General features: G+C 50.0%; 1 protein-coding gene across 1 annotated transcript; it reads right to left on the bottom strand.

The window, feature by feature from the left end:
* Positions 1-32,917: 32,917 nt before the first annotated feature.
* Positions 32,918-66,892, bottom strand: LOC119103462 (frequenin-1). Its single transcript, XM_037227010.1, has 7 exons — positions 66,758-66,892; positions 54,800-54,824; positions 43,286-43,334; positions 42,417-42,506; positions 38,003-38,081; positions 34,300-34,388; positions 32,918-33,678 (listed from the first exon to the last, which is right to left on the bottom strand). Exons 1-7 carry the CDS (start codon positions 66,819-66,821, stop codon positions 33,508-33,510), a joined length of 567 nt encoding a protein of 188 aa, XP_037082905.1. The 5' UTR covers positions 66,822-66,892; the 3' UTR covers positions 32,918-33,507.
* Between the last annotated feature and the right edge of the window lie 5,197 nt (positions 66,893-72,089).

Below are 72,089 nucleotides of genomic sequence, written 5' to 3'. Positions count from 1 at the left end.
TGCGCCACCATAGGACATCTACGCCCAGCTTCAACAATGAACGCTTGGTGGCAGCGAAGATTGGATTGTCCAAACCACTGCCACCATCGCCAACATCTGGAATCTAAGAGAACACCACGGTCTCTCCAATCGTGAGAATCGTGAGAGATAAATTGGCAAGAGCAAGCTGTGTGGCTCGCGTTCCGTAGCTCCCATACGGGTTGTTTGTGAACAGGTGGCAGCACTTTGCATAAAAGCCATCTGCATAAAATGCGTGTCACTTGTCATCACTTTCCACGCACCCAGAAGTTACACCTTTGTCGTCAGGATGTAAAATACTCTCATCTTTTCGATTCAATTGTAAGGCTAACAGCTGTTCAAATGTGTAACTAGCATCACTGCACCCTAATACGGCATTATAGGAGACTTAAAATACACCAGTCGATATCAGCACCCAAAAGCGAGACCAATTTACTAGCCGCTATGTTCGGAAGAGGCCTTGAAATGAACCGACCTGTACTTCGACGCGAATATGCAATGAAACTGTCACGAACACCTCACGATCGAAACCACAAGGCAAAACCGAGTCTGACTGACTAACCTCAGACTGCGCTGCATTCTAAGGCCCGGCCTGCGGCACCTAGCGGAATTTCTCCGGCGGCCTTTAAAAGTCGCGTACATCATCTTACCCACTTAAATCCCGAAGCCATGCACGTCCAACAACGTCTAAAGGCGCAACATCAGCTCTACGTCGATTACCAACACCTGGTTTCGACCATTCAGGCCGAACAAAATGATAATGACGCCCGACAATTTCCCCCACCGAGGCACAGCGAGGAAATGTATTGGAGCAGCAGTGTGGCTTCCTGTTCAGCTGGGACAGACTCTAGCTTCGAAATTTGAGGGAAGCAGGTCACATCCAGGGAGCGCCTGCTTTCTTTTTAATGTCGTGTGGTGGCAGGTTTGATCACTTTCCCCTTTCGCCGCTGTTATGCAAAACTACAGCACTGTGATTAAGTTTCATGACCATCTCACACGACGGATTCACCCCCACTGTACCTCACCGCCCTGCCCACAGCACCGGTTCTAAGTGGACTCACACGACGGATTCACCCCCACTGTACCCCACCGCCCTGCCCACAGCACCGGTTCTAAGTGGACTCACACGACGGATTCACCCCCACTGTACCCCACCGCCCTGCCCACAGTACCGGTTCTAAGTGGACTCACACGACGGATTCACCGCTACCGTACCTCACCGCCCTGCCCACAGCACCGCTTCTAAGTGGAAAGCGTCTTGAGTCAAGAGGGAGGTGGATCAAAATCGCTGTAGGTGATCGACAGCTTACACCAGCCACGCACGTGCACCACAGTTTTCAAAAATTTCGACCGTAGTGAAGACGAATCGAAAACTGAATCGGTTTCTCGCGCCGCACATTGCACATCAATAGGATGTCAAATAAAATTTATTAATATCTACAGAGCTATAATATTGGATTTAACAACAGCAATGCTTCTGGCACACAAATCTGAAGAAAGTGTTTTTGGAGAACAAATCCCTAAAACACGGATAAATCGTCTACCAAATAACGAGTCAAATACCAACTACCAAAAACCGAGCAATCTAATGGTAAGTTTCTCCTTGCGGAAAAAGGAAAGGGTCTGATAAGTGCTCAGTCTAGTGAGTAGAAACGCGGTCAAAATTGAAAGAGCCAACCTATATTTGCCTGCAAGGACGTCAACCCTCACACAAAACGGACCAGTGAAGCAAATTACATCCAAAAATGTTTTGAGCCTGCGCTCGCTATCTTAGGTGCAAGAACACCGATGGGCCGGGGTCACAGCTTCCGCCAAACTGAGTGGTGTTGGCCGCTGCCGAAACACAGGCGTCGGGCGCCGGGCGCGCGAGAACGACCATTGTGACATCTTCATTCGGAAAGTCTTTCAAAACAAATTCGCATCTTTCAAAGATTAGACTGGGACGCACATTTTGCCTGTAAAATGTATGGATTAACCTATGAACAGTTTGATAGTCACAAACATACAAACAATAGTTTTATCCTCACTTTTCTAGTTCCACCACCAGATCCCAGCACCATTCGCGGTGCTGTAACTAATAATTCGTTCCTTCTGCCAACCTGCACACCGTACAAGCGGAATATTCGTCCGGATCGTCATCTGAACGTACGTATGCAACGTACGTAAACGTATACAACCTTGCTCCCATTTCGATCTCCAATATTCGCTCGCGAAGTCCTCAATGCCCACCTCTGTAGACTCCCCACCCCAAAAAAGATAATAATAATACAGAAAGCCCCTGATTGTTATTGGTTTCGAAAGAGTCCACTTAACCATTGTACAATTAATAGCGCCGATGGTCTATTCCGTGAAGTCATCTTACGCCTGACAATAAACTTGGGTTCTTTCTTGTGAGTGTCATGGACATCGCAACTTCATGGCATTACGTAGATGTGCACAGCGATTACAAACAGACTGTTACATAAAACATCGTCATATCATCATACGTACCATCATGCTTATTATCATATTACATCACCTTTTTTCCACCTTTTATCATGTTACATCATATCATTATTATCATATTACATCACCCAAGGAACCTCATGCGTCAAACACTGCAAGCACCAGCGGTGCAGAATGTGTTCTACTACATCACTGTCGTAGGCGCAGTGGGTGCCGCATGGGCGCTGCGTTTACAAGCATTTTTTTCGGCCCGCGATAGTTGGTCTAAGGACGCACCATCATTGTCAGTGGCGTCCGGACTCCGGGGAAGTTAAGCTGGCTGAGCGTGGGTGAGCTCATTGAGCACCGAGTACACGTACAGAAGTGCAATCGCATGGTAACTGAAGATCCGACTCCAGCAGTAGCGCTGCTACAAGCCTGCGCTGCGCATGACATTGACACGACGGGGGTTCCGTTTGTTAAACGTTCAAACTAAACCGGGAGGGGGTCGTTTTTCGCTCAGAGGCACAGCAGCTTAGAACAGTGCAACCCAGTACAACAGGCTCGCAATGCATGCTCATTGAAACGAACAGGGAAAAGGCATTACAACCGAAGGGCGTTTGCCTCTACGTATTTGGGAACATGTTGAGTTTCATTGTCTTAAATGAGTTATGTTTTGTTTCACATTTACTGAAATGCATCTGTTTTGCCGATGAAGTTTTGATGTGTCCAGAACGTGCGTGTGAACGGGTTGCGATAGCCTCATGCATGCTGGGGGCAGTCCATCCGTATGAATACGTAACTAAACAATCAACAAATTACTTAAGCACATAGTGGTATAATATGCGCAGATTTCAAATCTCGGTATGCAGGAGAGAGGTACAACTTTACCCCTTGTTTCATAAAAGTGGTGTGCTTATAAAAAGCTGATGCTAACTGCCAGGCTTCTATATGACTGTTTGGATGAACACATTAGCTTCAAAAAACAGGTAATACATAATGATACAAAATAATTAAAGACAGAGACATATATGTATATATATATATATATGTGTGTGTATATATATATATATACATTATTTACGAATCCACGGGCGCAGACTATGTCAAATAACTTAAAGGCGTGCCCTCGCAGTCCAGGCGAAACACCGGCGCCCAGCGTTGCAGTCTCCGTCAGTCGCGCGGCGTCAACCCCGCAGATAACACCTGGTGGTGCTCCACAGGAGGGCAAAAACAGCTGCATACCGGAAATTTCGCACGCTTGTGAAGTCAACTGGTTAGCGTGCATAAGGTATCACGGGTCATAGACTTCACCACTGCGATTTCGATATTCATACTCAAATACATGTGATAATCGCGCGCACAGCATCACGCGCTCATCACACAAGGTGTGATTTCTATTGCTCGTGTTGCTGTACCGTTCATTCAGTTTTGAGAATTACCTCGAAAATGTACGGGTGCCTCCTCAGGAGCTGACGGACCCCTCCGACCTAGCCGGGATCTCTAGCGGCCACCACTCCGGCGACACGGGGAATGGGTTCCAAGGCCCCTCTGGATATCATACAGGTGTAATAGGAAGGCTACATTGTTAAATAAACGGTAATGATAAGCATAGATGGTTTATTAAGGCGGGATTCAGAATCGTTTTTATGCGTTGTTTATCCCTGAAAATGCAAGATTGGACCAGTACAGGTCAAGGCACCACCGTCCATTGAGTCACCATTTTGTGACTGTCCGCCAGAGGTCGCAAACTTGTCTGTATTGGATCCGCTCACAGCCAACAAATATCCGCCTGCGCAAAGAAAGCCTGAATATGAGATTCTACAGGAACTCATGACGGCCTACGATAGGCATGTTCGCACTGAGATAAGACCGAGTTAAACAAGGGATGTGGGCACTTAAATGCCGGATTTGCCATGTTCCGAGCGGTCATGATCATCGATGTCCGCACGGAGATCTGCCACAGAGGGCAGCCCTCACCAAACAAAAAAGACCACAGAATCACTGTCCACGAGATAACTCAGCATCTGGGTTCCCATGTCCGGCCATTCCTCGCATCACCGCCGCCGCCCTTGACGTGACGACGGTCCATGCAAGAGAGCGCTGCACCAGCTGGACTGAAGGGAAGACGAAGGCAGGAGCTAATACATACTTGTCACTTCTGGGATGCCATACAGCTGACCACGCAGCTTCTTGAGCTGCATCATCACAACTGACAAATCATGGATCCTTCTGAAGTCATGAGGCAAAGATATGGTTGAAGCAGTGGGAACATAATGTGGATTCACTGTCACAAGTGCACCCAGGCCAATTCTGCGGACCAGGGTCTTCACGCCTCGCTCTGTGAGCAGGAGGGCACCATCCAGATCTATCCAGCTCCAATGGACTCCTCCTCACTGAGCACCACCATAACATTATGGTCTAGAAGAGCTTCCTACTTTGCCTGGACAATGCCCCATCCTATAATGAATGTGTCATGTGTTGTGACCCATCAGGAATATGCCATGTGCTGTGCATCAATACTAAAACCATCCTGCACTGACCCTATTCACTGGACCTGATCTGGTCATGCTTCTGTCTGCTTGGAAATCTGGCTGCCATTTGCCATCACCTACTGATTGAGTGATACTGTAAATGATGGCATGCAATCAAGTTGGACCTATTAAACAACCAATCAGATATTACTGCACAATATCATACCACACAGATTTCAGGATACAAAATCTTAAGGCCTGCAGGTCCTCTTCTTTCTCTAGTCTGGGGCATGAAGTTATGTGTTGGATCTGGATCCAGTTAACACCAAGCCTGACATTACACTGGCCTTAGACCAGTATTGGAGAAATGTCCTGCTGCAATTTTCTACATCCAGGCAATGCTGTTCTCCACTCTCCTGCACCAAGGTTTCATAGCATTCCACTGACATACATGAACTGCTATGTAATTTGAACTTTAGAGCTGCTGCATGAGACCAGATGGCATTATAGCCAGTGTTCAAAATATGAAATATGTGAAGTACAATTTGATCTTGCCTTGTATGCACTTCCATTTAACTGATGTTGCCTGAGCCCACCAGCCCATTTCTTTAAGAAAATGTCATATCCTTGGCCAAGGCTTGGACACCATTAATGCACATCTACACTGGATGGTGTTTGTTGGAGATGTGAGAAGCTCCTTTCATGCACATTTTGTAGGATGATGTATACCCTGTGCAATTTCAATTAACTTTCCAGATATCCATATCATGGATGTCACAGCATGCTCATCACTTCATTCTTGATTTGGTACATCAGCACCAGTCAAGGTGCACAAATTGATCACAGATTTGACTGCAGCACATTGCTCCCCAATGACCACTGACTTTGAATGGTGTTTCCTTACAACATACTACCATGTTTCCTAAATGCTCTTAGTACATGCACACATGACAAAAGAACACAGTCATATGAGTGGACCATGTTATAGAAGTAACAATGAGTGAGGCAGAAAGCATGTTACTGCAAAACATGTTTGGCATAGTGTCAGCATTACCATGGGAATGATTTCAACATATGCATACCATCAATATGAGCAAGGTATTAATATATATATATACATATATATATATATATATATATATATATATATATATATATATATATATATATATATATATATATATGGGAGGTGTTCATGTCTGGCTGGCCTTGAGTTCATCACTGCCAACTCCCCACATAGTGTGAACCATTCTGTTTGACATCACAAGGTTACCTGATATACTCTGCCAACATAATTGTCCGAACCATCTTCTTTCATTTCCAGACAAGCTTCAAAAAAACCCAATCAATCCACCTCGCAATAACGAGATCGGGAAACCATTTCACTTCACACCGCCATAACCAGCGGTTGATATCAACCATCGGATATCAACACGCTTTATGTGGTCACGCATATTACGGCGCACTACAGACGAGGTGGTGGGTAAATATTACGGCTGGCTTGCATTTGACTAGTTACGTGACGTCACTGAAAGGCACTTTGCCGACTGCATCTACTTCGCAGAGGCCTGTGAATGTGCATATGGAGCGCGCTCTCATCTGGCATGCGGTCAGTAACATAAAATGTCGTCAGCCTCTTTTTCGCAAACGAACATGCACTGCCTTATTATGATCCAAACAAACCACGTAAGCAAGCATCGGGTCCATATCATATTGTTCAAGGCACAGAAAGTCTAAAGGTACAGAATATCCAAAGAACGGGATGTCCAAGGTACAAAATGTCCAAAATTCATAATCCCAAAAGCACAAACGTCCAAAATGAGAAATAACTTCCAACATGATGCAGAGCGGAAGGGGTCCGTATGATAATACACAATGTCCCGAATGTCCAAAGTACAGAATGTCCAATGTATATATTGTCCAAGGTACAGAATGTTCAAGAACCGAATCTTGCAAACTAGTTGCTAGTGCGGCCGCCAGGATATGAATAATCGTCCATATTGGCAGGCAGCATTGCCCCGCCCAGCGCCGGCGTTGCGCATACAGCCGACACCATTACGACGACCACGCGCGTGAGGCTGGCAGGCCGAATTGCGGCCTTAGTAACAAATCCATGTCCGCTCCGCGACGCAGTGGAGCCGGCTGGAAGTGCCACGCTGAGCATTAGTTACTGATTGTCAAAGTTGAGCCCGGTAAAGTTTGCCTTCATTTTGGGCTGCTAAACAATTTTGTGGGCAGGCGGAATATAAAGTGGAATTAGAGCCGCGCTATGCCCGAAAACATAATTGCCAAAATCGACACCAGCAGTGAGCAATTCTGGACGCCGATCTTAACTGCTCGATTTTCAGCATCATGCAGACATAATGAGCTCGGGTTAATTAGTTCAAATAAGTTCAAATAACAAATAAGTTCAGGTTAATAATGATTTCTGTAATCACGCACCAGCATTGTGGCAATTATGAGATGGTTTTCAGCAATAGCAAGTTAACATCAAAAATGTTTCGTATTTAGTAGTGAATATAGTTAAATGAAGTGAATATTCTTCAATATGGTGTTATAGAAACACCCTATACCCAGCACGTGCGGAGAGCTGATCGAAACACAGACGGTTAAATTTTAAGTCATAGATGACCAGCACCAAGTATTAGGCGAATGTTTTCAAGGCAATGACTAAAGCGCAATTTTTAGATATACTCCACATGAAAAAACGTTGCTTATGTGACGTCCCAAGGTGATGCATGTCTGCCTGCCTCGAACAAAGTCAACGATTGCGCGCCAACGATTTAAATATATGAATACTTGCGTCCTGCCGTTAAAATGTCTTCTTTATAGCTAGTAGTTTTGGTACAATGCTGCATCGATCAAGCTACGCACGCGATGCAGTTACTTAATTCGACATTAGGTATACTTAACGTGTCTACCTGCCATGTTTTCCTCGTAATGATGTGCACACCTTCCATATACGTGCGCCACTGAGGTGTCCAATGAACTGGTCTGAAATCTTACGCTTCGATTGTCTCACATGAACTGTCCCTGTACTTAAGCTCCTAGAGATTTGATATCTTACCTCTTTTTTAAAACTTTCATTTTCAATCCTTTGGCGCATACATGACGAACTTTTACCGCCAACGGAACACTAGGGTTTCCTGGAAGGGTTGACTAGAAGGAAATTAGGATGAGGACACACACACACACACCACACACACACACACACACACACACACACACACACACACACACACACACACACACACCACACACACACACACACACACACACACACACACACACACACACACACACACACCACACACACACACACACACACACACCTACACACACAACACACACACCCACACACACACACATACACAGACGGAGGGAGAGAGGAGAGAGAGGAGAGAGAGAGAGGGAGCAGAGCAGAAAAGGAAAGAGAGAGAGAGAAGAGAGAGAGAGAGAGGAGAGAGAGAGAGAGAGAGAGGAGGATAGAGAGAGGCGAGAGAGATAGGGAAGAGAGACGAGAGAGAGGAGAGAGAGAGAGAGGAGAGAGGAGAGAGAGAGAGGAGAGAGAGAGAGAGAGAGGAGAGAGAGAGATATATATCTATATATATCTATAATATATATACATATATTCATATATACCATACATATATATATATATATATATATATATATATATATATATATATATATATATATATATATATATATGTATATATTGTGTGTGTGTGTGTGTGTGTGTGTGTGTGTGTGTGTGTGTGTGTGTGTGTGTGTGTGTGTGTGTGTGTGTGTGTGTGTGTACATACATACATATGCGTATATATGCATATCATAAATAATATAAACATTGGAATCAATGTTACAATGCACAGCCCTTAGAAGACGGGGCCTAAAAAAGCTAAACCGATCAAGCTTTAAGTTAGCACTACTTAGGCCACTTCGCTAGAGATGTAATGTATATATACTTTTTATCTTAAAATCTAGTGGCAGAAAAACATTGTTTTTGGAGGGGCCCAAACTCTTGGGGGCCCCACAATTTTACGTGCTCCCCCTTGACGCAATCCTGGATCTGCCCCTGTTTGTAATCATTCTGCTGTGCAGAAGTAGTGCGGTATGTCCCTGTTCCCACATTACGTCATCTAAAAAGACGTGCTCCACATATGCAGAATGTGTTTGCTTCACCTTTTAATGGCTTTTTTTGGACGTGAAGAGGAATTGCATCGAGGAGGCACAATACAATCGGCACCTGACACCCCTTTTTACGGGTATATATTGTCGTGAAAAACGAGGAGCATTTCCCATTTAATTTAATTTCAAACACATTATGCTCACACGACTGAAGAGCAGAAGAAACGCGCAACGCTCTTAATATTTGACATTTGATGGCTGCTTGTTGTTTAGTCATGGGGGTGCCGACGCGAAGTGTGGTATAATTGGGGCACAATGGGCTTGAAGCGTACTGCTGTGATTCAGGTCCCATCTAGTGATACTACAAATACGGTGTCGAGGAAACGATCAAATTTATTCCGCGCTCTGTGCCGGTATGACAGACATGTTGGAGTAGCGTTTCTAATTTTACCAAAGAAATTCAACCAGTCAGTCTCCTTGGCTCCGATGTAATAAGTTTGGTCGACATATCTGTTGCACAGCCTTGATTTAAGCCTCGTTTTGAAAGACAAATGAATGAAAACGAGTACTAGAGATAGGGGTGGTGCACAGCCATTACTTATAGCTATACGTTCAAGTTGTGCACTGAGTTTGCGAAGAGCACCAGGCTATTGTCAAACCTGTGAGATGGTTCTTGGAAACAATCAGCAAGCACTCAGGTGGTGTAATACCGAAGAATGATATGGTATCAAGTTTTCCTGGATTATGCTCACTATACCGACCCTATTCATTCTGTAAACGGAGTATTCCTACAAGTTGTTGCATTCTTTGTCACGTTTAGTGTTTTCGCGTGTAGTGATAGCATGTAAACTGTCATCCTGCTAGACTTTATTATCCATGATCTCATATCTCATGCCAGGGTTCTTTGCTGAAATCGATAATCGAAAAAGGACTGTCATAAAATTTTCATCAAAGTTGTGATCTATGTCTTAGCCAAAGGCGTAGGAACGTCTCAAAAAGTGGGGGGCCAAGCTCAGAGTGTACTTCAGGAAATTTTTCTGGAAAGGAAGTCTGATGACCGGCGTTGGGGGGGGGGGGGGTAGGGATGGAGGTTGTTATCGCTTTTTATTAAAATGTCATGGCTGACATGCAAGATATGCATCTAGAGCTGTTTCTCACTGGTGCACAATTTTGCCTACTCGACTCATCTCTCATTTGGCAAATAAGTCTATCCAGTTTCCCAAGATTATTCGTCTATCTTAACATTGTCCCCTCCCGGGGAAGCGAAACTGCACGAGCGGATAGGCATTTTGGGTCACTGAGGAGGCATCTACCTCCGCAGTGTAAATGCTAAAATACGGCCTGGACATAGGCTGGTGAGAATTTTGAAAGTGAATCGATGGCTCACAGTGCTCTTAAGAATCAAGCCATATAATGATGCCATCTGTCATGTGTTCCTCATCTGGGCCCTGCTTATGTCCGCCGTCGGCGGTCACTGCCCTGGCCCGGATGTCTCCCGCATGATTGACTGCGAGCTGATCGTATGGCTACTTTGTTGCATAATTTTGGACCAGCGTTACTACTGCATGGTGTATAAAACACGTGTAGGACACCTGCAAAGGTATTTTTCCGACTTATCTTCCCTTGCACCACACCATCGCAGAAAAATAGCCTCCGGGAAGTTGACCGCCTTAGTTATAGATTGGGCCAACGGGCTTTTCATTATCCATTATGCGTCGTATGCGACTTGATCTGCTTTTGTGTGCAGACAGGGGCGTAGCCAGAGCCTTGACAAGGGCTCTGGCTACTGCTCTGCTGGCTTCTGGCTTTTGGCTCTGCACAGGGCTGACAAAAGCCCATCTTATGGTAATCCCTCCCCCCCCCCCAAATCCTCGGATATAGCTTACTGGTTAACAAGGGACGCAGTTTTGTTCGTTTTCTTGTTATTTCTACTTTGTAACCCGAACAGAAGCCAGGGGCTACTGTGAGCTCAATTCTATGTGTATTTTGAGGTCAATAAACCGCAGAAATCAGGCGTTGAACGACTGCATGGAATAAATCACCGGCGCTCTTAATTTACAATGGTTTAGTTGACTCTTTCTAAGTCAATAGAAATCAGAAGCCTTGTAAAAATTTTCATGTAGGTTCTACAGACATTGAGGACATTGTGAAGGGACATTGTAGATCCATATGTTTGATCGCAATTTGAAGATGAAAATTTGATTGCAGATTGAGTGGTCAACAGTGTGCCTTAACATGACTAAGCCATGTTTGTCTGAAAATGTTCACCATTCGCCTAGAATCTATTAGTAATACAATTTATGTAACATGCTTTTTAACATGCGCGCTCGCGAATCTTAGCAACAAAACCTCGACACCAGGCGTTGCAGTCTCCATTATCCGCGGGGCATTACCCCATTAGCTAACTTTTAGCCGTGACCTACCGGTGGACGAAAATGATCACGCTTCTGAAATCATTGCGTTTAAACACTGTAATCCACTAAAAAGACAAGTTGTGTGACGTCATTTTGAGCATGCACACCCTAGAATCTTGGAAACACAAGACTCAACCCTGGGCGTCGCAGTCTCCGTAGGCTGCGCAGCGTTGGCCTAGCAGCTTATACTAAGCTGTGGCCAACGTGTGGACGAAAATGACGAGCTCCCAAAAAAATTGTTATTGAACGGTTCACAACATCAGATCTTACATTGAGAAGGCAGGCTGAGCGCATATTTCACGTGTGGAACTTTTTGACTGATGAAAAGAACGGATTGACCCTTAAAACACCCTGAAGTGGAGCTGAAATCTGGTGGTTGAACTAGAAGAGTAAATATGGGATCTCCATTTTTCGTGTTTTTGTAAGCAGTTATCTATTCAGAAGATAGATTAACACGGCGCCCACCGTCTGGTGGCACTTGCAGTGGCCGGAGCTTTTCGGTTTTACGGAACTGCAACCCAGGCCATCCATGTCCTTCCTCTTGAGGTTACGAACGGGTATGTTCAAGCCTTTTGGTATAATTTGCGTCACTAGTACATTCTGGAAAAATGAACATTCTCAAGCAAACATGTCATGCAATTGCTCGCTTTTCAAGCTCATTTCGACCCATCCTATTCAACAATAATGAGATCCCACTGCACTCAACAATAATGAGACTCCTTATTTCCTTCCGGGTAATGGGCCTCTTGAGTAGAACACCAAGGATACATTACCGTTTCCGGTCAAGGGCTGAAGGGTCATTCCATCCCATCGCAAAGTGTCTTCTGGCTATCATTCTGGCGACACGGAATTGGATCTCCTGGTCGATCCGGAGGCCATTAGAAGGATATATCATATCACATTGTTCCCATCCCCGACACGGGAGGCCTTCTGACCCGCGCAATGAACCCCGGATCAGCACAGGAACCCCCAATGACGCAGCAGCGTCCCAAATCACCACAGATAGCCCAATAATTGTGACAAAGACTCTAGTTCCGTGTTTTTCTGTGTTCTTCAGAGATATTGAGTTCTCCCTGACCGTAGATTGTAGATGAAATGAGGTTCCCAATTTGTATTAACATGGCTAGCCGATGTTCGTCTTAATATGCCTGAAGATCCTGTCATAACTCATTACTGATAAACAAAAAACCTAATATGGTCTTGAACATGCGCGCTCGCAAGTCATAGCAACAGCCTCGACGCCCGGCGGTGCAGTCTCCAGCCTGTGCGCCGTCGGCCTTGCAGCTGTAACACTGAGCGACGGCCAATGAGCAAATGAAAAAGATGACGCATCTTAAAGGCGATTCCTGGTGAACTAGATAAATCGGCATGCATGTTAAATGTTGTGCAAAAGTGAGTCAAATGGAACCTTAATCTGAAGAGTGGAGGGGGGGGGGGGGCAGTTAGTATTGCTAGCCCCCCCACCTTGAAGAGTGGGGGGTCCATGGTCCCCTGGCCCCCCGTTCCTACACCCATGGTTTCAATGGACCAAAAGTAAAATCTTGTTTAGTGAACACCTGGGGAAACGTGTCTACGGAGAGCGTACGCTCACAATTAGGGGAGGAAGTAGTCGGCATACATGCACCAGTGGCGCAAATTATGACATACTTAGACTTTTAGGTGCACATTTCAGCAAAGGCATAAGACGACGCGGACCAAGGATATAAGAATCGCTGCGTATCGGTAAACTTTGACAGAGGATAAACTCGCAAGAATCATCGTGAAATACTGATTGTTAGCGCTGTCTTTCAGGTAAGGTGCATTCAGCAATACTTGTCATTGTCCGTCCAAAGCAATACTTGTCATTGTCCACTGATTCATTTGGACACTTATTTCCTGTGGCGAATTGCCTTCTGATCTGTGATATAGTTCATCGAATCTTTCCGGACCAGCCATCGATGTCTCATGCAAGCTTTATCATAGTACCGTGTGCCTAACATCAGGATATGGAAGCTTGCATTCTTGATTATTTTGATACTTTTCTTGTCAGGATCTGTGCAGATTTGCACCAGTTGCGTTCATTCACAGGCCTTTTGAGTTGCGCGTTTTGCGTTAACTTATTCACAGGTGACCACGTTTACTACCTGAAACTGTTGAATTATCATAATATTTTGGAAAGATTGGCATACAATTTTAGCGTAATCAAGTGTCTCCCGGTGCACTGACGTACCTGTGTTTTGTTATAGATTTCATAATTGTGAGAAAAAATCCTGCGTGCGTGCGTGCGTGTGTGCGTGTGTCCGTGCGTGCGCGTTTGTGTGTGTTACAGTGCTGTTATAGACATTAACGGTTGCCACACGTGAAAGCGTTGTCTTTTTTTAACGAGTGATGGATTTCTGGGTTTGCCCTCATGCGGTGAACAAAGGCAGTGCCACTGACTTTCCTTGTAGGGCGAGCATGTCTAAAAAACCGAAGTTGTCTCCAGATTTAGCCCACTTTATAAACTAGCTTCCTAGATATGTGAAACTAAGTACAGCCACGTTTCAGCCTGGCGGGATCTCATGACTTGTTAATCAGCGCCTCCTCTTGGACTGGTGGGGCTTTTAGTACCAGAAACGCCGCCGTAGCCCAATCAGTTAGTGCGTGCTGCCCAGCCCACATGTGACGGTGTGGGTAGGTTGGAATCCCTTCGTTATTCGCCCCCAGCGCTCCACATTCGCTATTTGCCCCATCTCCTTTTAGGGTCTCATCTGGAGTAGAAGCTTCTTCCAAAGTGTCCTGAACCCAGGCAATCCGAGTGTGGGTATTCCACGTATAGATTAGGGCATATCATATAGGGCATATATAGATAGGGCATTAAACCTCCCGAACATAGTCTTTCTGACCCTCATCTTTCCCAGCTCGGGAAGCAAGCTCACCGTTGCTGCTTCGTCAGCGGCGAAACTGCTTCGTTGCGTTATGAGTTACCGGCTCGGGAAAGAATGCTGAATGGGCAGCCGTAGAGGACAGCAGCCATGTTTTGACAGCTTGGATGTGTTTTTATGCGTTTGGCCCCCATTCAGGGCTTACCAGTTCACGACTTGATCGGTGCCACGTTTGAGCACTGGAACTAGACTTAAACACAGTTTAACATTTACGCGCTCCCCTATTCTGGATTTTTCTTGTCGACATTGATTTACATGAATAGTAATGCATGGTCCAGTTCAATGAGGACTCACATGTTACATGCCTCGGTGCCGCTTCAAAAGGACCAGGCCTGGAGGCCCCCCCCCCCTTCCTCTGAAAGTAGACCCCATGCTGTTCAGGAAGGCTCCTGGAAAAGCTTTTCCTAAACTTACATCTCCTGGCGCCGCCCCTGCCAGACCCAAATTGATGTGCGCAATCCACATCAATGAAAAGTCTCCATCAATCTCTTGATGAACCAGCTAATTGTCCTAAATGGTATCATGTGCAGTATCTTGTCCACAAATGGATATTCATTGAACCATATCCCATGATTTGTAATGTAGCTTGCTTTGTAATATGCCACACCTTTGTTCTAGAGCCCAGTGATAACTAGATCAGAAACAGGCTATTAGCCCGATGTGAAGCATAAGTTATTGACACCCATACTTTCCCCTTTCTTGCAAGGTTTACTCCGTTGGACGCTATAGGCTACCTGTGGTGCAAACGTGACAGCGATCACTTAGAATAAAAACAGTTGCATCAAGAGGTTCTAGTTGCATGTAGCTATGACCAAACAGCGAGCAAGCCGCCGGTCAGACGCAGAACAAGTTCCACGCCGGTTAGGGGCAACGCTGCGACGTTTTCACAGCAGCTCCGCGCTTTTCCTAAGCCCCACTCCACGGTACTCGTCTCGTATTCAACGATCACTTGCAAGCTGAGCGCGGCTTCACCGAACAACAGCATCCGACGCCACCTCTACATCGGCGTGTGAAATGAATCCGTTGCTATGCGACCCACCTGACCGCATGCCTCTAGAGTTCGCACTGGCGTGGACTGTATGCGCGCGAGGCGCTGGGCGGGCAACGCTGCCTGCCAATAAGGGCGATTATTCACACCCTGGCGGCCGCCTCAAGAACCATTTTGGAAGCTCTGGTTCTTGGACATGCTGTGCCTTGGACAATACGTACATAGGACATTTGGTGCTTTGGACATTCTATACATTGGTCATTATGAAACGGGCCCCTTCCACTCTGCGCCATTTTGGAAGTTATTTATCATTTGGGACATTGTGTACCTTGGACATTACGAACTCTAAACGTTCTGTACCTTGGACATTCTGTACTTTGGACATTCTGTACCTTTGGACATTCTGTACCTTGGACAATATGGACGCCTCCCCAAGCATCGCAACAAATACAGTGAGCACGGCGACAGTGGCGCAAGCAGAGGGTGGGTGCACAGGGGGCACGTCCCCACACCGGTTCCATGTGGCCCGAAGGGCCGCTTAGGACCTGAAATTAAGGACCCGAAAGGCCGTCTGGAGGTCATATTCAGGTGCCTCCGGTGAATTCCGGTGCCAGCCAGGGAGCCCTGTTCGTTAATCAGCCACCTCCCCTAAGTCAATAAGGTCCTATATGTCAGTCAGACAATGCTAGTAGTGTGCAGTCGGCTCCGTGTCAGCATGGGCCAGAGGACCTATTTGCTAAGCAGGGAGAAAGCTGGAACCAGCGTTTTACATTGGTCGGAGCCTCAAGTATCTGTCAGGGCCTCACAGCGTCAAACAGAGGGTCCTGTGTTGGCAAGGGGTCCTGAGTCGAACAGAGGCAGTGTTCAAGGAGGCCTGAGAAGCATGGAGGACCTACCGGGGCCGACGATAAAGGGCTCGTTTGGGGGCTCTAGAGGCACAAAAGGCTGGCTGGAGTCTTATTCAAGGGCCCCGGCCTGCCGGGACGGGCCGTCCAATGGCGGTCAGAGGGTCCTTTGCGCCGATCGGGGACCGTCTGAGCCGATATGGGGCAAGGGCATATATGAAAGTCAATACAACCGTTACCACACAGTCGGCTCTGTGTCGGTATGGGCCTGAGGGCCCAATCCCCACGCAGCCACAAAGCCTGGGCCAACGATAAACGCTGGTCGGGGCCCTGTATCTGTCAGGGGCTCACAGTGCGTAATCGGGGTCCTGTGTTCACAAATGTCCCCAAGCCGACCAAGGGCAGTGTTCCCTGAGGCACGAAGAAGGGCCCAGGCAGCCCACCGGAAAATTGCGATGAAAGGCCCGGTTGGAGGGCAAAAGGCCCCAAACGACTGACTGTAGGCCACATATGAAATTGCGTCCCCCAGGTCTGAAACCTGAAATATCAGTCAGAGGACCTCTTGCACCGTTTGGGAGCCTCCTGAGACAGTGTGGGTATCGAAGTCGGCCAGAGGGGGCCCATTGCCCAAGCGGGAACAAGGCCGTGGGTACGATTTGCATTGGTCTGGGTCCCTGAAACAATGGCTGGGGCCACTATGTCGGCCAGGGGTCCACAGGGCCTACCAGAGGGTCATGGATCGACTAGTGGTCGGTCACGGGCCCTGTTTGAGGAGGTCCGAAGGGGGAGCGGAGGGTCATTCGGGACCAAAAGTCAAGGCCCCGATTGGAAGACCGAGGGGTCCTAAGGACTGGCTGCAGGTCAAATTCAGGACGCCCTCCCCTCCCGCTGGGCCATGGCTTCAAATGTTAGTCGCAGGGCCTCTGGCATCGATTGGGAACCCCAGACTAGTCATGGCCTCTATTTCGGTCAGAGACCAACAATACTGGACAGTCGGCTAGGTGTCGGTCTGAGCACTGGGGCCTCTTTTCCAAGCACGATCAAGGCCCGGCCCACGATTTACATTAGTCGGGTCACTGAAGCCATGAGGGTGTCGGTCAGGGGCCCCAGTGTCTAACAGGGCGTTCTGTATCACGAGGTGGTCCGGGTCACCGGGAGCCGTGTTTACGGTGGTCCGAAGAGGAGCCGAAGGGCTTGACCGAAGGGCTCCTTGCCCCAAACCAGCAGTGTCATGACCCGAAATGTCAGTCAGAGAGCCTCTATGAGGGTCGTCTTATCAGAATTCTCTTTCCATATGATACAGGGCCTTGACACTAAGCCAAACAGGCGGCCGAAGTTCTTGTTTGTGTCCCAATGTCTCCATGGTTCTATGGTTCCAATGATTCTTGACATGACTTTCAAGTTAAAAGACATTGGAAAACATTTCTCAAGAGGGAACTAGGCCGGGGTCCGCCATTTGCAATGTTCCAATCCCTGTCGCAATCAGGGTCTCCTTTGTCGGTCAGAAGCCCCAGTGTCTAATAGGTTCTTGTGGCGGCAAGTGGTCCCGAGCAGGCCAGGAGCCGCGTTTGAGGGGGGCCCAAAAAGGGGCCAAAGGTGAGGGTCTCCTGATCGACCGGGGGTTCCCGGCCCGGTTTACCATAGTGACGGCTGGAAGACCGGTGGAACGGAAAAGCCCGCCAGCTTTTGACCGGGAACAATACAGTGCCGCCCAGTATACTACTCAAGCGGGCCTATTGCCCGAAAACAGCAATGATTCCCATCAATATTGAATAAGGCGGGTCGAATCGAGATAAAAAATTAACTAAGGCATCCCATGTTTGTCTGAGAAAGTTTGTCTGCTTTTTGGAGAATCGGTTGGTGAAACAGACTGCGCCGTATGGTTTGAGCATGCGCGATACGATGGCCGGTGTTGCAGTTTCCGTAAAACCGGACGGCGTTGGCTACTGTAACCCAGGCGGCGGGCGCCGTGCGCTCAAGAACGACCGACATAAAATAATGCTTCCCAGCGTCTTTCAAATTGACTTCGTACGATTGGAAGATTAGGCTGGGCGTATCTTCTTTTTCAACTTTGAGGTTGTCCTCTGGACAGACTAGCAGCAACCAGTGCACAAATTGATAGATATTCCACATTTACTTTGTTCTTCTACTACTATTTTACATTATTTATTTCAGTTCCACCACCCAACTCCAGCTTCATTACGCATTGCAGTGAAGGTCAATCAGTTCTCATCACTAACGACCGCCTTGGTGGCTGGTTGAATACCCTTCGCTCGGGTGGGTGGTTAATTTGACCCCGCTGAGATCTTAAAAAACTAAGAGGGCTAGGGGCACCAAATTCACTGGGTGTGTTAGATTTTATGTAAACGCACCTGTGTTAAAGTCTAGGGCTCCTAGGTCATGACCCTCAAGTCAAAAAGGCCAAACAAGCTCAAACTACAGGTAAGTGTCCAAAGTGTCCAGACCTTCTTATGCAACCACCGTGAGCCTAGATACCTGTTCTAAGCATAAGATTACTGGTGTCCATTCCAGGTCAGTGACCTTGTTTAAACTCCAAAGGGTCATGGTAACTGAAACCATGAAAGGTGGCTTTAATTTATTCTTTTAAATGAGCGCCAAGGATTACGCTGGGTGGTATGTTATTAAACACAACATGTTCTGGCTCATTTTAGATCAGTGGCCCTTTCTGACCTTTAACAATTCTATGGGACATGTATGATACTGTTCCTGACATTTATAAACTCGAAATAAGCACCAGAAACTTCCCCATGCATCAAGATCTCGAGTAAAAAAAAAGTTTGATTTTGACCTCGGTCTAACCTTCATGCCTGACCTTAGGTAAATGCAATCTGTTTATTAAATTGTTCCGTTGCCTAAAAAACTATGTCAGAGACGTATGACTCCGTCCCACAATACTGCTACATTAGATTTAACGATTCTCTAGAAGTTGTGTTCGCTGAATCCATAGCCTGACTTTAATCTGCTGTAGGTCAGCAAATTGCACAGTACATCTAAATTTTTCATACCAAAAGATTTGTATTCAGTTGCCTATAGCTGCGCAAAATTTGGCGCGGCTACGCTGCGACGTTCGAAAATAATTCTGGAAAACCCTGGAAGGTAAAATTGCTCCCCCCACCCCCACCCCTCGCCCGAGCGCGTGTTAATCTTAAGTCACACAGGTTAAATGTACGCCCGGACTAACTTCTAAACGTACGATTTGATGTCTTAATGCATGCAAAGGTGCTTGTTTCAGATGCACCGTCGTTTTCCTCCGTCCGTTGGCCCCCTTGTGTGAGCTGAGGTGCCGGCGCTGCGCAGCCTATGGAGAGAGCAACGTTTGGTATCGAGCTTTTTTTGCTAAGATTTGCGAGCGCGCATGTTCGGAACTACGTCGCATGTGTTTAGCACTAATCGATGCTGATTGAATGTAAGCATTTCCATAGCTTGGCCATGTTGATGCAAATTGTTGACCCATTTTGATCTACAATCCGACATTTGCGAGATCCTTAATATCTCGGTAGAACCCAGATCAAAATGTTTGCAAACCTTCCTAGTTCTATTGGCTTAGAAAGTGGCCACTGGACCATTGTAAAATGAAGGACGCGGGTGGTCTATTTCATGCAGTCGCTTAATGCATGATTTCTTGTTTTTGAACTATGAAATTCCGATAGAGTTGCTCCAACGGTAGCTTCTGGCTTCCATTTCAGTTTTAAAAGGTAAAAATGGAAAACAACATATACAAACATCCTCTCATCAACAAATTGGCTTCATGCGGCGATTGTTTTTGCGCGGGTGGAGGGCTCGCACTATCAGGGATCCATTTGTCAACTCTGTGCTCCCCTTCTGGCCGAGGCTTCCGTTGTGCCCATGCACAACATATTTGGTCATTGGATGTGCGGCGCGCATGCTTATTTTTCCTAGTAGGAAGCAATTGAGAGCCTCCTCATTGGCTGTTGAGGCTGACAGCCAACGCCCAGATCGCTTCGACGAGCCCATTTCACGCGTATGGAAGTTTCGCGGACGGCTTTCCCAGGGAACGTGTCTAGCATGTTACGGAACCCTGCTTCTGCAAACGATGACAACTTTGCCCACAAGAGACGAAACTTCACGTCGTTGTCCAGGGGCGCAGCCATAAGCCAGGGGAGCGACCCGGGGCTTGGGGCGCCTCCTCAAAGCAGGAATTTGGTTTTTTCACCATAGGTGAGTGCTGAGGGAAAGTTTCAAACTAGTGTATCGTATGCTCACCGAGCCCTCAGCCCCTTAGCACTCTGGCTGCACCTATGTCGCTGTCGGATTCTTTTCTTTTTACTCTAAGATTGGTGCAGTGTGGTGTGTGTGGGAGAACCGGATTCGAACATAGTACGGGTCGATCGAGGACATCTTCCAATATGCCTGCAGACATGTGCCTGGAACCCCAAAAAATGTCAGCATCCGATCTCAGGATCCCGTCAACATGGAATCATGTGGGACCCAGGCATGTGTCGCCTACATACGCAAGCTGGCTGACCACTTTGCGGGTTCACCGGAAACGGCGCTGGTCGCTTTCGAAATGTTGCTAACAAATCATGCATTTCACTTGTACTGTGCGACGATGCCAGCAATTCCGTGGCCTGTGATCAGGCCCTTGCAACCGTGTTGAACGCTGCTTTTACTGCAAAACTCAGCGATCCTGCTGCGACAGTGCCATTTGACACGCCCGTGAATCAACTGGTTACTTCTGTGAACAGCATAAGTGGGAAGCCGATGTAAGAAATATTTTGCAGTTTCTGGCCCCTGACCAGACCTTTGTCTACCTGTGTCGATTTGTGCCGATCCTAATAGCCCGACTTGTGCCGACTTGCTGCTGATAGCCCTATACCAACGCTATGGAATGTACGCAGCCGCAATCTTTGGTTTTGATTACGAGTATTTTTCCCCGGGCCGCTGTATTGTGGCCATCACTCTGCGTGCCGTCCGGTTGCCGTTAACTCCGCGCTGTCCGGGGGAGTTCGGGCAAAAAAGTCCACGTCTACTGATGTGAGGATGGCATTGCCAACCGATCGTGCTCCCGCAATCACGTCGCCAGCGCGAGGCTGCGCCTTTCGCGCGCAAGTAAAACTATTCTAAACTGGGCGCCCTATCTGTGGAAATTACCGTTCCAGCCGTCAGCTAGCATTGACTGATACGCTGTCAGTGGGCCCGACTTTGCCACATCTGGCCAGCTGAGCACCTGGCGTGAACAATTTGTCTCTGTCTTAACTTACATGCTGCCGAGAAAACTCTTTTGGAGTGTTCTTCATTTAGTACGCTCATTTTTCTTCGAGGGCGTGAGCCAAATAGCGGCCTCCCATGGAGCCTTTAGACGTCCGCCCCGCCCCAGATTTCTGTTTTTTTCTGGGTCCAGAGCGGTGGGAACCCGTCAACCCACACAGGATCTGCAGTCATGATTCACGGGTAGATGCGAGTGTAGTCAATGACATCCCGTTTCATGTAAGTTTTAGATCCTGAAGACTATTGGTTACTATTATTCCTTTCGACTGCTTGCATTGAACTTTTTCGTTGCATAATTGTCCATTCGACTTCTTGCCTATGAACCGACCCAGGCATCGATGGTGGCGCAGCACTGGTAGTCCCGCTGGCGGTGGCGGTGGCCACGTGACATCGATGGCGTTGTGCAGACCAGGTCGTCGGAGGCCAGTAGTGGTTGACCCGGAAACTGGCGGCGGCGAGGCGGACCCGAGCCTTGTATGCGCTGATTCAGGTGTGGCGTATCTGCACACATTTGACCTCATCCCTTTGGGAAGACTAATGGTCGCTTTACATTTCACTAGCATTAAGGAAGCATGATCTGCTGGCCCACTCACTCGAAAACAACAGTCTGGGTACTGATAGCGTAGTGGTTAAGCTGCACGACTGGAAAACCAGAGGTGCGTACGGGGATCGATTGCTCGCGGTGCCCGCGCTTCCTACCAGGCAGAGAGGCGGGCTAAGGCCACGAAGCCTAAGCACCTCGGCGGACGAGTGCGTCATTAAACACCAATGGCAACAACAAAATGAATGTCCGTGCTAGCAGAAATTAATTTTGTCACACGATTGTGTGGACCTTCCACTCTCCTTGCTGTGCCGGGGCTCACCTTGACTGTGGCTGACCCATGGCCTGCGGCAGAGAACTTTCTGGTACCGACAACAGATCAGCGAACGGAAGACGTCAACTGGACCAGCCAGTCAAGCCGCTCACCCAGCAAGCCCTCGCTATAACACCCACATTGCTCCTGTATAAAGAAAACCACCAGCAAAGTACGAATTGACCTCAATGACATAACCGCTAGACACAAACCACGGGGGGTGGGGGAAGTCGCTCCCACGCACTATCCCAAACACACGGACACACGCGAAGTTCAGCAATGCGGCCGTCTCGCTCGCCGTCACGACTCGTTCATGCCACGGCCGCCAGCGCTTTGAACTTACAGGCGCCAGGTATTTCCACCCCCTCACGTAGGCGGTTAACGACCGGCGGATCCCGCCGTTGGCCCAATATGTGTCGTTGGTGAGCGCGGGCCGTCCGCGAGCGCGTGTGGTTACTGCGCGTCCGCGGCGGGGGAGACGCGAGCTCGCCCCGCCGGCCAGCGCCGCTATCCCGACCTTAGCCTTACACGCTGGGGCATCCCCGCGTGACCGACCGCTCTCAAGCCGCGTCAAGGGGCGGGGCCACCTTGACCGTCCGGGCCTGGTCGGTGCATCGACGCGCCACCCACTCAGTGGCAAACGTGGACACAGCACCAGCAGACAGAACGGACACGTGACTGAGCGCAGAGCGCGAGGGTAACAACACTGCCGCCCAACCACAAAATGATATGCTCTCCGGAGCATAGATCTTCAGAGCCTCCTCGACGACACGCCACCGCCTTACAGAGGGGTCCCCTCTGCCACTGACGTAGCCGCGCGACCTGAGCCAAAGGAGACGCCTCGCAATGGAGTGCCCAGACGCATCTCTGCAGAGCTCGACCCCTGCGCTCCACGGCCTGGTCACGAGTGTCCACTGATGCCGGATGCCGAGCGGACTTGGCTAGCGTCGGTGGCGGCGGGACGAGGAGCGCTCCTGTCGCTGGCCACGTCCGAGCCCTACAGATGCGGCCAGCGGGGCCCAGTCAGATACAGTCACGTGTTCCCGCTCGACCCGAGCTGTCGCCCGCGTCAGCCCGGTCTCTCTCGCGCCCCTGACGTCCCTCCTCTCTCGAGACGAGACGAGGCGCCGACGGCTTCCAGTTTGTGCAGCCCTCCAGCCTTCTTCGTATCACATTTATTCGCATTGCATCTATTCGTTCACCGCTCTCTTCACATCGCATTTGTTTCTCGCATACGTAGTCCTGTGTCTGAAACACGTGGCGACGAGAGTAGAAACGCTGTCAATTGGTGAGCACGTACTCTTTGGACAAAGCTCATTAAGCATTATCTTCAAGGGAACATGCTGCTTTGACATCATCTTTTTCCCAAGGAATATCCATGAATTGTGCGGGCACATGGATGGGGAAGTCTCCGTCAGAGAAAGTGTCGTAGAGCGTAGACATTCTTAACGCCGGCGCCGACGTCAGCAGCTCCACCAGCCGAGCAAGCGTGGTTATCATAGCCACAGCCCATCGCAGTGGATCTGTGTTGAATGTAGCAGTCTTCCTCAGCACAAGTGTTTCCTTAAAGGACCTCGGAATGAACTGGGAATGATACCTGCATAGCTTCAACAAATCTGACGACACTGCGACCGTCATAGCCTAGGGCCGGCCGACCCTGTCAGTGTTCGTGGGTCGGGAAGACGCCCTCTTTCATCACCCGATAGTAATTGGTTTAACATGCTCATCAAGGCGCATTGGCCTGCCTTTTTAGCATGCTGGTTTCACTTCTGAAGTATTACTTGTTGAGGCTGAGCTTAAGTTTCCACGGTTTGCTGTTTTGACTGCTGAAACACTTGCTCCCACGATTTAGGTGGCCTTCCTTGGTGTTCCAAAACCATGGTATACCAGCGATCTATGCAAGACACATACTTATAGCCATACCCACCAGAAATAACTTCATTACCAATCGAGACGTCATATCTGTTTGTTTTTGTCCAACGGGTACAGCGTTGAGCTAGTACTGCATTTTCCCTGTTGAGAAAACGGTTTCGATCTCGAGCTGTTGAACCAGTTAAACCTGCCAATAACTAATGGCCACATCCATCTTGCCCAAGTTCGCACCGCGGCCAACGAGCTCTATGCGCCATCCGCCGTGGAAAATGGTCATGCCATATTCTGTGTCAGGCCATACAGTGCCCTAAATCCACATTAGATCTGAAAGAACTGTCGTTCTTCATGACCCTTCCAGCAGAAGAGCACCAACGATTCATTTCCTTCGATGATGTCGTTTTCGCCATTTGTCCTTCTTGACGCTATACCCAATCCCTGGGAAGTAATAGACAGAGGCCTCTGCTCGACAGCAGTGGCAACCGCCCTTTTGGTTTAGTGCCGGACAAGACAAGTTTTGCCAAGGCGAACTGAACACTGTTCAATACTCGTCGAGTAAGGACCTTAGTTTAGCTTCATCGCTTCCCATGAGGTGCAGTTTTCGGGATTTATATCAGGAGGAACTCTCGTCGAGTCACGCGACAAGGGCGTATCTTTTCCTCTTTCCGATATCCCCCTTGACACAGCTCCCCCTCATGCTGCACCATCTACAGGGCACCCACGCTGGGGCCTCCTTAAATCCTGACTTTCTCGTCACCTAGACGCACCGGCTCGACTGAGAGGCGGGATCATTCCGGTGCCGGCCTTAATGTTACCATTACCGCCGCGTGTCGAGCGGCAAGGTGCTCCTGGACCTTACCGCAGCGCGTCCAACGGCAAGGTGCTCCTGGACCTTACCGCCGCGTGTCGAGCGGCAAGGTGCTCCTGGACCTTACCGCAGCGTGTCCAACAGCAAGGTACTCTTGGACCTTACCGCCGCGCGTCCAACGGCAAGGCGCTCCTGGACCGGTTTGAAGCTTGATTTGATGACGTCTTCGACCTGCACCTGTGGCGACGCATCATAGCGTCGTGAACGGGCTCCACGCTGACTGTCGCCAGGCGCGCGCTCCGAGAGGGGTCACCGCTTCCTTGGCTTGCCCTGGCTCTGGATAGCATAACCTCATCATAAGTAGGTAAGGGACCGTTGAGCCTCCAATATGAACGCTTCCACGCCCGTCATCAAAGACATGAAGACGATGACGACAACATATCCACCTTTGAGTCCAACGGGTACCATCTTCAACGATGCTCTTCGGCACGTCATTGGTTGCCCGAAGACCCTGTCGCGAATGCCAATGTCGACCCTCGTCGCAGCGCTAACTTCTAATGACTCACCACGGGCCGTAACTGTCAACCGGGTAGTTGAGCCAATCGACCCGGAACTTTCCCGGGCGAGCCCCGCGGTCAGGTCCTCGCGAACAACATAAAACTCTACGCCCAAATCGAACAAACTCCAGACTTGGACACTTCCGATATTGTCGCTAATCGTTGCTGACCTGAGCTGGGACTGACTCACCGCCACACCTCGCCGCCGGTCCGCAGTACCGCCCGACTCCCCGGCTGGGACAGCCGACGCCCCCCGACCGCACAGACTACGCCGCCGCCGGTCCGCAGGGGCAATACCGCCCGGCTCCCCGGCTGAGACAGCCGACGCCCCCCGACCGCACAGACTACGCCGCCGCCGGTCCGCAGGGGCAATACCGCCCGACTCCCCGGCTGAGACTAGCCGACGCCCCCCGACCGCACAGACTACGCCGCCGCCGGTCCGCAGGGGCAATACCGCCCGGCTCCCCGGCTGAGACAGCCGACGCCCCCCGACCGCACAGACTACGCCGCTGCCGGTCCGCAGGGCCAGTACCGCCCGGCTTCCCGGCTGGGACAGCCGACGCCCCTCGGCCGCACAGACTACGCCGCTGCCGGTCCGCAGGGGCAGTACCGCCCGGCTCCCCGGCTGAGACAGCCGACGCCCCCCGACCGCACAGACTACGCCGCCGCCGGTCCGCAGGGACAGTACCGCCCGGCTCCCCGGCTGGGACAGCCGACGCCCCTCGACCGCACAGACTACGCCGCTGCCGGTCCGCAGGGACAGCACCGCCCGGATTCCCGGCTGGGGCAGCCGACGCCCCTCGACCGCACAGAGTACGCATTGCCCGGAATCAGGCGTTGCCGTCCGGCACCAGGCCCCGGGCGCGAGCGTCCGGTGGTTGAGGCGCCCCTTGTGCATCTGGCCCAATTCATTACACTGGTGGCGTCTCACCGTGGACCGTTGGTACATTTGCCGAGGGAGTAGGTCGCCTTTTTGCAATTTTTATTTGTTGTTAGATCACGCGCGTGCGGTTTGATTCATAATACCACTTCGCGCGAAATCTTTTTGAATAGTTCAGAATTTCGACTTGAAGAAGCCGATCCTGCGAGAGAAATGTCTTTGGACATAAAGCTATTTTTACACAAAGATAAAGAAACTTTGCACTTTGGCTTTGATTTCACCCCTATGGCGTTTGCCACCGTTGCTCTTTTCTAGGCCCATATTAGCTTTGGGAATGGGGATACCACATGGTAGTGGCGCACTGATTGAAAATTCAGCCAATGCGCTTCTCGTTAACAGGCCCTTGCGGGCTGCTGAACAGCGTATTTGGGCCTAAAATAATTAAAACTAACATTCTTATTTTGTATTGACGGTACTGCAGTGCCACTACTCAGTGTTATTCTTAGAAGTAACTAGTTCTGATGTTTCACTGGAGCATGTTTATGAAATATGTCCCAAAGGTGGGACACTCCCTGTAAGGCAGGACCAACGAAAATTATTCAGTTCGATGCACTGGGAGCACTAATCCTCAGACCAGTAAGCGCTGGTCTGTCTAGACAGAACGGCCATCTGTCCTCCCCCTCCCCCCCCCCCACCCTCCAGATGCCTCATAGGCCTCTGAAAGTAAGGCACCTGTTCATCGACCAATCCGCTCACGTGCATTGCCAGTTAACCCCCCTTCCCCTAGCTCTCTGTTCGGGCGGCGAAAAATATCGCTAATTTCACACGACGGGCTGCAAGGCCGGCATTCTGAGTACTTCAAAGCTGCCTAACCTTTTGGAAACTTGCTCTCAGAAAGCCTGATTGTGTAACATGCCTTTTGTCAGTCTTGTCAAGGATCTGTCTGCTGCACATATGGCAAACGTTCATTTCATTTTAAGTGGTTCCATCCGTATTTCCCAGTAAGCGCGTCCCAATTCCATCTTGAGCAGCCGTGATATAAGAACGTCTCACGGCAACCTATTTCATCCTGACCTTCAGGAAGAATGTCGCTCGCGATCCAAAGGCGAATCGCAGCCGCTTCAATTTCCCAAAGTGCAAAGAAAAACTGACGCTACATGCTGAGTATCCTAAAGAGTATGAAGGACACGAGATAATGTAAAGGTATGGGTAAACTATTGCAGATGGAGTCAAATCCGGCAGGGGAAGATTTACTACCACCTTACCCAGATATCGTCTCTCTCCTCCTCTCTCTCTTCCTCTCTTCTATCTCTTCTCTCTCTCTCTCTCTCTTCTCCTCTCTCTCTCTCTCTCTCTCCTCTCTCTCTCTCCTCTCTCTCTTCTCTCTCTCTCTCTCTTCTCTCTCTCTCTCTCTCCTCTCTCTCTCTCTCTCTCTCTCTCTCTCTCTCCTCTCTCTCTCTTCTCTCTCTTCTCTCTCTCTTTTTCTCAGCAGACCAGCACCGCGATATGAGTTATTTGGAAAGATTTCCCACAGCTCGCCGGGTGACATCCAAGTTCAGCGCTCCGAAAACTTGCAAAAGTTCACCGTACATGGTTGTTGTGCTGTTCTGTTGATTTACAGAATATGTGAAAATGGTTACCGCGCGGTAAAGCGCGTTGTGCCTAAACGGTGTACATACGCCTTCCTACAGCGTCTAGTCCGTAACTTCAGCCGTACTATGGTTTTGAAATGACTGCTGCTTTTTTGGAATTCGACAAGAACATCAGGATATACTAAGTCACAGATTTTACACGACAGCATAAGTTTGCACAGAAATAGAGTAGGAAACTAGCCCTGGACAATCCACTATTTACACGTCTACGACAGACCGTCAGAGTTTACTGCCTGTACCTGGTGCGCCAAGTGACAGCCCACATTAAGAGACATTGGGACTGCCTGTACCTGGTGGGCCAAGTGACAGTCCACATTAAGAGACATTGGGACTGCCTGTACCTGGTGCGCCAAGTGACAGTCCACATTAAGAGACATTTGGACTGCCTTCACCTGATGCGCCAAGGGACGGCCCATATTAAGAGATATTAGGACCGCCTTTACCTGATGCGTCAAGTGACGGTCTCTCTTAAGAGACTTTGGACCTGCCTTTTACCTGATGCGCCAAGTGGACGGTCCATATTAAGAGACATTGGGACTGCCTGTACCATGATGCGCCAAGTGACGGTCCATATTAAGAGACATTGGGACCTATGCGCCAAGTGATGGTCCATATTAAGATACATTGGGACTGCCTTTACCTGATGCGTCAAGCGACGGTCCACATAAGAGACATTGGGACTGCCTGTACATGATGCGCCAAGTGACGGTCCATATTAAGAGATATTGGGACAATGCGCCAAGTGATGGCCCATATTAAGAGACATTGGGACTGCCTGTCATGATGCGCCAAAGTGACGGTCAATATTAAGAGACATTGGGACTATGCGCCAAGTGACGGTCCCTATTAGGAGACATTGGGACTATGCGCCAAGTGACGGTCCATATCAAGAGACATTGAGACTATGCGCCAAGTGACGGTCCATATTAAGAGACATTGGGACTGCCTGTACCTGATGCGCCAAGTGACGGTCCATATTAAGGGACATTGGGACTATGCGCCAAGTGATGGTCCATATTAAGAGACATTGGGACTACCTTTACCTGATGAGCCAAGTGATGGTCTATATTAAGAGACATTGGGACTATCTTTACCTGGTGCGCCAAGTGACGGTCTAGCAAACGGAGGGACATCACCGGGCGTAGCTAGAAGGACCTCAGGAAATGAGGTCAGAGAAAATATGGTTGGCTTATGCTTTCATATAAATCGTCCTCGCATTACTAAGACAAAGCCCATACAATTCCTTTCCCAGGGGATATTTGAATACAAACGCAAGCTAATCAAGCCAGAGGACAGCTCCTGAGACAAAGAAAGTCATCGCGATAGAAGTCAACGCATCTCGAGGGTGATATGTCCGCGTATGCTTAATTGTTGTTCATTTTGTATGCATTTGCACACAGCGATTCAGAGAACATCTGGAACACCAATAGAGCATAGCTCAAAGATTGTGAAAACGTCACAAGCAGATCAGGGTGGGTTTATGTAACAAGCCTTTGCATGCATCATAATGTTCCTTCGGTGCTAAAACAAGGCTGAAATTACATCAGAAGTTGCAAACCCAAGGCAGGAGAGCATACACCGGCTGGTGATCTCATAAACGCGTTCTTTCCAAAACAGTTGGAGAATAGCGTGCACGTTGCGAAAACAACACTTAATTTTGGTCTGCCCGTCAGCACCGGCCGACGGAAGTTCGGCCACACATCATAGTGCGTGCGAGATGAACCGGCCTGAGCCAGCGCCCGCCGACCGACGGAAGTTCAGCCACACATCATAGCGCGTGCGAGATGAACCAGCCTGAGCCAGCGCCCGTCAGCCACACTCCAGTCTCTGAACGTTCTTCACTGAATCACGTAATACCGGCAAACCAAGGGCGGAGTCTTTTCAACTCCCGGCCAGCTCTGGTCTCCGCTCTCGAAATATTCGTCAGGACACTGGTCTAGCCCGCTCGCGCGTGAGGGCAATCGGCGCGAGGATGCGGGAACCGGGGGCACTGGGAGCAGCTTGCCCCATTCACAATTTAAGTGCTCAAGGGGGGATCCCCCTCTTTCCCAACTTGGAGGGCCTGCTGGACCCATTCTGGTATGTTAAGGGCCCAATTTGATTTGTAAACGTGCAAAAGTTCATTTTGACCTGTCGGGGCTCATTCGGGTTTAATTGGGCTCCATCCTGACCAAAAGAGGGCAATTCTGAGCCTCCAAAGGGCCTTTTCTGACCTGAAGCTAGCCTTTTCCGACCTGTAGAAGGCCCAGTATTGACTTTGATTATTGACTGCCCATCTGGTTTTTAGAATATTGACTGCCCATCCTGGTTTTTAGAGGTCCCATTATCAGTGGCGGATCCAGAGGGGAGGAAAGACCATGCCCTCTCCCCTTGGACGCAGAATGGGCCCCATAGCCGGCCGAACAGACGCAGTTTTTAAATTCAAACGTAAAAGAAACTGGGACGTCTTGAGCTTCCGGGGAACCAAGAATAATCGCGAGCGAAAGTGAAGGGCCCACGACCAGACAGGATAATTCCCCGTTGATTGAGAAAGTGGTAATTGGGGAGATTTTAAGGATAATTAGGCTGTCCGCAGTCCCTAGACTGCTGCCGGAGGACCTACATATCCAGTTGCAGGGTCAGTCTAATAGCCGATGAGTTTTTCACGATGCCCTTGATTAATTTGCATTTGTTCGGAGAGTCCTACGCTGTTGTCGGGGCCCTGTCTGCTAGCATGGCGTGACACTCTTGTCGATGAGGGGAGTCTTCCCATTCACCCGAAAGGCCCTCTACTTTATAGCCGGGAGCCCATGTGTCAGCATGCCGGGATATTCTCGGTTGCTCAGGGCCCTTCACATTGACCTCGGGTTCCTTCGACTTGCTTGGAGAGACCTGCGCTGTCGCTGAAGTGAATATAAGTTAACTCAGCAAGGCACTGCTCCGCTCACTGCTCGGGGGCCTCTACACTGATCTAGGACACTTCCCTTGACGTAATTTGCGGAGGACCCTTCATTGTTATTGAAGCTCTTTCTGTTGACTTGCCCGGACACAACTTCTTATATCATGTAGCACAAAACGCGATTCGTGATTGAAACTTGCACAGAATGTTCAATATTGACGGAGAGCCAATTGACGTCGTCAATATTTGGCAATCATGCTCACGGACGCTAGTTCTGAACGGCTCGACGATAACATGGTCCTGACGCGCTCCGTGCCGCCCGGAGCCGCGGCGGCTGCAGCCCAGCGAGCCAGCACCGGCTGGCTGGAGCGGTGGCTGCTGCTGGCGGCTGGCCCCTGCCGGCTGGGAACTTCCCGTCACATCGCCCAGCGGACCACCGAAGCGCTGTGGCTGCCACGAGACCCTGTCAGTGATGCGTTTGGGGGCTGAAAGATTGCAACGCTGTCGGTGTTGCGTCGCCTTTCATCCCTATCGCCATAAACCTACGCACATATCCTGCAGAACCGCGTTGGTTTTTGTCGTTTCAGAAATGCATAGATCATACTCTACTGCCACTCATTGGTCCACTCATTGCTTCATGATCACAATGCCGTGATGCTCGTACCATTGACCTATTGCCGGTTTCGCTTATCTCCGGCTGCCTCACTCCCCGGCCGCCCCGTCAAGCCCACGTCTCTTAGCTCTTTATCCTAAACTTCGCTCTTGGTAGAAGTAGAAATGACAATGCTTACACTCAAACGCGGACCACCGGCTGACTGCGGTAGTGACGATGATGTATGTGCATACATACAGATCCATCACGTGTCAGGTGTGTGACTACATCATCCACAGAGCGGGTGCGGGGCGACGGTCCCTCGCGTTCAGCACTTCGACTTCGCACAGAACCTGGGCTTTGAAGATAACGTGAGTCAAATGGGGGAATCAGGCTTGAATGAAGTAGAGCTAGACCTCACTGCAGTGAATAGAAGAAACTGCGTCAGTAAAAGCACAGTCCACTGCGCGGCAATGTGGGGTCTGTCGAATCGGATCTGTCAGGTGAAACAAGAAGCAGCGTGATGATTTCTAGGCAACGTCGCAAAGTTTATTTTTTGTTTTGGATCGTACTAATGATTGACGCAACGATTCTGCGCTAAACAATATCGTACTGTTCCACGTGCAGATGCGTAAATGCCGCGGTACCACTTACATATAAACGACAAACCGTGACCTGAATTCAGATGTTGAGTATCAACAGATCATATCTTATTGTTCAATGGAAGAAAAGACAACATAGTTTAACAACAGCGACGAATGCCAGCACATTCCAACACAGTGAACGTGAAATAGATAAAAACTCAGCACACTCCAACACAGTGAACGTGAAATAGATAAAAACAGACTTGGCATTTACGTGTCTGCCCGTAAGTCCCACACGTCTAAGTGGAAACGCGCAGGTCGAGTGCGTAAAAGACCAACATTCGCCATTAGTACGAGTACGTGTCTGCGAAGTGGAACGAGGCCGTCAGGTGAGCCCACCCGACGCCACCCCGCTCGCCGAGGCACCCGGCGAGAGACTGCCCACCCGACGCCACCCCGCTCGCACAGCCGGCGAGAGACTGCCCACCCGACGCCACCCCGCTCGCACAGCCGGCGAGAGACTGACACTGGACTCGCCATCGCTCGGGCAGCGAGCCGACCCGGGTCACAGCCTAGCGAGCACAACTGGATGCGGCCGCCAGACCGGGACAAAGAGCGGCACGCAGCGGGGCCAGCGTGCCGGGAGCCCAGCCGCAGACACGGCGTGGACCACGTGGTGCGCCGGGGGTCCCAGGCTCACCGGCCCGCGCGCGCAGCTGGGGAGCGGCTCACCGGGCCGCACACGCAGCTGGGGAGCGGCCCACCGGGCCGCTCCCCAGCTGGGGAGCGGCTCACCGGGCCGTACATGCAGCTGGGGTGCGGCTCACCGGGCCGCACGAGCAGCTGGGGAGCGGCTCACCGGGCCGCACACGCAGCTGGGGTGCGGCTCACCGGGCCGCACACGCAGCTGGGGTGCGGCTCACCGGGCCGCACGCGCAGATGGGAAGCGGCTCACCAGGCCGCACACGTAGCTGGAGGGACTTGGGCTTGCTCGTCCGCTGGCACAGCTGGACTGGAGGAGCTCTGCCTCACTGGGCTGCATGCGCGGTTGGAGGAGCCCTGGCTCGCTGAGGCGCAAGCAGAGCGTAGCTGGAGGGGCGCTGTTCACTGGGCCGTGCGCGCAGATGGAGGAGCCCCGGCTGGCTGGGTCGAAAGCGCAGCTGGAGGAGTATTCGTTCACTTGTCCACATGTATCACCGGGCCTGTGCGCAACTGGGAGCAACCGGAACGCGGCGGTTGGCTCGGTGCGGGGGACAGCCGGGGCCGCTGGATGTCTGTCCAAATGGACCCGCTCACATGTCACGAGCCACTCCCGAAAAAAGGTCCTCCTCGGTGCGCGAGCGGGGCACTGCTGGAGTGCCGGTCACCACAGTGTCCCGACCGGCTGTGTTAGGGCGTTTCGCCGAAGCTGAGTGCTTGGACTATTCGCGGGTCTGTCTTGCTGCCCTCCTTGAACTCCTCGAAGGTGAGCTGATTGTCGCCGTTCTGGTCCATCAGCTCGTATATCTTGTCGACACGACTCTTGGCACTGTTCTCATCGTCGTCACTCACCTGCTGCCCCTGAGAACGGTGTTATAGCGTTACCCTTCAAATTACCGCCGCACACTCGAGCGCTTTGCACGGCCTTAGGCTAGCGTGGACTATTGGTCCTAGTTTGAAGTTCATGCTAATCCCATCAGCGCTAGAGACCCCAACTCATCCAGCAGGGGGAAGGATTTTCCATCTAACTGGTACTTCCTGGTATATTCAATGAAGGATCGATAACTCAGCATAAAAGCTCTGAGCTTAAAATGATAAACGTTCAGTGCAATAAAAAGGCTGTGTACGTCATCATTAGCACACGATAGAGGGGTTTGCAAGAGCACGCAGAAGACTAAAGAACGACAAAACGGGGTGTTATTAGGACATCAGAAGCTGTGACAACACGGCAACAAAGCTAGCATGACGACATAGAGTACCGGGCGTCGCTGTTGGACAAATCATGGAAGGTTAGCCGGCGGATAGCTAAATTCTAGCTGGCATACTTACATTGATACGGGGAGCGATAACAAAGGGAATAATCGTTCGAAGTGGAGATATCCCAGCAACATGTCAAGGTAATGCAAGTAGACACTTCTTCGGCATGGTTTGCCCCTTACCGCTGAGAGACTTTTGCTATTCGCTGTCAGCGGTCATACTTACAACCATTTCGTAGATGGCTCCGACAATGTTATACATCTCTTCTCTTGTGATATATCCATCGTTGTCCACGTCGTACAGTTTAAATGCCCCTGCAAAACAAATCAGTGTCATTTCACAACAGAATGGTCAAGTACCAGACAGGTAGCGCGAGTAGGGGGCACAACAGGCACGTGCCCCCTCCTTAAGTTTCGAAAGGCCCCTCGGGCCCCTCGGAACCTACGATGGGTGTGGGGAGGGGGGGGGGGGAGCGGTCGGAACGGTAGCTTGTCAGCGATCTTGCGCGAGATCAGCCTGCAGCTAGCCGCTTCTCTACTTGCCCTGCTTGTAAACATTTTTCCGAAGCATCTCCAAGTTCGTGCTTTCAACATCACGTGACAATATTGACACATGCCGTGGTGATGCATCCAGTCTCTCAACGTTTATTGCCACTTCCTGGTGGTACTAAAATGCTAAGACGGCCAAATGCCGATAATCCTGCCTGCATTTCATTATTCTTGGTAAACCACTTATTATACTTAAACCTAAAGACGATAAAATAATAATACGATAAAAAATAAATACGAAAAAACAAAATAAAAACCTAAAACTAAATATGGAATGATGTCTAGAGGTTGTCAATCCGAGAAAGTTTCAATCGGTTTGGATATTTCACAAGTGATGTCCAGACCCCGGGTTCTGGCCATAGGATGTTGTAAGAGTGACGCTTGCTGGCCGACATTCAACAGTTTCTCTCGTCGGTCACCATACTGGCGGGCACATTTTTGCACGGGTCAATCACATTGAGGTGCCGGACATTCATTGCTATCGCCACGTTACGTAGTCTGCTTGCGAAAATCTCAATATCGGCGTCTATGCGACCACACAGCTTGCGGCAAGCGACTCCTTTCCTGATCGCTATCGCTCAGATGTCGCGAGGCCGTTTCTTCCTGGCGAGATCCCTCTGGGAGCAGCTGAAGCAATTGCGTAGTGTCGACACCAGCATCACCTTCATGCGCATCCCCAGTCACTTTGGGATAGAGGAAATGAGTCGGCGGATGCTGCAGCGAAGAGACCGCGTGTGGGAAGAGACCAATGGCCAGTAATGTGCCGGCTCGAGACGCCAGCTCGGAACTCTTGAGTTACACTCGTGGCGCATGGCGGGCATCGTTTGGTCAGCACATTGACTCCTCCAGGAAATCAAGCTGCAAATGGGAAACTGGGAGTCCGTCTGCCGCAGCAGTCCCTTGCAGAAATTTGTAATTTGTAGGCTTCGTTTAGGCGGTATATGTGCTACGCACCCATTTCGCTTGACAGGCCAGGGCATGCCGCAGTGCGACACGTGGGGAACGGCTGTGTATCGGACAGGTCCTGGTCTCTTACCATCTCTGTGAAACGGATAGACGGCTCTATCTCTCGCCAGTGCCCCTACGTCGACTATAAGGGCAGGACTCATATTGCTACGTCACGGGTATCTTCGCCTTTTTAACACACCTCGACTTCGCCGTTGCCTACGCCAGACCAACAGCACAGGGGCGCCGGTTAATGTGTGTGTCAATGCTTGACCTACATGCTTTTAAGGTGAAAATGCAGACGTGGCGTGTCGTTCCCAAGAGGACGCAAAAGGGCGCCGTCGTCGACGTGCCGCTGAACACAAAACACCGTCACCACCACACCTCTCAGGATCGTGATGTCAGGTGTTTTCCCTGATCGCTTTTACACGTCTCTTAGCGGCGTTTCTCACAACTTTGTAGCGTTTGCAAGGCCCTCTGCTCCCATAAGCCCACAGCTGTCACCCGTATGTAGATTGGTTTCTGCAGCACAAAGAAACGCCTACACTTAACCTGGAGTTCCAAACGGCAGATCCATACGTGAAGCCTGTCCAAACAGCAGGTCCACAGAAAGCCGGATCTTGCGATCCGTTATTGTTTTGGTTGGGAAGACAGGCCTGCTCTGTGGGCGTCCTTGCATGCCCTCTGCAGCAGCGGCAGCTCGGTACCCCAATCGTCCCGTTTGTCAACGCAGGGCCTTGCAAGCTCTTGACCCAAGGTCCAACAGAACATTTAGACCACCCGTCAGGCTGAAAATGGAGAGGAGTGGCGCGTGGCTCAGAGACCCCGTGAGTTTGCAACAGACGACAAAAAAACGTGAATTCGAAGTTTTGTCCTTAGTTCGAACAAAGTTCGCCGGATGTTCCGAGGTGAGAGGGAACGTCATGAGACACAGCTCTGACATCTCTGGCAATATTTTGAGTTGTGATCACGTGAATTCTTAGCTACTCGCGAAAAGATCCGTGGTTTCACAGACGCATTTATTACCAGACCTTGTCACGGGGAGTCGTCCGGAGGTCATCCTGCTACGAGCTCAAAATTCTTATGCCGAGTTAGGGGTCTTGAATGTAGCAGAAGGCGCTGGTTAAATGACGTTCATAGGGCAAACGTATCATACCATATTGGCGGCATTCAGGTTATACTGACGGCATTCGACGTGTCAGCTGCGCAATGATCACGATTCGATTTGTCAAGCTGCGCTATGATCACGAATCGTGATCATCACAACTTGACACGTCGAGTACTGCCAATATCAGTGATGTTTGTTCTATAACGTCGCTTCTATCACCTCCAATATTGCGGAAACTCCGAACTCTGATTTGAAACCGACACAATCAGAGCCTGAACTGATTGTACGTGCAATCAGAGCCTGAACTCTACTGAAGAGAACTCTGAGCTACCAATTTAAAAAATAGCAGTTGAATACCATTCTTGATCGTATCAAGTGATTCAGTTCTGTTCACCAGAACAACCTCGGCGGGGTACATCTGGGGCATAGATGAAGCGGCGCATCTTACCTGGTCGGTGTACCTCTCTTCCAGCAACACCTTACGCACGGCGTCTCCTCACGGATTTCTTCTCCCCAAGTTTGTCAATGGTCCTACTACTTTCTTTCAATGGTTCAAAACGTCTTGAAGGCTGTCGTCTTCGTATCATGCGACAAGGATTGGCTAATCCTGACAAGACATGAACAGACTCGCATATGCCCATCATCGCACCGGCAGTTATCTTCAAGTTGTTCTTTCAGAGAAAACCACCGGGTCTGGACATGTTGCATGACCTTTCTCCACATTAGCCTTTCCAGAGATCGCACCTGAGCTTTACTGGTCATGAACCGTTGGCATGGTGAAGTAACTGGGACACCCAAACCCTCTAGGTTCGGTTCAGAGATCTACGACTGCCTCGCTCCGTGCAGGGATCCAGATTGTCTTGCTGTTTCTATGCAGTGACCCAGATCCCTTCAAAAAGCTTTCCTGCTTCAGTGGGGCCTGACGCTGCTGGACCATTGCCAGCTCCGGCCTTCTCACGCCAAGAAGGCATTTCTAATGCGGTAACAGCAGTCCCCCTGAGCAAGTTCTCTTCGACATTTCCGTAGAACATGACCACCAAACCAGTGCTGGGGTACGTCGATGACTACACCACGATACTTTTGTCAATGACGTAATGTGGAACACCAACGGCCCAGGCATACCGACGATATCGAATGCGCCTTAGCTATAGTTAAATTCAATGCGTGCGCTTTTGCGTTCCTTTTAGTGCGCGGAGATGTGATGGGCGCGATAAAAAAGCGTGTTGCTGTCCTCAGTTTTGTTAGCTTGTGGCCTCTTTTGCAGATCATTTACACTAAAGCCGACTGTAAAGAATCTGTGTCATGCGGCTTACGTACGGCTACTTACATTCAAGCTTCTCATCCATGTTCCCCCGTGACGTCACACTGAGGGCTTTGATAAATTCCTGGAATTCTATCGATCCGTCCTGAAACAACAGAGAGACATTTTAGTTTGGAAAAGCTCTCAAAAAACAGGGAAGCGAAAACATCATTATATACTTCAAAACCATCACACATACACACGCCACACCATGGGCGACAGAATGAGGACGGGAACGGGGCCATCGCACCCTCTTGGAATTTGAGAGACAATGTTACTACATTAATGAGTTTTCTCCAAATTGCAGAGAGATAAAGAGTGAAAGCGGAAATATGTTACCGAGCGGTCTCCAACAAACTTTTCTCCCCGCATGTAACATGTACGTGTGCGCACCCGCCTACCTGTACTGTATGGACCTGACTGATTCACTTTGCACCTATAGCACTTTGGCTGACAATGAGCACGAGCTGTAAGTCACTAACGATATTGTTTAAGCTAACTGATGGCGATCAACATGAGGCGGGCCAGGGGCTCCACCTCGCGTATTTTACCTCACATACCAGGGGTTCTACATCACATACCTTACAGTCACATAGTACCTGACATACCTCACATAGTCACACAGGTCATTGTTTTTAAGGGAGGAAATTCAGGAGCCCCAAAGACTGTTAGGAAAGCTCCTGCACGCTTTCGGAATATACGAACAGTCGGCTCAAAGAGAGCCCAATAAAAAACAGGGTGTTTTGGCCATGTGTGCTTTGGGCACATAAGTGCGCACAAATGACGTTTTGAAAAAAAATATAAGCACGCAAATCAACGAATGTACTGATCACATGGACTAAGCCTTGTTGTAGAATTTTTGCGACACCACAATTTATTTAATGCAATAATCCGTCCGGTCTCAATTGTTCACTTAGTAACTGAGCTCCATTGCTCAGTTGTAAGAGCGCCTGTGTTTCTAGTCATCCACCTATGCCTAGGTGGGTTTGATCCGCTTTAGGTGTTAGCTGTTCGCGCTTAGCTGGGATAGCCTGCAACCGGCGGCATTAGTCGCGTAAAGGTCACGTGACTAGAGAGCACGTGTCGGGCTTTGCGACACGTTGAAATTTCGTTCCGTTTAACACGTTAAACCTCTGTGATCTGGATTTTCGCCATCGCATAGTGGGGTCAGAGGTCACACAACAAACATTGCCTAGCGTGGGCGCTTGTTCAAAAAATCAAAAACGTTCGGGCTAAAATGAGAAATTGTGCTAATCAATGATACAATACTGAATATAGCATGCTGCTGACAACTTTTTCGGACCTTTCACATCATATAACAGCATCGTTCTTCCACTGTTGACGTGTTGTCGGTAATACCTTAAGGACAAATGACTAGTGCGCGACCACTCGGATTGGTAACACGACATAGGTCCATAAAAGGATGAATAGTGTATAGGTTACGACCTTGTTTTGATGCCAGAATAGACATAGATGTGGAGTAAGATAAATGTTGGATCTGCTAGCGTTGCTCCATGTAGGCATATGCTTGACTCCGGGTGAAGGTGGAGTCACTATCACCATTAAGTGAATTGTATTGAGGCATGATATACTACATTCCTTGCCGTTTCCTGTGAGACGGAATCGGGGTGCAGTCACAACAATCATCCGTGAGTCGACTGAGCAATGAATATAAGCATTTGGATATATTCAGAGTTTGATAGTTCATACGCGCACCAAACGGGCTACCACAATATCTAACGGTATTAATTTAACAATAGATGTCTATCAAGCTTTATCATTTCATATCATATATCATATTATATATATATATATACCATATTTATCAAGCTTTTATCAAGCTTTTAGCAATACCATAACCTGCATTTCTAGTCAAACGTCTGCTACCGAAATAAACTTCATCGGAATCAAATCTGGAATTTCGCCTTTCTACTTGAACCCGAACCGGAATGGACTCAAGTTTGCGTTGAGCTGTTCCGAGTCGGACTAGGGATCCACGCTCTGTGAGTCTGAGTCGGGGTCAACACCGTGCGGCTGGAGACAGGGGCGAAGCGGATTCCGTTGAAGCAGATGCATGTCCATTTGCCGAGGATGCATGCTTTTGAAACACCGGTACAGTACGGGTGGTCCTATTGTCTACCCACCGACATAAACAACACCAAAATTCGTCTGACGTCGGAGGTAGTCTAAAGCCTTTGTCAAACGATTAAAACTATTCGGCCGAAGCTTGCCCAAGCAATACGTCACGATCTCTCGAACATGTAACACATGCAATGTTTGCCTGCATATGAACTAGCATGGCTATCTAAAAACGACAAACCCCAAGACCCATGTGCAATGCATTCTCACGACAGTTTAGCAAAAGACATCAGAGCCACGAAGTTCGCTGAAGTGGAACCCAAGCAGCTTTCGGGCAGACTGGGTAGGTTGGACGTTTGCAATACTGAACGTGTGGTAATGCCCTGCATGCAAAGCAATGTTGAAAACAAAGTTCGCTGTATTTGTCGCTCCGTGGGTTGTCCAGTGCATTAGCGATGAACATTATTCACATAGATAAGTCGTTCAGGGTTTGTAAATGATAAGTTTGTACATTCCATCACTACGGCATTCTATGTAACTGGAAGGGACTTAAAATTGTTCAAAAATGCCGTCCGTGTTTGGCATCGGGGCAACAATAATACGATTGCTGGAAGTTACCCCTAATCTAAAATTGTGTCCCTGCTTCAATCGCAGTCAGCTGCAGGTCTGATTTATTTAGCTCTCTATATTCACATTATTGTATAATACTGTTTAATAACTATAGTTATATATCCTTATCATTTACATCACATCAATCATTGCGAAGCATTATTAAATCGGCGGACTGGTCGTACCCCCCCCCCCCCCCACCGCAGGATATCAGGCAGGTGCGGAGGAGCTGTCGTCACTGTCCACCACCGACGCGTCCGTGTCGATCAATAGCTGTGGATTGTTTTTCATACGACGTCGTGTTCCGCTACCCGTCATCCAGCAAACACAGGAGCGTGGCCACGCGGCAAGGAATGTGTGACCCAGCAAACACAGGAGCGTACCCACGCGGCAAGGAATGTGTGACCCAGCAAACACAGGAGCGTACCCACGCGGCAAGGAATGTGTGACCCAGCAAACACAGGAGCGTACCCACGCGGCAAGGAATGTGTGACCCAGCGATGTGTAAAAGGCGAGCGATATCCATGATTTGCGTATAACCAACATCATACGACCACGACAAGTGCGTGCGCCATGAGCACAGCGATTTCCCACATCGTTACCACAGCAACGTGATAATTATACCCGTAGCGAACCACATAGCAGTGTTCGATACGCAGTGGTGGTACATCGGACGACCAGCCGGCCTCTGCAGCCGAGTGCGGAGGGCAGAGTGCAGTCTGGGCGAGGGGCGACTGCCGGGTCGAGGCCGGGTGACGCGGACTTGTCTCACCTTGCGGAGGCGTGCCTGCGGCCCGTGCCAGCTCTTGGCGGGTCGAGGTCGGGTGACGCGGACCGTCTCACCGTGCGGAGGCGTGCCTGCGGCCCGTGCCAGCTCCTGGCGGGTCGAGCCCGGGTGACGCGGACCCGTCTCACCGTGCGGAGGCGAGCCTGCGGCCCGTGCCAGCTCCTGGCGGGTCGAGGCCGGGTGACGCGGACCTGTCCCACCGTGTGGGGGGCGTGCCTGCGGCCCGTGCCAGCTCCTGGCGGGTCGAGGCCGGGTGACGCGGACCCGTCTCACCGTGCGGAGGCGTGCCTGCGGCCCGTGCCAGCTCCTGGCGGGTCGAGGCCGGGTGACGCGTACCGTCTCACCGTGCGGAGGCGTGCTTGCGGCCTGTGCCAGCTTCAGTCCGCTCTAGATGTCGGCTGGGCGCGGTTCCCAGCAGCGCACAGTGGGACAGAACTGTTCAAACGTGAGCTCAAACCGCTCTAGTTCGAACGTGGTGATGTGCTCCAAGTACAACCAATTCAAAGGATGTGCGCACAAAGTCGGGATTTGCCATCGGGGCGTTTGAAATATGTTCTGTATCTTATACTTTTGTGTAAAGGAGTGGGTTCATGCACGAATAGGATGCGCTTGCGCTGAACCCACATGCTGCTGCGTTCACGCTCGCGCTGTGTTGTCAGGTTCACCGACAACCTAAAACAGCCGACCGGATCATGGGCCTCCTCCAGCCCACCATCGCGGGCTTACGGCACGACTGACAGCTCCCGCGAGCACGTAGGCATGCACGTAAGATCCGCAGGACTGTACGGGTCGGTGGGCACCAGGCGGCCCTATTCATCAGCTGATGATCCATTCTTGTCCGCTGGCGATCCCGCCCCGCACCCCGCGTAATTAGGCCGGAGTGAGTGATGACGTAAGACGCCCGCCCAAGTCGCCATCAGGGAGCGCTGCATGGCTGGCCAAGCCGGACAGGATCGCTCCGCTCACCTTGTTGACGTCGAACACGCGGAACACGAGGGAGGCGAACTTTGTGGGGTCGCCGTGCGGGAAGAACTGTTTATAGATCTTGATGAAGCCCTGCGGTGGAGAACGAAACTGTCAGGAACCTTTAACGCGTCCAACGTTGGCTGTGGTTCGGGCCGACTCTGTCCGCTTTGTACTGTGAGTGATCAGGGATCCTTTCCACGTCTGTAGCACGCCGCTCGGACATAGCTTCGAGGGTCGCTCCAGTAGACCTGTCACGTTCCGGCTCACTGTTCCCGGGTACATCATCAGCCACAGAGTCATTAGCACAAATTTGCATCCGCTTATTGGCAGTCAGGCATGCGCCGGAACAGCGAGTCGCTTTGGGTGTGGACAAATGTCGACCCGTGACTGTTGCCAAGCGCCGGCGTGACGCTGCGCCACGGTGACACCGTGCCTGCCAGCTGCAGTCGTCTGCCGGCTGGCGGCCTACAGCGTTCACGTGTTCGGTTGCGAGGCCAGCCAGCTCGAGTGCGAGCTGGGCGACAAGCAGTACCGTCGGTGGGACGACTCGAGTTCCAGTGCTATTCCAACAGCTGTACAGTACGGCAATGGGACGCCCGCCGACATTCAAAGCGGGGAAACCATTTCAGTGTTACGGATCTAATAGTACCGTGAAAAGTCATGACTACTCTACCAGTTCATGATGCATCCACATGTGCAGAAATACGCGTATTCATCTTAGTAGACAGTGAAGAAGCAATGCAACTATCTTATGCGCTTCGCAAACGTAGATGCGCCCTTGATCATACAAGTTCACTGTCCCTTTTCTGAACCATGTCGAGACAAATTAAAGAAACTATTGTTCACAGCACTGGTCGGTGACCACTCACCTGTTCGTCTAGCTCGCCATTGGGATAGTCCTTGATGAAGCCTTTGTGCCTGCAAAGAGGTCAGCTCCATCACTGTATTATATTTCCAGACAATGTGACATATTCCACTGGTGCTCCTTGCTCCTCGTTAGCCGGGCCATGGAATGAGACCATCAGACTGCGCGGTACGTGTAGCACACATGCTTTTTAAGATTCACCTGAAAGAGAAACCCAGAGAAGACGAAAATAAAACGAGTGCGGAAACTGCAGAACAAACGCATGATGCTTTTTGCGCAAAAACGCGGTTTATTACCGATCCTAAGCATGCTTATATCGACTTCGGTACTGACTGAGTGCAAAAAATGTCATACCTATATGTCTCATGACGGAAAAGCATCGTGAAAATGCAAATGTACATCAATTGCACATCATCAATATACATCAATTACATCATGCGAATTTACAAACCCGTGAAGAACAAAATAAAAGCATTTGTCATGCAAGTCCGAGTACAAGTCAGTTTCATATCTAAGTTTCAGGCCTGCTCCAGATGACCACCCAAACGCCTCTGGCACAGAGCGGCCCCGCTCCAGCCAATGAAGCACCATGCTGGACATGATGGGCGTGCCTCCGCCTCTCTGAAGCCGCATGGCGTTCTGGGGAGGGGGGGGGGAGGGGGCTAGGCGGTGTCTGCAGACGCTGCTCCAGAAGCGATTGAGTAGCTTGACGTAACGCGGCTTGTTGGTTGTAACGGCGGAGCTGCGGCCTTTTCTGAATCAAGAGGGGCTGATGATCCCGCCCTGCGGCAATTTCTGAATCAAAGGGGGCCGATGATCCCGTCCGAGCTGATAGCGCACGCGGCAGCAGCATTTTCAGGGTACACTAGCTAATTCACCATTTCGTCTGGGGTGGTGTCGATCCGGGTCCCGAATTTAGGATGCCAAGCTAGCATGAAATTCCATGCTCCATGCATGAAATCGGACCTCCATTCAGCATGAAGTTAGCTCCGTCACTGAGCCAAATGTTGTTGACAAAACTGGATTCAGCGGTGCACTCGCAACAGAACCTAACTCGTAAAAATAAATCTTTCGTTGCTGCAACCCTCAGGCTCAGTGTTTGGTGCAACCATAATTCGCACGACAGTCATCCAATTCTCTTTTTTAATTTTTATCGTACCATGCTATGATTCTCCTCATTGACTTCGTGGGGTTTCGAGGAAGATGTTTGCAACCTTTACAATGTCTTCTGCAAAGGGTTTTCCACGTTTTGGTCCACTGCGTTCTCGACTGAAGCCCTCAACTCTGCCGCCAGTCTAAAGAAGCGGGCGGTGAAGTGTGTTGAAGTGCCGTTATTGACCTCGTTTTACAGTGGAATGGGACGACTTCGGGTAATTCTTCTCCGTTCAGTGGGTGTATTTCAAGGTATGCACACCACAGTATCATGCGATTCTCTATTGCACCTGCATTCTAAGGATGCCATTCACTCTATGTTAATTGATTTGAGACTCAACGGCACCCAAATAAACTCAGGAATCGTTGAAGGCACACTCTTTGATATATGAGTTACACCATGACTCTTCCATTGGAAGCAAATTGTCATTTGCAGGGTTTTGCAAACGTCCTATGTCAAATTCGGTTTGATTGCAAACTTGGAACTCGGGAATCATTTTTGCGCTCATGATGTACATGAATGTGAGGTGTATGGATGAGATCGTAGTAATAGCCTTATTCCTCGTATAATAACAAGGATAATGAAAAGATGGGTGCGTGGATATTTCGACTACATGTCTTTGTCAAAATGACACGACAGTGTCAGTAGCAACATTCCTCGTCGAATAACCATAGAATGGGAAGACAGATGTTTTCATATTTTCAAACGAATACCAGCAGAAATATCAATTCATCTATCTCTCCATTGTTGGTTTATTCTACGAGAAATAAGGATATTAATGCCGTCTCGTTTATAAGCATAATATTACTCGCAAATTCGCTTAACACTTACGTAGAAAGTGTGAGGAAAATTAACTACCTCACGCTTTAGGAGTAGCGAAGCGAAAGCGCACCATAGGCCATTTACTCTACCTCACGTTATTTGAGAATTTCGGTGGACTTCCTTGGACTTCCTTGAAGTTTATGGCAAAAAGGAAACGGATTCAACGAAGGAGAGCCAGCTACGTCACTGAAAAGAATGAAAGCCAAGATGCACAAGATGACATGGATGGATATGGAGCAGCTAGTGCGGCTTACAGAAACGCTGAAAATCACGAGGCGAGAATGACAATATATATATATATATATATATATATATATATATATATATATATATAGTGTGTGTGTGTGTGTGTGTGTGTGTGTGTGTGTGTGTGTGTGTGTGTGTGTGTGTGTGTGTGTGTGTGTGTGTGTGTGTGTGTGTGTGTGTGTGTGTGTGTGTGTGTGTGTGTGTGTGTGTGTGTGTGTGTGTGTGTGTGTGTGTGTGTGTGTGTGTGTGTGTGTGTGTGTGTGTGTGTGTGTTTTCTACAGAAGCGAAAAGGGAGGGCGCGAGCTGGAAATCAAAGCAGAGCAACGCCCAGGGATAAAACAACACTTTTGATGTTTCCGCGTGCTTAGCTCTGGTCGCCATACTGAGGACCAGGAGAGTGAGTCGTATGTATCCCACGATGAACCTGTCCGCGAGGTAAGTCGCAGAGAAAGCAAGAAAACGTGAACTGCGCACAATTTCATCAAACATCGCTTGAAGGTGATTATTTGTTGCGTATAGCAATGGGTTATGTCTGTGGCGGATCCTAGATTACGTCAAGGGGTTGAGAACGCAAAAATGTGGCCCCCAGGAGATTTGGTCCACTCCAAGAACGCGGATTTCAGCCATTACAAACTAAAATTCTTATGTTTTTTGTTTTGTTTACGGGAACCGCCTTTCTGTGTGCGACCCTACAAAACTAGGCGAGGTGCGTATTTGCACGCATAGAAAACTTTCATTTTCTCCAGATCATGGCAGATCACGCCACTTTGTTGCTAACTCTTTCGGAGAAAATATGGCAAAATGAGTTTAAAGTTGCTGCTAAATACCATCAAAATCAAGCGCGACACTTAATTCCATTGCTGGTTGTGCACAGCCGGCTTCCGGCGGCTAGTTGCCATATGGATGATGACGTTGCCCATTGGCTCTATTTTGTAACCAAGACCATATGACCAGGAGCGGTACTTTAACAGAAACAACAGTCCCGACAAGAGTGTGGGGTCTTCCGCAAATGAGAGCGGACGGAAATAGCCCTGAACCAATGCAGAAGTCCCCTGATCATCTAGTGCCTCGGTAGGCTGACCGATTTGGTGGATGCTGCGATCAGCTGTTTACTAATTATTAATGTAAACTTTTGTTTCTACTTCGATGAAATAGTGCAAAATATGCTAGCACTCAAAATGCATTAAAGGGAAAGCTTCACATTTCAAGATATTGAAGCAAGAAGCAGATATGATAAAACAAGTTCACTTAACATTGGTAGGTTTTTTAAGTGGAGAAGACTGCTCTAGACACCGCAATTCTCTGTGTAGTAAATATGCTCCTCAAGGCGTCGTGGTTTGATTATATCATCGTGCCCGCACAACATTGATTCAGGGCCAATTCATGGCCGTTACATGTGGAAATCGCGCTCACAAACGACGGATAGGAACGCTTCGACATATTTCTTTTTCATTTGATCACCGCATGGTTTATGGGATAGCAGGATTTGAATGACGTTATTATGACGTCATGAATGCCTAGGTGACTTTTAAATACTCCCCAGCCATACCTTTCTCCATTTTCTCGGGCGTGTAGCTCAGAAACAGGGGCTTAGGTCTAAGAAGAAGTACTGTGAACAGCACCAAAAGGTCTTCAAGATGATTATTTCAGTTCAAAACTGCACATAAATGTGGAACACTCCCTTTAAACATGTGATGCACAATTCTACTGAGTGCCAGCTATGTAACAGCAAAGGTAACTGAAGTAAGCTATGTTGGCGGGGCGAAAAATTAACTTGGCAGCTTTGCGTAAAATTAATGAGAAAAAATGTGGCTGCTGCTATCTGCCGCTGAGGCTCCGAGGGAAATCGTCGTTGCGTAGGTCTCGGACTTGTGTACATTAATCGGGCCTGTTGGGCTCGTACACACCAACAGGCGGGGCACCATGCGTGCTAGAGGTGCTGGCGCTCACAAGTATGAGCCTTCGGCGACAGAGTACAATCCTTCTGACCTCATGGGAAGACCCCAAGAGTAATGTGCAGGGCCCTGGAGCGGTCAAGAGTGTCCCAGCCGATGTACATGCAGGGTCCCGTCAAGAGCGCAAGTCCTCCGATATCAAGGGGAAACCCAAGACCAATACCGACGGCGCCTAAGCGATCGAGGTCGCCGCTGTAAGTCAACAAAAAATTATCCCGTCAACATTAAAGGGTTCCCCAAGAAAACCAGAATCATCTAAGACCCACTTCTTGAAGGTAATATCAATTTGGTAAGAACCTGAACGATCGGGGGTACCCCGACAGGTTAACATATAGGACCCCGGCCAGAGTGCAAGGCCTCCGAACAAGCGGGTAAGCCTAAGGCCAATGAGAAAGGCCCCTTAACGATCGAGAGCGCCTTGGCAGATACAGATGTACAGAAGATGACACCTACACAACATCTACATAGGACTCCCCACAACAGCGCAGGGTCGTCCAAACAGATACAAAATGTCTACGGCCAATGTGGGCGTCCTCTGCGCGACCAGGAGCGGTACTTTAACAGAAACAACAGTCCCGACAAGAGTGTGGGGTCTTCCGCAAATGAGAGCGGACGGAAATAGCCCTGAACCAATGCAGAAGTCCCCTGATCATCTAGTGCCTCGGTAGGCTGACCGATTTGGTTCCAACAACAGCGCACGGCCCTCCGAGCGAGTAGGAAGAACCGGAGACTTCTGTGAAGGGCCCCTGACCAACCGAGAACATCCGGCAGGTTAACTTATGGGCCTCTCGGTAATATCGTAGAGCCTCAATGTGAAGAGCCCCTGAGCAACCAGGAGTACCCGGCAGGTTAACATGTGGGCTCCTCGATGATAGCGTAGAGCCTTTCGGGCGAATGAGAAGAATCCATGAAGGGCCCCTGATTGGTCAAGACCAATAGAGCGCCGGCAGCTTAGCGCATAGGGCCAAACAACAGCGTGGGGCCCTCCTGACAAATAGAAGAAATCAAGGGCAATAGGGAATGGTCCTTAACGATCGGAGTGCGTCGGCAAGTTGAAACATATGGTCTTGGTTACAAAATAGAGCCAATGGGCAACGTCATCATCCATATGGCAACCAACGAACAGTAATTTTGTCTGCTCAAGAGCCTTCTATTTTCGCTTGCAGCCTTTCCTGGTTGCCTGCAAACCCAAGGACGTCCACTTATTTGGGCTTTGAGCAAAACGCTTGCGTCCTTTCGGACGGCTATGGGCTCCATTGGGGTTTATGGGCATTTTTCGTCCAGCCGATTTGTACCGAAAAAATGCCTTAAAATATAGCAACACATGCAGTGTAAGGTGAGGAAAAAGAGGCTTAGGAATGTGGAAAGTTTTATCAATATGGTGAATTGCCTGTTCCGTTGTTAAGCTGTTGTTTTCCTGGAGGCCCTGAAAAGCTTAGTCAAATACCTACACACCTTAAATTCTGAACGAAAAATACATTGTATCTAGCTCACACCATCCTTACGACACTTAAGCCATGAATATCTTGTTTTCAGATGTGTAGCTCGGTGGACCTGTCAGACCTAGTCAAACAAGGTCGCCTCGAATTCTACCGAATTTATACCGTTTTGGCGATATGGACTGGGAAGTACTACGCCTGGACTGGTACGCCCAGATAACGATGGTATCCAAGGGGTGAGACCAGGCATTCGGGGCTTACCTTGACCCCGAGTGGCCTTTGCCCGACGGGCCATAAGCCGTGTCTTGCTAGTTGGTTATTTTGCCCGCCTTTGTAGGCAGGTAGACCAATGGGGATTGCTAGTTATTGATGGCTTATCATTTTTGGGGGATTTTCAGATATCAACAGTATATGGGGAAAGCCACATACAGGGCAATGGCGCACACAAGCATCGTAGCCCCTGGGGGCGCATAACCCCCTCCCCTTTACTAAGGGTTTGGTTTCATTTCGATTGGGGGCTCCAGCCTTCCTCCTTCCAGCTTTTATATGACTCTGGGCTAAATTCGGAGAGAAACCCGTTTTTTGGTGCAATTTAGGCGCAGGTTGCGCTATTTTTCATTGTTCGGCCGCGCCCAAAACCCATTTTGCGAAACTGCGCCCGCTCCGTACCAAATTTATGACTTGGATTACTATGTTGGCCATTAAACGTCGACTCAAAAAATCCAGGAGGCACACAAGACTAAGAAAATAGAGAACATACCATGTTGTTTTACGACACACAAGAAATTGTGTGCGTCTGGGGTACGCAAAACTTATTTTCTAGTGAATTATTTCAGTTATAACCCCGCCCCTCCTCCCTCTGTATGGCCTCGCCCATGGGAGTATAAGGTCATGGACCCCATGCGAGGAGCATGCAACCGATTAGAGGCTTTGTTTGAGACGCAGTGCGTCATCTCCCTCCCACCCTTTGGCGACCCCAGGGCCAAAAGCCACTCGGCGAGCCGCCCTGCAGGATAGGCGCTTGCCTCTGCACGTAATATAGACCTGCTCCCCAGGGTCGTGTGGGCCGCGCTGCCGAGTCTGCTATAACAGCCCATCGACGCTTTTTAGAGTCGGACGAATACAATAGCCGACGACCGGGCGGCGACATCAAACAATCAAACGGATGAAAGTCGAAAATAATTAGACAGTGTAACGACCAATGGTGTGAAAACCACCGCTATAACTGCTTGGCGAATGTTCAGTGTTCCTCGCTGAGACGGAATTCAGCAAAACTCAATAGCGAAGATGGGCACGCAATGATGGGTTGTTTGTTGAGGCCACTTTCCAGCCTTCGACTGAGTTATTATTTAGTTTTGCGAGTCACTGGTGTACTGGTGCGGCATAACGCGGCATGCAAGCGTCTGTAAAAAGGTACATATTTCATGGCAGTAACATCTTCAGAATCCTTTACATCCTCTTAAAAAACAAGATGTCTTCGGACGTATAATCTCGAGAATTCTCAGAAATCTCTGGACGATACAGGCACTAGGAGACATTTGACCTTCCAGGGAAACAGATCACTTGCAGCATGCCATCTGTTCCGTCGGAACCTTAGCTATGTATGCCATCTGTAATAAGATTTGGTGCTCCCTGAAAAATTCACCCCCGGCGCCTCACCAGCCGTCTGTTGCATGAGATACTTCCGGGACCGCACGGCCATTCCAAGTCTGTAACTGGTTTAATAGACCATCGAAGGATGTCGTAACAGCTCCTTATTTGTTAATAATCACATACTTCTGTAGCACGTGATCATGACTCTTTTCCGATTGGAGCTAGTACATAAGACGAACCGTTTGTTACCATGCATCATCCGACGTTTCTCTCGTTTGATCCCGAATTCTCACGGCGCCCCCATTGTCCGGGACAGGCTGCATGCGTCAGCCACGAGTGGGTCGAGAGGCCCCACGGAGGGGAACCCCGTGCCCCCATTGTCCGGAGCAGGCTGCATGCGTCAGCCACGAGTGGGTCGAGAGGCCCCACAGAGGGGAACCCCGTGTCCCCATTGTCCAGGGCAGGCTGCATTCGTCAGCCACGAGTGGGTCGAGAGGCCCCCGGAGGGGAACCCCGTGCCCCCATTGTCCGGAGCAGGCTGCATGCGTCAGCCACGAGTGGGTCGAGAGGCCCCACGGAGGGGAACCCCGTGTCCCCATTGTCCGGGGCAGGCTGCATGCGTCAGCCACGAGTGGGTCGAGAGGCCCCACGGTGGGGAACCCCGTGTCCCCATTGTCCGGCGCAGGCTGCATGCGTCAGCCACGAGTGGGTCGAGAGGCCCCACGGAGGAGAACCCCGTGCCCCCATTGTCCGGGACAGGCTGCATGCGCCAGCCACGAGTGGGTCGAGAGGCCCCACGGAGGGGAACCCCGTGTCCCCATTGTCCGGAGCAGGCTGCATGTGTCAGCCACGAGTGGGTCGAGAGGCCCCACGGAGGGGAACCCCGTGTCCCCATTGTCCGGGGCAGGCTGCATGCGTCAGCCACGAGTGGGTCGAGAGGCCCCACGGAGGGGAACCCCGTGTCCCCATTGTCCGGGGCAGGCTGCATGCGTCAGCCACGAGTGGGTCGGGGGGCCCCACGGTGGGGAACCCCGTGTCCCCATTGTCCGGGAAAGGCTGCATGCGTCAGCCACGAGTGGGTCGAGAGGCCCCCGGAGGGGAACCCCGTGTCCCCATTGTCCGGGAAAGGCTGCATGCGTCAGCCACGAGTGGGTCGAGAGGCCCCACGGAGGGGAACCCCGTGTCCCCATTGTCCGGAGCAGGCTGCATGTGTCAGCCACGAGTGGGTCGAGAGGCCCCACGGAGGGGAACCCCGTGTCCCCATTGTCCGGGGCAGGCTGCATGCGTCAGCCACGAGTGGGTCGGGGGGCCCCACGGTGGGGAACCCCGTGTCCCCATTGTCCGGGAAAGGCTGCATTCGTCAGCCACGAGTGGGTCGAGAGGCCCCCGGAGGGGAACCCCGTCCGGGCGCCTGGCGCACGTCCCACAGAGAAGTCCCTGCGCGCACTTAGGCTCGGCGGTTGGCCCTTCAGGCGCACGTAGTCCTGTCCCACCGCTATCCATACTCCTCCATCCCCAGCCTTGACATGATCATGTCTGGTCGAAGGGCTCTAATCCAGACGCCCAATTGCCATTCATTGACTCAAAGACGCAAGGATGTTATTGGTCGTGCACTTGGGCATTGTAATGTGTTGTAAGTGTCGGTGAGTGTAATGAACTGGATTACAGAAGTGCTAGACCGAGAGGATCTATCTTTGCCTGACTCACGAGAAGGACTGGCACGAGCGAGGTGGTCACTAGTAAACCTATCACGCAAGCAGTAAGAAATCTGCCACATCGCCTGGCTTGTCTCCAAGAGCTCGAAAATCGTCTTAGGCCAAAAGAGGTGGTGTTGTTTGGAGACTTTGCAGACAATTATGCGACGTCTTCCTATGGCGAACCCAAGGATTGTAGATGGAAAAAGATCAGGCTGCCATCCACCCGTCTGCGGGCTCTGACAGTGCGGAGATGGGCTCGAACACATGCCTCACGCTGCCATATCAGCGTACTTAGCGGACGAAAGGACGACCACAAAAAACCTGGTTTAAAGCCTGCTTCAAATCAGAGTTATTGCTTATCTAACCGGAATATAGAAAAAAGCCACTCAGTAGTGTTGAGAATAAGTGAGGGATGTAGCAGCCAATCCAAAAATGGCAAGCACTTTTTAATTAAACCTCCGCTTCCACAGGCTGACTTCGATGTTGATGCTTAGTATGTCTTTGCTACGTCACCAGGCAGATGCTCCGGCGACTGTATCAGCGGCGGCTACAACGAACGGATTCAAACGACATCCTCCACCGGCCTCCCAATGAAAGCCCCTCCATGTTTTTCCAGTACCTGAAGCAAAATGCCGCAGCCACCTTCACCGAATATTCAATGACGTGCGAGAGAGGATGAGCACGAGGCTGCCGCAGGACGACTCGGGCGGGCTCATTCCATTCTGGGCGCGGTAAAAATACACCCGGCACGTCCGCCGAAGCCAAGAAAAGGCACCAGGTCGTGAATTCTCCAGTTCCAACAATTCCGGGAGGGTAGGGATGACGAAAACGAGCCGTAAATGACAAATGACAGGGAAGAGAATGCTGGCTGTGATGGCCAGGGGACCGTTCGTCGCGACTAACAATGCCTAATTATACCTCGCTTTGAAGCATATTAGCAAAGCCTTTCCGCATGTCATGCATTCTGATGCCTTCGGTGGCCTGCATGTTTCAGCCAACAATGGGCAGCTTCGGCTAGTTCCAGCATCGTCATACAGACAAGTGATGCCGTGTCATCTCGCCTTCCGCAACGAAATGGATAACATAGCAGACCCGGTGAGCAATTAGCCGAGCAGTCGACTGGGACCCCATATTCATGAAAGAATCTGATGACAAAATTGATTTTCCCGCGCATTTTGAGGTCGATGCAGAAATCGATGCAAAACAAATCGCCAGCAGCCTGGGAGCATGTCACCCATCCAACGCATGCGGACATATGACATCTCCAACCTGGGAGCATGTCACTCGTACAACGCATGCGGACATATAACATCTCCAACCTGGGAGCATGTCACTCGTACAACGCATGCGGACATATAACATCTCCAACCTGGGAGCATGTCACTCGTGCAACGCATGCGGACATATAACATCTCCAACCTGGGAGCATGTCACTCGTACAACGCAGGCGGACATATAACATCTCCAACCTGGGAGCATGTCACTCGTACAACGCATGCGGACACATAACATCTCCAACCTGGGAGCATGTCACTCGTACAACGCATGCGGACATATAACATCTCCAACCTGGGAGCATGTCACTCGTACAACGCATGCGGACATATAACATCTCCAACCTGGGAGCATGTCACTCGTACAACGCATGCGGACATATAACATCTCCAGCCTGGGCGCATGTCACTCGTGCAACGCATGCGGACACATAACATCTCCAACCTGGGAGCATGTCACTCGTGCAACGCACGCGGACAGATAACATCTCCAACCTGGGAGCATGTCACTCGTGCAACGCATGCGGACATATAGCATCTCCAACTTGGGAGCATGTCACTCGTGCAACGCATGCGGACATACAACATCTCCGGTCTGAAGTCATTTGCTTAATTGTGGCAAAACATCAACAAAAACATTGACAAAACATGAATTGTGGCTCAATGTGTGGCATAACATTGACAAAAACACTGACAAAGCATTAATTGTGACTTAATGTGTGGCAAAACATTGACAATTTGGCAGCACTTAAAGGCCATGCCACATGTTAAAAACGAGTGATTGGATGCAGGACATTCAACATCAACTTTGAGCAATGACCTGGCAAGGTTGCAGGTCAAAGACAGTCACGCATTCAACAATGCATACTGAAAACTCACATCATTGGGCCATGAGATCCGTCTTTTCTGGCTAGCTGAGGTGAAACGTTCTCTGCACTATTATGGTCATTTCAAGCTGTTGGGCTGGTGGAATAACTTGACTCTTCAGCATCTCCGGCGTTGATCCCCGAGATTATCCATCACCGTCAGGTTGTGTTTATATAGCAAATTGATCTTTACCCTCATCAGATCTCATCAAATTCGAGCAGAGAGAAGCGTGATCGATTTGGTATGACGACACCAGTTCATCAGTTTTGCTCTCCTTAGGTTGGCACAGAGGGTATTGGTTGCCGAACGCTCTGCAAAGCGTGCCTTGCCCCGACCCTATCTGGTTCAGACAGCTCCCCGCAATATCATATGTTAACACATTCACGGAGGACAAGCGGCATGCAGTTCCAAACGTGCTGCACGCAAAACGCTGCGAGAAGAACCCGTGCAAGTCACCGGTTAGCGCACTTACCAGTGTTTTATCTCCTTTTTCGTGACTTAGGCATGTAAGAAAGACCACCATCAGTGAGGGCATCAGGGCATGTCGCGCCTTGTATAACGTTCTGTCGCCACCTGAAACCATTCAGCCAGCTGACACGAAATGCCGACTGTGGGCCGTGCGAAGGAACCACGTGTGAAAGGCCACGCGCGCGATGCCAGGGATCCCATGACACCCCTGTATGCACGCAACGCACAGCAGGATATACCGGTACGCGTCATAGGTCGTTGAGCGTTGGACATTTTCCCTAAGCTCCTCACCGTTGACTGGACACAACACTTTGCTGTTCACACACATGGGCGACACAGCACAATAGCGGAGACTTGGAGACTTGGTGATCCACTATAGTGATATAGTAGATCACCAAGGTCATGCGTGCATCCCCGCGACTCATCACAGCACCACGTGACACAGCCCAGCTTCACATTATGTCGACTGCGATCTGGCTTTATATGATAATCACGGGATTGTCTCGGGGTCCTAATCTGGGTCTGTGGTTTTTAGTTTGCTCAAATTTATGGCCACCGAGTTGTAGCCACATATATTTTTGACATGTCTGCGTGGCTGTTTTTATCGGTTATGCTTTGTAAGAAGATAGTGTGGTCATGACCTCTGGGTTTCATATTACGTCATCTTGCCTTTCGGCACCAAACAAGCCCGCAGCATCCCTTGATGACTCAATCCGAAGTGCCCTGATTCTCGCTGTGTGTGGCAGCTTTATCATACCGATGGTGGCTTAGACATACCCTTGCGTTTTATTTTTTGGGAGGTCTAGTATTGAATGGCTGTGTTCTGTCTTGCAATGGAATGAATCGCAAATAAAATGCTGTGCATCGTTTAACTCGTACTGCACCAATCCTTTTTCATGAAATCGTATATTATCCCTAGATAATAGTTTGCAAGATATCAAACTCCGGATTGTCTGACAATTCGACTTATTGTGCTGAAAATAACTGGCCTTCAGTAGGCGAGGAGAAAATGACCCACAGAAGACATCAAGCAAACTTTAAACTTATTATTGAAATATTCCAGGTGTCCAGCAGCGCTCACGGTAACGAGTCACGGAGTATGTTCAGTGATGTCCAGTTCCGCGCATTCACCACCGCCAGTGTTGTGGGAATCTCCAAAGGTGACAGTTCCCCTTTAAGCTTAACCATAGGTACCATATACCATACGCTCACCCATAGTCATAACCATAGACACGTGTGGCTACTGGCCACAACGCATCCTGCCACGCCAGACTAGGCATGGTAGCATTATTAAGTGGTAAGCCTGGTAAGTGGTAATTAGGTGGCAAGCGTGGGATGCTGATCCAGACGCCCCGCTACGCTACCCGGCGTCCATCCTCGCTGAGTTTCTACGCTGATTTCCCCAGGATTTCCTTTTGATTTCCTTTTTGCTGCTGCGAAGGTGGCTCCATGAGCGATGGATGCCTGCTTGCCCAGATGGTTTCGTTACAAGCACATAGCAAACTGCACGTGCGCAGCCATGTGCCCTTTTAACTCAAGAATATAGAAGGAAAGGCCTTAACATTTTCCCATAAACTAGTCCCAAGCTATTCCCGCAAGGCTATCGGACTTGCGGGCCCGCGAATATCGGGCTCGTTAGTGCCACAAAATAAAAGCTGTGCAGCAATTCTGGGTAGGTGAACGGCTTGGTTATTCATACATAATGAGCGTCATGGGTACCGTGCGAAGGCATCAGCTAATGGCTGTAGAGGGAGCCGCAGACGGCTTGGTGAATAAGAGGCCGCAGCTGGCGTGGCGGGCCCCGTCAGGCGCCGCGGCTGGTGCGGAGACCCGGTCAGGGACTGCAGCTGGTGCGGAGACCCGGTCAGGGACTGCAGCTGGTGCGGAGACCCGGTCGGGGACTGCAGCTGGTGCGGAAGACCCGGTCAGGGGTCGCAGCTGGTGGGGAGACCCGGCCAGGGACCGTGCCTGGCACAGGAGACCCGGTCAGGGACCGCGTCTGGTACGGTGGGCCAGACGAGTGGTCACATCCGGTGCAGCGTGTCCGGTGGGGCCGGGTCCGGACCCATCAGGCCGCCAGCGGCGCCGTCGCCAGACAGGTGGGTATTAATGGTCGCCGGCGGCCGGTCGGACAGGCATTGATTGACCGGCGCCGTATCGGCTCCACTCGGCACCGACCACAGATTGTCGGCCGCCGTCGAGGGAGTCGACCTGCAGCAGCAGCAGGGCTGACCGGCCGCCTTCGGTGGCATGTCGGCACCGCCTGCCCGCCTCGTGCTCAGGGCAGGGCCGTCCTCGCCCGCACCAATGCCGCCAGCGGAGTCTGCCTCGGTCACGGGTGCCGCCACCACAACCTTGTGACCGTACCGATACTGTACTGCAACGGCAGTATCACCGGTACCCACCTCACCCTTCCCGTTACTGCCTCAGGAGCACTGACGCTAATGCTGGGATCACCCCCTCCCCACCCCTCCCCATCCCCTTCCTGTCACCGGGACCTGCCCCACCGCGCCGATCTTGTCACCGAGACCCACCTCCCCTTACCGATAATGTAATCGGGACCTCCCCTCATCGCAGCGATGCTGTCACCGGAACCCACCCCACCTCGTAGCAGTGCGTCACGGGAACGCACGCTCCCCCGCGCCGATCCTGTCAGCGGGCCCCGCCCATTCCGAACCGACTCTGATGGACCGCGCTCCGACCCCGGTGCCAGCTCCCGTCCAGCGCCGCTCCAGCCCGCCCGGGAGCCCGGCCGTCCCCGGATCCCGGAACTGCGCCGACTGGCAGCGGCCCCGGTCCGGCCGTCAGCACTTCCAGCAGCGCGCCCGGGCGGCGCGGGACGTCCTCAGGCGACAACGGTCGCCAGACTGCTGACCAAGCGCTGCTGGCTGCGGCCGCCAACAGCGCCGGCAACGGCATGCAAGGGAAACGGCGAGGCGCGCGAGACCGCTGCGCTCTTGTTTTGCTGTGAAATGTGGTGCAGAAAGCCTGGACGAATAGCACGCCTCGGAATGACGCGTACATCATAATGACGACAATGCAAGACATGCAGAGGGCACCACTTCAAGCCCTAAAGATAATGCTCCACATTCGAAGACCTTGAGGCAAGCATCAGATATGATGAAATAAGCTCACTTTTAGCTATCGGCATGATTTTAAATGGAGCACACTTTTCTTCGCAAGAAAATTCCTGTATTTAGGAAATATGCTTCCAATACGTCATTGTTTGATTGCGTCATGGAACGTCAGCATGACGCAGAGGTTCTGCCAAAATAGCCGTGCGAAATTGCCACCCTGACGCCCTCATGTAGTCCTTCAACTCGCCGAGAGATGGCAGCGGCGTTGCTCTAGGCTGCTGAGCCAAATACCATTTGGTGTTTGCGGTTTGCTTCTGTCTCGTAGTAGTTTTGTATATTTAGCCATGAGTTAAATACATTTACTTCTATTCATATGTTCGGTTGTGGCGCTTTTCTTACGTCATTTGATTACAACCCATATTTCTGTTGCAAGTAACAACCATATCCAAGTTTGTGTAGATGCAGCACAAAACGTGACTTGAGGCTCCACAGCCTGCACAACATTGTTTGAGCGCCAGCTGGCGTCCGTCATACCTGGAAATTGCTCTCACGAACGCCAGACATGAACGACGCGGTGATCATGTTCTTGGCCTTGAGCGCCAAGTAACTAATGGAGCGGCAGGATTTGTATGACACTTCTAAAGGATCATACATTTTTCGTTATTTCATCAAATTTGATGTCTGCCTCGATAACTCCAAACATGAAACATTCCCATGAGGCTCCCTAATGGCTGGTACATATAGCTTACCTTGCAAGTGGGTTGTTACGAAGATATTGGGTGATGAGAATAAGGAATCAAGGGCGGATGGTTTTTGTGGGAAGACAGAGTATCTTAAAAGCTAAATATTGTGCTGTCCTCATATGAAATCCTGGGTGTTTCACAGATGTAACGCGCCGGCAACAGCTGTATGAAATGAGTATCACTTAAGATGGCTGGCACTCGTTGTGGCGGGAATTCTATTGAGCGATTGTCCAGGCGAGGGTTTTTATCTCTCTTTACGTCCCCCCTCCCCCCCCCCCCCCGCTCTGTTCAGTCAGTGACGTTCTCAACAAATAATAATTGACAACTTGCACAGCCTGCAGTAAGGCCGGAAAGCAAGACTCGGAACCTGCAGCTTTCTTAAAAAACTGACAAGTCAATGTAGCTAACAAGTTGAGATGGATCCAAGCAAATCAATGCCATTCCAACAACTCATCTGGTGCAGTCACCTTCCTGTGACGGAAGGAAGTGTTTCACATGTGTATGGAATTTTGAATTTAGATCGTCATGTTCAAGATCATTCGGTGCAATTCACAGCCATGTCCTATTCAAGTTTTCAGATCGTCTTGTTTTTGGACCTGCCGCACGCCGGCTTCTGCAGACTGTTTTGCGCAGCCTATTTTAAGGCTTTCCAGGTACGCATAACGCCAGAGAAACGTCAACCTCAATAGGCATGTAGTGCCCAAAGGCAAGAAAAACAGGATCGTCGAATTATTCGTGTCTGGCGTATATCAGTCCGATTCGTGGCTTTAACGGACAGCAGTTGGACTTCAACCGATGTGCCGCGTTGGGTTCAAGGTTCGAACACGAATCACGTCTGTGCTACATGATAGAAGTATTTGGACAGTGGTACTAGTTTTGGTGAGAATTCGAGTAAGTAAATGCAAGTAACAAATATAAAATCACGGTGAAATATACCAAGATACTACGAGAAATGGTTAAAATGCGCACACATAACGAGCAAATGTGAGTTGAGCAAATCGACACCAGGTAACACGGTACTTCTCGGCAAGTTCTCCGCACTGCAAGGGAGTTGGCCCGTCCGCTACAGTGGCAATTCTGCTAATGCCAGTGTCGGAGTGACTCTGACGTCATAAGAACGTTCCTGATGTAATCAAACGATGACGTATTGAGGAGCATATTTACTAATGTTGAAATGTTGCTGTCTAGAGCAGTCTATTGAACTAAAAAGGCATTATAAATGAGTTTTTACACCATGTCTGATGTTTGCTTTAATATCTTCGAATGTGGAACGTTTCCGCCAACTGCGATGGATATAAGTGGGCATTTAATGCGGCTGTACCAGATTATATCATGTGATGTGCTGAACCTATTTGAGCATTGGGTTCGAATGTTTTGGAATCGACCCTGCACTTGCAAAAAATGCAGTTACTTGCGGGCAGGATGATTACTTCGGCATCCATAGAGTGGTGTGATGACCCAACTGGTCCTGAAGTAGGCAGCGATATTGAGCAGCTAAGTTCGATACTTCTGCCCGCGATGCTATTTGTCGGCGAACAAAGTCTCAGGAGGCCTCTGACAAGTACCGCTGCGGCTGTAAAGGGCCTGGAGAGCACTTAATTATCCTGCTCACATTCGGCCGCACGCGGTGTAAAATCCATCTGTCGTCAGACAACATGGCACACTCTCGTGACAGAACGGTGTTAAGGGTGACCCATGTCAAAGCATGCTGCGAAGGCATCGAAATTGCTGTCCCTGTCTTCAGGACCGATGTCTCGTCTTTTTCATTACAGTGGGTGAGAGGGATTACCATGCTATGAGCATAAATGACGCGTAATTCGCGGACTGCATGACCCAATGACGGTGTCTCTTGTTCCGACCTTCAACGCTAATGGCAAATAGTTACGAGGACGCCTCCTTGAGCGGGATTCGGAGGCGAGAAGAAGTCTATGCAGAGTATCAATGTCGATAAGATTTGCGTGTCCGATGACCTCTACGGCTTCTCGCAGGTCATCTTCTTTTGCCGTCCGTACAGGCTTCACCCCAGTCCGTCCCAGAGTCGAGCCCACAAAGCAGGCTCTGTCTGTTTATTCCATATTCGTTCGACGTCATCGCAGAAGCGCATCTTGCTTTGGGAAGTACTACTTCGTCCGTTTTTGAACCGTTAACGTGCAAAGGTCAGAGCATTTTTACTAGAGTCGTACCATGCACATTTTAATAGAATTGTACGTGGTCTTTTCAATAATATTTAGTCAAGGTGTACCTGTTTGACATGGAATTTAGGTGATGCCAGTATGGTTGAAAATGTCAGCTTTAGATGCATATAACATGCTACCAGTAAATGCTCTGGGTAATCCTGGTCTATTCAAGTGCCATAAATGCTTCTGATAAGTGCCATAAATGATATGATAAGAATAGCATGGTTAAGATTTGTCGGAAACCATTTCTGCTTGGGCGCGGCGGCAGTGGGCTCAGATTAAATATTAATCTCGTTGCTCGTATTTAACCTGAATCTGTTGCCGTGCCACTGTGATAGTAAAGCTCCACATCAACGGATAATCTGGCCCCTGATTTTCTTGGAGTTTTCCTCGTGTCATGCAACGCTAAGGCACGTCTGCCCAGGGTCAGGCCCACCCCCTGTCCGACGGCGAAGTGACGGTCATGCCTAAAAGGACCGGCCGTTTTCCATCTTGTCTTCTCGGCCAAAGCAGCATCAAACTGACCTCAATGGAACGGCTGGATCGAACGCCGGAATTTAAAACATCAGATTCTACGCGTATTGTTTTCTGATCTGAGACGCAGTGGGATCTCCACCTAGAATACGTTCGAGGCTGGGTCCTGCAAGACAGAACCGGCCGCGTGGCGTCACAACATTTGAACATTTTCTTTACACGTCAAACTAAGCCGCTTCTCGCCCATCTCTTTCTTAGCTCAGTCTTAAAACACTTCGGCCCGTGCGAAGAATCCAGTCTGCTCAAAAAACATGTGATGATTGAAATCAACAAAGTTTCGCAGTACAAAAATATCGTTCCAAGAGACGCATGGGTATCAGCCAGAGCAATAGAGGGTACTCAGCGTTTCGGTGGATGTGCATGATTTAGAAGTGGTGTGTACGGAATGGTAACGTGCGATGTCGCGCGCGATAACGGAATAGTTCCAGGATCTTCTAATCCTATACGCCATTTGCACGTGCCCTCCATGTCATTGTGATTATACATAGAATATTTATCAGACGGACTGAGTACACATTTAAAACAACTAGATTTGAAGTAATCTAACCAACTGGACTTGAGACAATCTAACCAGTACAAAAATTGTACTCCCGTGTACCACACAGGCCTGTCAAGGTGCTTAATGTGATCCAGAAACAGCAGCAACTAGCTATGTTTGCGCTAACTGGCTTGATATTTAAGTTTCTAGGACTGAATGATAAGCTGAGTAATATGTGATGACTAACACAACATAAGGGAGAGCGCAAAAGCTCCTTGAAAGCCCCATCCCATGCCAGCTGAAAATCAACAGAGTGCACTACAAACATGTCTGCAAGCGACCAAACTACACCCATAAGGGTTAATGGCAATGGGCTTGGCGCTCTTACTTCCATCAGCAATCAGCCGTCTTCCCCTTCCCCATGCTAACAACGACCACAACACGGCAGTTACGGATGCGCGATTACGCTGCACCGTCGGCACGCCGTCCAGCCCGAGTCACCGACCACGAGAGTCGCGCGCGCTGCTGTCAATCACGATACCTTATCTGGCATCCCAGTCACTCCCCGCCAGACAGCTGCCAGAATCTCAGTCACTCCCCACCAGACAGCTGCCGCCATCTCAGTCACTCCCCGCCAGACAGCTGTCAGTAGTCCTGAGACTCCCTGAGCAATCCCACTTGCGGCCGGCCGCAGATCATCCCAGCAGGCCCAGCAAGTCTGCCAAGTTGATCCGTCAATACCGCCGAGAGTGCGGAAGATGACGTAGAGACGGTGGAGGCGGTAGCGGTCGCGGAGGCGGCAAATGACGCAGAGGCGCAGAGGACGCGGAGGCGGCAGAGGTGTAAGATGACGCAAAGGCGACATAGGTGGCAGGGGTGGCAGAGGTGGAAGATGACGCGAAGGCGGCAGAGGCGGCAGAGGTAGCAGAAGCCGCAGAGGTCGCGGAGGTTGCAGAGGCGGCAGATGCAGCAAAGGCAGCAGCGGTCGCAGAGGCGGCAGATGCAGCAAATGCAGCAGGGGCAGCAGAGGCGTAAAGGACGCAGAGGCGGCTGAGGACGGGCCACTTTGGGACCGATGTCGAGCGAACGATCACCTCATCCAGACACAGTGAGGACTCGCAGACCGCATTGAGGTAGAGGCTGAGCACCAAGGGGGGGGGGGCAGAGGGGGCAGCTGTCGCCCCTTCTGGTATTCAGGGGGCAAGAGCATGTTTTCCCCTTCAAAATTTTTGTGAGCCCCCTTTTCCTCGATTTATTGCGGTGTAGCTATCCATAGACTGCCAAACTTCAGATCAAGGAGGCTCCCGTAATTGAGCTAGGGGGTAATAAATTGTCTCAAGTGGCTCTTTTCTACATCAAGAGACCAGTGTTCAGGATCATGAGCTCATCTTTATGGATAAGGTAGCCAATGTTAACAAAGTAAGCCCCTTTACTGTCTCAGAAGACCTCTGTCACCAACTAGGAGGCCCCCGTTAGGGGGTAGGAGGCATCCTCTCTATTTAGGAGGCCCCATTTCTGGAACAGGAGGCCCTCTCATGCATCAGATTATGGCGGTTACCAATCGGGATACCCTGTTTTGGGATAACGAGGCCTACTGGCTTAATTTGGAGGGCTGCTACGTGGGTCGGAAACATCTTTTCTGGATTTGGAGGCCCTATATTCATCAGTGGACCCTTTTCTGGAAGGGGGGTGTTGTTTTAGGATATATAGACCGTTTGCTGGATAATCAGCTGGCCTCATTTTGGGCGCTTCAATTGTCGGCATTTCCATTTTTGAATGTGATGCATGCAACCACTTTATAATGAAGTGCATGACCTCGTTACCCCTCATCCTACAATATGGCGCTGGCCAGGGGCCTCCCTCTCTCCCTTGTGAGAAAGTCCCATTTTGTTCAGGAGGCCCCTGGAAAATCTTGCCCCAAACCCAAGTTCCGTGACGACACCCCTACATGGAGGCTTTATGCCGTATGAGAAAACAGAACCTATGATCATAAAGCACACGCCAACTTCAGCAACCAAAGCGTTCATAGTGCACCTAATGATGAGGGAACATCTCCGTTGTATCAGGCTTTTGCACGTCCTAAGGTTAGTTTTGATATCAGCCTTCACGGCAAGCAGTGACACCGCGAAATCAGGCATGCTAGGAATGGCCCTCTCGACAGAATGAGCAAAACACCTGGAATTTGGTGCCGCATCACCCACAAATAAATTATGGAATTGAATCTCTTCCATCGAGGTCAAGTTACTGTTGTACGATTGCCAGTAGGCTGCGCAGATTGCCCTAGACGTCCCATGGGGCATTGTCAAGATTGGAACGGTGGCCTTCAAACCTCGGTTTGAAAATCTTAAAGGACCAAAGCTTGAGTCATTGAGCTTTATTGGCCGGGCTACGTGAAAAGAGAGAGAAAAGTCATAAGGAGACGTGACAAAATTGTGGAGACCGAAGGCCAATATCAATTGCAGGCATGCATACTTAGTTCTGGGAACGATGACACAGATCGCTCTAAAGGCTTCGTCACTGAATTTGTCCCGTATCCATCCTAGAGATGCAACATACCTATTATGCTACTGAATGTCGTGTCCTGGATCAAGTCAGGTGCCATGAAAACGAACAGCAAAGATGCCAGACGGCTAACGCTAAATCATGCAGCTCTGTTCTCTGAGCTTATACGGCAGGCCGCCACGGAACCCCGTCAACCGAAACATTATCGCCGATGTTCCAGAAAATTCCGAGCATTACCTTCAGCCATAACAGCTGCATACTGTAAAGACCTGCATACTATAAGCGCGTGCTGGGACCGATCGCCACTAACATTTCTCAAGCACTCAATGATGTTGCAACAACAAAGTGAGACGTGGGGCTATTCGGAGTACGAAATTGGACTGTGGCTGGGAGACGCCTGAGTCCGACCGGATTATAGTCCGCGCGAAAAAGTTTGTTTTTCTGACTGGCACGACCCCCGCCTGTCCCCGGACGGCAGCCACAAATTCATTTCCACTGACGGCGCGCGCGCTTCCGAGGGTAGAGGCCCAGCAGAGTCTTTGGTTGACAGACTGGAGCAAATCATCCCATAGTCCAGACCACACGGGTGATGCGGGTAATGTTCACTGCTCACGCAACGCGCAATGCTTGTAGAAGACTGTGACGCCAGCGCTCTTCAAGCAATCGCTCATGCGACCAAATCTCCCAAAAAGATACGCAGGATTCACCTGTCAGCTGCGCAGCAGACTGTCAGCCCCACAACTGTCGAGGACTCCCGCAAACGCACGCCAGTATACATGCATCTCTACGTATTCCAAACGAGATAGCTAACACTGCAGACACGTTACCTGAGTGTGCCCAGTGCACATCTCATTGTACACGAGGTGCGATAGTCAAGGCTGATAAATGGGAAAAACAAAGCCCTAATGTGGCTTCCATAAGCCGGTCCTGTTGTAGATTCCATCGAGTCATTAGATTCTTTTCCGTGTTTTTTTTGTGATGGATACCTGGCGAGAGGATTCCCAGAAACGCACGCGCCGCACAAGAAAAACGCTTGCAACATAGGCCAACGCCTCCAAACAAGATATGCGATCCAATGTGTGATAAAGCTGGGAATGGGCACGGCGACGTGCGCGCGCGTGAGCGTATGCGTGTGTGTCTATCATTAGGCCTTGAAAGCGGGACATTAATGACGCTCGCGGTTCTATATGATGCCAGTGGGCATAGTGGCATTGTGTTGAAGAAATGTAATGGGCTTAGCTGTTTGTGTTGGCGCGCTAGGCAAAGAATCTAAGGCATGTAATGCGGCGTGAAGGTAACGGAGACAACGGTTAACGATAGACACAGCGCACCATGACCACATTGCCAGCTCAGCCCTATATGAAGCCGACATTCGCAGATCTAAACGACTGTCCATTCTGACAGCATCCACTGAATAGCAGTCAGGGAAAACACTGCAAAACGTTATCCCAAAGAAGGAAGTGCACGTCAGAGGTGCTGATATCATCCCAAGGGCAGTAGTGTTTAAGCCTTTTGCCAGGGAATCGCCTCCAAAATATGGATCACATAACAGACTTACCGTACAATTTGAGCCAACGCAAAATAAATACAAAACAGATGCTAGAAACTCGGCGAAGTGGTTTCTCGCAAACACCACAGGTGTCGCAACATTCCCTAATGCAAGGGTCATAGCCTGAAAATGATGGTGATAAAATGTTCTCTGAAGTACAGAATCATCATCCAAATAGACGGCTTGCCGAATGTTTCTTAGAACCTTTTGGGAACATCATTCGGACAGCATGAACGCTTCGCAAATAAATAAAGCAAAACGTGTGATGGTAATTTTGTGAATTCCGTTGACTACCACCTATTAGGTCATGCGGCAGTCATAGCCAATTGGTTGGAACGGATCCACTTGTCTGGCGTGCGCAGAATCCACGTGACCAAAACAAATTATCTGAGGATGTTTTTAGACTCTTTCCTCTGTATACCCTGCTGAAGCCGATGGCTACCATATTGTGCCAGTGAGCGGCGCCTTCCACAAACATCGAGCAGCTGTGCCGTGTCATGCCTGTCCGTCGGATATTGACGCAGCGTCAACACAGCGTCATCTATTGACCCCGTGTTGACCCGTCCCGATAATGACGGATCGCGGTCGCCATTGGCTCACTCAGCGGCTTCCGCCGTGCCAGCAGCCGCCCTTTGCACGTCCCAGGCCACGACGGCCCGCTCTGGCAGCAGGGACAGCCGCCCGGCCACTTCTTGCCGCGCATCGACCAAGCCGCGGCAGTGTGTCACGCCACGCTGTGAGACGCGGCGGCTGGGACCGCGACGCCGCTCTCGGTGCTATTAATGACAAAGGCTGTTCTACGCGTCACTGTGGTGAAAGGCGCTGCACCTAACCATGGCCGGGGACCGTCGCCAGCCGGGCGCCACGTCGCCGTCAGGGCTGACGCGACGGTGGACACTCACAGTAGGTCTCGCTCAGCAGGCGGTCCATCGTCTCCTGCTTCAGCTTCGAGTTCTTCTTCCCCATGGCTGCGGCGGCGCGGCGGACAGCAGAGCTCGGTCGGAGCGCAGCACGGCGCCGCTCGTCGCTGCACTGACCGTCGGCGGCGGCGGCGGCGGAGGCGGTCCGGGAGCGCGCCTAACCGACACTGCGGCGGTGGCGGTGGCGGCGGCGGCGGCGGCGGCGGCGGCGGCCGACCGGCCGGAGGGGCGCGGCTGCGCGCGGCCGCAGCGGCGCCGCACTGCAGTTCACGGTGCTTGTGCCGGCCAGTGCACGGTACGGCGCGCCGTGCACTGTGCACCTCCCGGCAGAGCCCGATGGCGAGGCGTGCCGTTTACGGCGCCGCGCGTGTTAACTTGCTGTTCACCGCACGGAATGTCGACATGCTGTAAAACACGCAGGGCATACGAAAGTACCGTGACGCGAACACTGTGCAATGTGCCCGCCCACGCCTCTCGTAACTCAAAGCAGCACAATAACTGTGCCACTTTTCACATAAATGCGTTTGTGGCTTCCTTGAGCAGGACTTGTAATTTTAAACAGACTCCATCCGTTGAAAACTAGGTTGCTCGATGTGGCTTTGATGGCAGCCAAAATAACTAGAAAGATCAAGACGTCAAGCTCAATATGAGCCAACGTTCGGCTGCTGTGCACGCGTGTGCTTGCGTGTAATGTCACAAATTATATCATGCATTGTTGATCAAATGCCCGGTATTTGACATAGTTTGTTGGCCAGCAGACAGTAAGTGGTGTGTGGGAACATGCCAGGCTGTCGTTTGAGGTGACCATGTCATGCATGTTGCAGGGCGCGGCGCGGCGCTCATTACCGGGGAGCGTGCTCGCTGCGACCTTTGTGGCGCGGAAGCCATTGAGTCGTGACCAACGAGCGCGACGTGACGGCGCGCCATGATGATTGGTGGCCGTCGGGTTCCCCCGCTTCAAAGGTCATTTCGCAATGCGGTAGCACTGCGATAACATTGCGATGCTATTGAAGAGACAGCAAAGCATACGAAAAGGCAATACCTGCCACCACGAAAGAAGAGCACAATGTAGGGCTGTGCACGGATGACCGAACCGGCAGCGGTGTCAATTTTTTTGTAAATTATGAGGGGGGCCAAACCGAAGGCCTGACAACCTAGCCCCCCATTTTGTCCTTACCGGATTTAGCCCGCTCTATTTTGACCAAACGCATTATATGTTTTTAATCTTTGCACCATTTATAAAAGTATTTAATTTAAGCAGTATAGAGATCATGCAGGGTTGGATCCAGGGAGCAGGTACTGGACGCACGCGTCCCTTCTGATCGGCACGTGAATGCGCCCCTTTAGAGGCCATCTTAGGGCGCCGATGGCGCTCCTCTATGGTGGTTATAGAAGGCAGCATGCATTTTGGTTTTGAGGGACGGGGACGCAGTTCGCCATGAAGGACTTATGTCATCCCCATATTCCAGAGCTTTTTACTTTAGCCTCGCAAACCAATGCGTGTCTTATGGCGCTAGGTGTGTGAAGTTTATCGAACCGTTTATCCGCTCAGCTGTTATGATTTGTATCTTGTGGTGAGAGCGACAATGCCTTTTGGTTGTGAGGATGGTATGAGACGTCAGTTTGCAGAAAGATAAAAAAGACAGTCTTTGTGTGATGATAACCCTTTACCCACGCTTTTTTGTAGTATTCCAGCCAAAAACATTGCGGACCAAGCCAACATTTTAGGGCCCAACTCAACATTGGAGGGGGAGCAGGGCCTTCACAAAAGAATACAAATCGACACCCATGCGAGCCAGAAGTGATTGCGGAGTGCCAACGTCTACAATCTTGCCATGGAAGCGTTTTAGAACGCCGTTTTAGGCCTCAGATTCCGTATGGTAAAAGGTTAAAAGTTGTGATCACCAGCGAAATGTTCTTTGACCAAGCTTATCAGAGTTCACTATCGTGCGCTTCGCAGTTTGGAATGCCTCTGAAAAACTGAGCGGATGCTGCAGTCCGCTTACCCTGGCAAAAGTGAGAACGGCGAAGGATCTGCCGAATGACCAGCATTTTTGGTAAGCACGAGCAGCTCCGAGGGATCGGTACTCCGTGAGGAGACGGCAATGTACAGCAGTGTGCACAAGGTAGTCGGCGGGCCCGAGCCAATGTAAATCAAGTGTTCTAGCACCCTCTTGGCCGTGTTTAACCCCGAAAGCCAGCTACCGTTGGGCAGTTGTCTATTGGTCCGTCACAATGAGCGTACTTTTATGATGGAATTGGGTTTTGTGGGCTCTTCATACCTACACGATATATAGCTCGGTATTGGGGTAGTATGGTTGTGTTGCCTCGTTGGTCAAAACACATTCAGTATTTTTTATACGCATTTATCGATAAATATCTTTCGATATGCGTCAATCCTATTTTAACACATGGTGTTGCACAGTGATTGCTGACATAAATGAGCCGTAATTTGACTTGTGCTGACCAATACATCGCTTTGTCAACAGCTTTGGCATTCGACTGCACTTGAACAAACATCTCACGAGAAAGGAAGACAGGAGCACTCAGAAGAGTGAAGCCATGGGACTCAACCATAGTGAAGGTCATAATATAACAACAAAATCATCGCGTCGAATCGCTACGCAACCAAAAATTGGATTCCATCAAGACCAAGCAGTCAAAAATCGTGTCACCGCTGCCTGTTTACTCACCATACAACAAAACTAATATTGCCTGCCAACCTCGACGATAGTAGAAAATGCTAACGTAATGCAAAAGGCCATTGCAATTCTCACAAGAGCGCATCGTATTGGGTATTATAGTCAAATCCCGTCCGTCTCGCTCGGCATTAATGGCTTCACGGAAAAAATGTGCTTATTGCAGGCTCCGAAGCCATGTAGTATGCTTGTACTGTTACATCATTCCGAAGGACGGAAGCTCAACTATGAGCCTTTCGGTGATATCACAGCTTATGTCCTCCTGACTAGCGACTGCTGAGATTTCTGTTCTTTCGTCAGATAAACTAGCTGCAATTACGTATTTTTTCGAAGCTTGTCTTCAAATGGGCGGAGCGTGGTCACGATGTCATACTATTTGCTTTAAACTGAAACACATTTTTATGGACGATTAACAACAGCGTTGCAGGACTACATAGCAAGTCCAATAGATCAGTATGCGACTCCAAACATGCAAAATTAAAAGCAGTTATCTAATAGGAAGGCCCGTGATTAGGATTTCATGGAGGCTGGAGGTCTAACCTGCCACATGTGGGCAAGAGGTCCACTTTCAATTGAAGTGTTCTGACGTAAGCAATCTACTGATTACCGGCCTATATACTGCCACAGCTCATGATCACGCGTAAGGCCCATGGTATCTAACGCGTACAACACGCCATACAGTGATGTTAGACTATAACGTCTAATGCGATGTGGTCCCGCGTTAACACGCGCCTAGGTGTCCGGTTGAATGCGACGCGGTCGGATTGAGGGTCGGTTTGACCTACCTGAGATCCTAGAAACTAAGAGAGCCTAGAGAATTCAGTACCACAAGGTAGGTGGGCCTGTATAAGAACATGTAGAATTATAGTGACTCTATATCATGACCCTTTGGGTCAAGTAAGGCCAAGCAAGGACAGACACCAGATCCATGCCCGAAGTGCCCTTAGACTTCCTCATGCAATTACCTTTAAGTTAGACACCTTTTCTAAGCAAAAGGTCACCAGTGCTCATTTCGGATCAATGACCTTACTTGATCTTCAGAAGATCACGGTGGTCAAATACCTGCGAGAATGTTTTATCTTGCCTTCTACATAAATGTTAAGGATCACGTTGCACGGTATGTTTCTAAACACCAAATGTTGATCGGGGTCATTTCAGGTCGTTGACGTCCGCAGTCTCTATGAAATCCAAACAAGTTGTCTGTCGACGTCCCTGTGATTAAGAAATTCAAGATGAGCGTAAATACTACCCGCTTAAGCAAGTCCTCTTAAAAATGCAGCTCAGTTTTGACCTTGGTCTGGCGTTCATACCTGCCCTAAGGTCAATGGATTGGTCATGAAGTTCATATTAATGACCTCATTGCTATATTGAGAGTTTTGAAAGTTTTAAATAATTTTTGTTGCATCAATCTTTGGGCACAGCCTATGGGTGCACACAAAACCCAAAGCACACAGGACACCATCAAGGCGCACCAGAGCAAGCGATTGCACAAATGTACAACATTCACACTGAACATAAAGCTTCACAACTTACACGCGCTCATTCCGAAATTGAATGAGCGATGCGACAACGCAAAAAAAACGCAGATTATAAGATACGCCGTGAGGAGTTTTTGTGCAACAAAGGCTCCAGTTGGCGAGTGTAGAGTGATTCGCTCAGGTTTTCCGGTGAGGATGATCCTTGGTTTCTTGCAAAACCAACCTTGAAAAAAGAATTTCACCACGTGAGATCAGCCAGCCATCATGGACTGTGTTGAATGATCGCCATTGGCAATTCAGCAGTTTTATTTTTGAAAGCAAGCATCTGCTCGTTAAATCTTAGTTTAATTTGTCGCTTCGGCTCTCCTCCGAAATAATCGTTTTCACCCTTGATCAAACGCATCGCTCATGACAAGCAATATGCAACGCCAGCCGGCTTCATTTCCCTTTTGAGCCCCTGTGCACACTCACTACACACTCGTCTACCAGAGGAACACTCGAGTTCAGAATAGACGGAATGAACGATCCTGTCTTTCAATGCGTTCTTGTTTCATCATGCCGCTCGCAGGTTAAGTTTTGATTTTTTACGACAGTCGTCTGTTGCGTACATGGTCTCATCGACACAGAGAAGAATGCGACATTCACCGAGATCGCCGGTGATTCCGACTGCCGCCGCCGCTAATGCTGGGATCGCTGATGGCATTGGCGCTCATCGACGGCTTCGCAGTGAAGTCCGTGTAAAATATATGTGTTTTGTGGTCGTTCCCCTCGAACCAATTCTGGATTTGTGACATGAGCGAGAGCTTGTGTCTTGGCTGGACGACACTCTAATGGCCCGCTTGATTCCCAGTCAATGGCGTTCTTCTTTGTTGACATCAGGCTAGATGATGTATGGCGAAGAATTATTACTGAATGACCGAGTTTGTTGCACAGATAGATCGAGTATAAGAATGTCACATCAGCTACAACTAACGTGTCCAAAATGCTACTTCACTGATAAGTTAGCATCGACCGCGGTGAACTTGATGCTCGAGTGGAGATTTAAATAGCCAATGAAGTTGAGCAAGTTGTCGTGAATATGTGCCCATACATGGATACGGTATCATCGATGTGCCTGGCGTGGAATTCGGATTCCAA

The sequence above is a fragment of the Pollicipes pollicipes genome, unplaced genomic scaffold (assembly GCF_011947565.3).
Source record: "Pollicipes pollicipes isolate AB1234 unplaced genomic scaffold, Ppol_2.1 Scaffold_5724;HRSCAF=6776_pilon_pilon_pilon, whole genome shotgun sequence".
Classification (NCBI taxonomy): domain Eukaryota; kingdom Metazoa; phylum Arthropoda; class Thecostraca; order Pollicipedomorpha; family Pollicipedidae; genus Pollicipes; species Pollicipes pollicipes.
Note: the sequence above shows the minus strand (reverse complement) of the source record. Positions and strands in the feature narration are given on the sequence as shown.

What these genes read in the sequence shown, in the direction of transcription:
- LOC119103462 (XM_037227010.1), bottom strand. Translation starts at nt 66,821, where the DNA reads ATGGGGAAGAAGAACTCGAAGCTGAAGCAGGAGACGATGGACCGCCTG. An exon ending in ATGGCGAGCTAGACGAACAG is followed by an intron (nt 42,507 to 43,285) that starts GTGAGTGGTCAC and finishes TCTCCACCGCAG; the next exon opens with GGCTTCATCAAGATCTATAA. An exon ending in GCGTGTTCGACGTCAACAAG is followed by an intron (nt 38,082 to 42,416) that starts GTGAGCGGAGCG and finishes CTGTTGTTTCAG; the next exon opens with GACGGATCGATAGAATTCCA.